The sequence below is a fragment of the Macrotis lagotis genome, chromosome 5 (assembly GCF_037893015.1).
Source record: "Macrotis lagotis isolate mMagLag1 chromosome 5, bilby.v1.9.chrom.fasta, whole genome shotgun sequence".
Taxonomy (NCBI): Eukaryota; Metazoa; Chordata; class Mammalia; order Peramelemorphia; family Peramelidae; genus Macrotis; species Macrotis lagotis.
In genome coordinates this window covers 39,002,135-39,074,223 of record NC_133662.1, presented here as the reverse complement: position 1 = coordinate 39,074,223, position 72,089 = coordinate 39,002,135, and positions in this window count along the sequence as shown.

Sequence of the window (72,089 nt, the reverse complement as noted above, 5' to 3'; positions counted from 1 at the left end):
CTTTGTGTTTGTCAAATAGATTGCTGTAGTGATTTACTGAGATTTCTTTAGAAGCTATCCTAATCCACTGACCAATTACTTTATTTCTTAACCAGTACCAGGCAGTTTTGATGACTGCCACTTTATAGTATAGTTTTAGATCTGGGAGAGCTATGCTACCTTCCTTTGAATTTTTTTTTTCATCAGTTCCATTGATATTCTTGACCTTTTGTTGCTGCAGGAAAATAATCATTTGGTAGTTTGATTGGTATAGCACTGAATATGTAATTAATTTGGGTATAATTGTCATTTTTATTATATTAGCTCAACCTAACCACGAGCATTTGACATTTTTACAATTGTTTAGAGCTGACTTTTTTTGGATGAGAAGTGCTTTATAATTATGTTCATATAGTTTCTGAGTTTGTCTTAGGAAGCAGATGCCCAAGTTTTATTCAATGTTGTCTACAGTTATTTTAAATGGAATTTCTCTTTCTAGCTTTTGCTCTTGGGATTTATTTTTCTTATATAAAAATGTTGATGAATTGTGTGGGTTTATTTTATATCCTGTTACTTTGCCAAATTTGTTAACTGTTTCAAGCAGTTTTTAGGTTGATTTTCTTGGGTTCTCTAGGCATACCATCATATCATCTGCAAAGAGGGAAAGTCTTGCTTTGTCATGGCCAATTATAATTCTTTCAATTTCTTTTTCTTCTTTTATTGCTACTGCTAGCATTTCTAATACTATATTAAATAATAATCGGTACATTCACTTTTTAAATAATTTTCTCTTGTGCATTTCTTTTCCATTTCATGGTTTTCTCTCTTTTCCCTTTATTCTAATTCCTTATACTGAAAATCTGTAAGCATATTTAATACAAATATTTATGTACAATATGTACTTGAATACTATACTACTGAAGGGAGGGGGCAGGAAAGGAGGGTGTTAGGAAATTATGTTACTTAAAAATATGCATATTCTTATGTTGACTGTTGAAAAGTTTCATAACCTCTATTTGGAAAAACAAAATGTCAATTAAAAAACAAAAAAATAACAAAAAAACCCTATACACTTAGGCACTCATATATTCTCCTAATATACTCATATATTAAAATTTAAGTTTGTCATTTTTTCACTTACTTCCAGATTGTTACCTGGGATTTATTTCTAAGATCTACAATCATCCCTTTGGTGGGTGGGGGAGGGTGTTGTTGTCATCTGCAAATACAGAAAGTATTAAGTCTCTTTGTTCTTAGCCTGCCAGCAAATCTAGAAATAACTTTATACCTAACTTCTTCTTGGAATTTATCTCAGAATTTTGATCCATGCTGGGTGATTAGTAACAATTCCTTTTGTGGTTATTTTTGTTTATGGGGACTTTATAATGAACTAAATAAAAATCAATAAAAACAAAACAAATAAATATACATATTAACAAAAAAGGACTTGCTTTAGCACCTTAGTCTTTAACCTTGAGTATACACTTAGAGTAGAATTAAACACATTTAACAAAAAAAGAAAGACTTTTTTTTGTGTCCTTCCTTTCTGAGTTTCCACTATTTTTTTTAAATTTTATTTAAGGCAATGGGATAAGTAAATTGGTCAAGGTCACACAACTAGATAATTATTAAGTGTCTGAGGCTCGATTTGAACTTTGGTCCTCCTGGCTCCAGGGCCAGTGTTCTATCCACTGTGTCACCTAGCTGCTCCACTACTCCTTTGATTATTAAGATATGAATATCCTATTTCTTCCAAAACCCCAAATTAGCTCTGAAAATAGTAATGCAAAAAAGACGTATACTTGGTACACCCCATATCCCATGCCAGGAAAATAGTACAAATTTAAAATGAAATTCAAAATTGCAAAAAATTGACTTAAAAATGAGCAAAACCCCCAACAACAATAGAAGTATGTACTATATAAGTATGTACTATATAGTGACCTGCAAGACCAAGATAAAAATTCAGAAAAAAGAGTTATACCAAAAGATGTATAAAGCAAGGTTATATAGTATAAAAAGCAAAATAAGAACAAGTCCAATAAGAATTCCTGGAACAGCAGAAAAGGATTTGTAAAATCAAATAGGAGAGGTAGAGAAAAATTTTGGATGAGAAATAAGACAAAGGGAAGGAAGCTATTAAAGTATAATTAACAGTTTTGTAAAAGTGTCAAAAAAAGAAAAAAAACACATTAAATACCAGAATTGACCAAACAGAAAAAGATGTACAGAACTTTACTGAAGAAAATAACCCTTTAAAACTTAGAATTGGTCAAATGGAAAAGAGAAGCACAAAAGTCAAAAATAATTCCTTAATATTAGAAATGATGAACTCAAAGCTAATGACTCTATGAGGAATGAAGAAACAATGAAACAAAGACAAAAGAATGGGAAAAAAATAGAAGAAAAAAATGGCATTTTTTTGGAAAACAACTGACTTGGAAAACAGATCAAGGAGATATAAATTAAGAATTTTTTAACTACCTTAAGCCATGATCAAAAATAGATATCATATTTCAAGAAATTATAAAGGAAAACTTTCCACTTATTCTAGAACCCAGTGGGGATAAGAGAAATTGAAAGAATGCATCAATCAGCACCTGAAAGAGATCCCAAAATGAAAGCTTCCAGGAATATTATAGTCAAATTTCAGAATTTTCAGATAAAATAGAAAATACTTAAAGAAGTCAGAAAGAAACCATTCAAATATTATTAAGTCATAGTCAGGCTCACATAAGATTTAGCAGCTATGACAATCAAGGAGAAGAATTAGAAGAATATGATTTTCTGGAAACCATGGGAGTTAAGATTACAACCAAGAATGATATATTTAGAAAAAAAATTGAATGTAATCCTTCAAAAAAGATACATAAATATTAAATTCCTAATGAAAAGATCAGAAATGAATAAAATCCTGAAATTCAGATACAAGATTCAAGAGAAGCATGAAAAAAATCATCAAAGTTCAATCATAAGATTCTCAATAAAATTAAGCTATTTACATTTCCATATCAGAAAATGATATAGGTAACTTGTCAGTAATTTTTTCGTAGTTAGAAAAATTCCACATAGACAAAGGGCATGATGCAAAAAGAAATCAAGACCCAAGAAAGAGAGATGTGCTGTCATAAGAGGGTAGGGAGAGGAAGGATGGGGAAAATAATTTAAAGACAGAAGTTTTACAGTGGGATGAAAAATGATAGGGGTGGGAGTGTGCAACACTTGATCTTCACTTTCATCTAAAGAGGTAAAATTATATGTATATGTGCTGAATTTGGCATAGAAATCTAACAACAAATAGAAGAGTAGGAAAAGGGAGGGGAGTGATATAAGGGAGAGTGAATATGGAAGCCAATAGAAGCAAAGCAGTCTTTGGAGAAGGGAAAAGAGAGAGAAAATTACACAAAAGAAAAGAGGATAAAGGGAAGTAGCCATAGTAGTAAAAAACTATGGTCACAATTTGAATAAACTCACCTATAAAACTGAAAAAGATAGTAGAATGGATTAGAAATCAGAGTACAACTAGGCATTGTTTAAAAGAAACACATTTGAAACAGAGAACTACATTGAGTTAAAATAAGTGTCTGAAGCAAGATTTATTATGTTTCAACTGAAGTAAAAGAAAAAAATAAAAAACATGGGTAGCAATTATGATCTCAGACAAGGCAAAAACAATATAGACAAACAGATAGAGAGGAAAACTAAGTATTGCTAGAAGTCACTATTAATGAAATAATATCAATAATAAACATATTCAGAGAAATTGACAACATATGAGAGTATAAAGACCTCATAAACAAGTAAAGAGACATAGAATTATTAAATGCACCCTTTTAAGATCACAATACAATAAAACTATATTTGATAAAAGGACATGGATGCATTGATCTAAAATTACTTAGAAACTTAAAAATCTAATGCTAATGAATAAACTGATAAAAGAACAAATCACAGAAGCAATTAATAACTTCATTAAAAAGAATGATGAGGGGTGGCTAGGCAATGCAGTGGATAGAGCACTGGCCCTGGAGTCAGGAGTACCTGAGTTTAAATGCAGCTTCAAACACTTAATAATTACCTAGCTCTGTGGTCTTGGGCAAGCCACTTAACCCCATTGCCTTGCAAAAACCAAAAAAACAAAAAAGAAAAGAAAATGATGATAAAATAATATACCATAATTAGTGGGATGCAGTCATAGAAATATTTAGAAAAAATATATATCTCTAAATCTGCATGTCAATAAAATAGAACAGATTAGTGTATTGGGCATATAATTTTTAAAGAACAAGTTAAAAATCCCCTATTAAAAACCAAAATAGAAATCCTAAAAATCAAAGGAGAGATTAATAAAACTGAAAGAGAAAAAAATTAAACTAATAAATAAAACTAGGAGCTTCTTTTAGGAAGAAAAATAAAATAAACTACTTTTTAATTTTTAAGAAAATAAAAAATATCCAGAGTACAAGTACCAAAAATAAAATGGGTATATATAACAATGAAGATGAAAAAATAATTTTAAAGTTATTTTACTCAATTATATGTCAGTAAATTCAATCTAAGTGAAAGGAATGAATAATGAATACTTACTAAAATACAAATTACTAAGATTAACAGAAAAGTAAATAAAATGCTTAACCATATCTTCGGGAGAAAAAGAAAAAGGGCAAATCATAAAAGATAGAATATTATTGTTCTATAAAAAATGATTAGCAGCCTGGTTTCAATGAGAAATAGCAAAACTTGGGAATATATATATATATGTGTGTGTGTGTGTGTGTGTGTATATATATATATATATACTCATGTGAAGTGAACTAAATTGAGCCAGGAAGATATTGCACACATTTAAAGTAATATTGCAAGGATGATCAGTTATGAAAGTCTTAGTTTCTCTAATCAAGGTAATAATCCAAGATCATTATAAAGTATCCATAATGGAAAAAAGTGCTTTCTCTCCACAGTCAGAACTGATGAACTCTTTGTCCAAACTATTTTAACCCAAATGTTCTTCTTATTGTGCTTGTGTTAACAACTTGGCTAATTAAAAAAATTAATGAATACAAATAAAGAAAATAAAATGTTAAACATTTTCTTTCTGAATCCAACACAAACATTTAAATAATTGTTTAGACTCAACCTATTGCTTCAATGGCTATCAATGGAGCAGGTCATTGAGGTACCAAAATACAAAAGACAATTTGAGGTAGGAAAAAGATGTCATATATGCCAAGCTGGTCAAACCAATTCCACCCAATCCAGTGTCCCTGGAGAGTAAGGCCAAGAGTCCTAGAAATAATAATGCCTCTTAACACCAATAGCCTTGCTTCTAACTTGGCTCTTTCAAAAATCTTTGAGATGTACAGTTCTTTTTAAGAAGTGGTCAACTATGCATCTTACCTGCCAATAGCAATCTCTGACTAACCTTTGGATGTGTAGGTAAGCCCAAAGCAGATCAGAATATCAGTACCTTACATGCAAAAACTAGCCTTGTTTGCAGTCTTTTAAATGATGAATACCTGAAACATATTATTTTATTATTGTGACATTAGGAAATATGCGCTATATTTTGTCTTTATTACTCTAAGAACCAGAAAGACTTTTCAAGAAGCTGAAAGCTTTAATATGTGTATTCCCAACATTAGAACTTCAGTTTCTTAAAAGAAGGGATTATCTTGCATTTCTTTGAATTAGGCAAGTTTATATAGAATTCTTTATACCAATGTAGATTTCTAGATCAATATCTGTTCTGTAGCTGATAGGCTGCTAGTTATATTCAGTATTGAGAGAAGAAAGGATTTATCCAGGATCATGTGCTCAATATTTTCTTGGAAAAATGAGTTGAACTCAATCCTTCCTTATTCCAAAGACAAGGGCTCTCTATTTGACAAGGCTCTATTTCTCTCTGCATGCAGGTATGTATGTATGCATATATGTATGTATATGCAAAGGTATAATTAGACAAAAGTATATATCCACACCTGTGTCTATATGTATGTGTATATATGATCTTCATATTTGTGGGCAATATTTACAATTCTGTTTAATTTATTCCCATTTTCCACCACTGAAGACAGATTTTTCCACATACTCATACCCTTTGTGCCTTTATAATTATAATAAACCAAGAAATTGAAATGTTAAACCTCTTTCCACCACTCACTTTCAAAGTCACCTTTCCGGCAGCTTTTCAGTCTGGAAGATTTCAGCCACCTGGCCTCTCACCTGTTACCAATTGCAGCATACTGGGTGCTTCTGCTTTCTGTCAAAATCTTCCTTTTGTCTGGCTATGAAGACCAACAACAACAACTCCTATTAAAAGAACAGTGATCTGCTGTGTTCATCCAGGAGGAAATAACTTTCCTTTTACCCAGTTTCAAAGTCAATGGAGTACCTGAAATGCCAGTGATGGTCACATTAAGGGATACTGTAACCTGCTTTTGGTGACTGGGTTTGGTCACAGGCAAAACTATTGCCCAAGAAAATCCTCTCACTTCCCCTTTATTTTTCTCCCCATTCAGTAAATCAAAGGCAAAGCAATGCTTTCTGAATTCTTTGCCTCAGAGCCTTGTGGTTAAGTGCCTGACACAACCTGTGTTTCCAATTTCAGGCTTATGACTTTTTCTACTCTGTCTTTTTTACTTCAGGTACAGAAATAGTGACATTACTCAAATTTAGCCTTTTTTTTCTGACTCCTTAGAAATGTTGATCTCTTTGTTGTTTCCATTTCCATCCAAGTTGGTGGCAAGCTCCTGCAATAATTTGAGCTTTACTGTATTCAAAAATTATCTCCTTTGCCCATTTTCTTTGCAGCCTGAGCCAGCTGAGGTCATCTTACAGCAGTTGGTTCAGGTGTATTGCTAACATCTCCCTCCTCCCACAAGTAGGACTGTGAGCTCAGAGTTCTAAAGAAGCTGACTTGGATGCCATCCAGCATATTGACAGCTCAGAGACCTCATTATCTGATATTTTGTCTGGTCATTTGATGTTAACCAGAGCATGCAAGTGTCACCGACAAAACTTGTTTGGGAGGTTAATGTGATGCCTTGCATCCATATGGTATATTGAACAGAGCCATGGGGTTTTTGAAACAAAAATTGGAAGGCTCAGAAAGCAATCCATTTCAGAGAAACTTGCTCAGATTACAAACTGATTTTGTCTCAAACAGGTAACCTGGCTTGGCCAATGGAAGACAGCTCATTGTGAAAGCGATAAGAGGAGGGTTTTAATGACAAACTTTTCTTACTGCTTGTCAGGCACTCACAGTATAGAACTTAAAATCTATTTTTGATGATATTCAAATAATTTGAAGATCCTGATTGGTGGGAAAGGATTAAACTCTTCCATGAACAGATGTGGAGGGAACTTAAAACTTCTAGCCAGGATGTTGAGTATTCTTGTCAGATGTAAATAATATTCACACTAACAAATCTTTTCAAAAACTTTTAGACTTAGCTAGCTGCAGTTGTTAGGAGAATAAAAGAAAATTTTATTGATAGGTGAAAAAATCATCAGATGACTTGAGATGCATACTGGCAACTTCTTCAGTGGGTTTTGGGGCAGTTTGAAATTTAAAGAGAGAGGGTAGTCACTTATTTTTGGTTTTGTATCTGAAAAAGGAAAATGAGTTCATTAACAGAAAGAGGTAATATGTCTTACTTTGCTGCGATAAGACAAAGAGGCATATGAAAACCTGCCTGCATGGGTTTTTTACCTTCACAAAGTATCTGGAAAACGATAGCCAGTAAGAAGTGAACAAAAAATCTACGTGACTGGATTTTATGCTGTTTTGTTCTGCACCTCTAAGAACTGAGCCATGAGTGAACCGAACACAAGAAGACTTTTGAAATAGAGACATGACTCAAATTTAATTTGCAACTCCAAATGTAAAACAAGCTAGTCCAATGTAAAATTTGGGATAATGCAGGGCACTTTATTTTTTTCAATTGATATTTTATTTTTTCAATTACTTGTTATGAAAGTTTTTCAACATTCATCCACATTCATATTTTTAAGTTACATAATTTATTTCCACCCTCCCTTCCTACTCTCCCCTCAGCACTGAACAGTCAGGTGAATGTTGTACATAATATTCTACACAAACATTTATGTTTTAATATGTTTACAGATTAGTCATTTTTGGTATGAAGAATTAGTATCAAGGAGAAAAGAAAGAAAACTCTGATATAGGAAAGAAATATATAAGAAATGGTTTTTTAAAGTGAATACAGCGTTTATTCAGATTCTGTAAGATTTTTGTTTTGTTTTGTTTTGTTTTTCTTCCTCTGGATGGGAATAGCATTGTTCATATTCAATTTCCTAGGGTTGTCCTAGCTCTCTGAATCACTGAGAGGAGTTGCATCCTTGAAGGCTGATCAACTCACAATGTTATTGTCAGTGGGTACAATTTTCTCCTGGTTCTTCTCCCTTTGCTCAGAAATGCAGGGGACTTTAGAACTCATCTAGTTTAGAAGAATAAAAGTATTACATATTTTTTATAGATGAAGAAATTGAAATTTAGAAAAATGAAGAAATTTGCTCAATCAAATCTAGTTAGAAAATTTAATGAGAGTTGAACTTACTGAGAAACTTTAAATTTGTTCACTTATTATCTTTCTCTAAGTGGTATTTTAATTTTACTCTCAGGTTAGTTTTTTTTTTTTCTCAGATAGCTAGGTGGTATAATGGAAAGAGTACTGAGCCCAGAGGCAGGAACATCTGAGTCCAATTCTACCCTCATAGATGACCTGATTGAGAGACCCTGAACAAGTCTTATAACAATTGTTTGTTACACTAGGCTAATATGTGAAATGGGTATAAAAATAATAATACTTACCTACCAGGGTTGTTGTAATGATCAAAATATATAAATGTATGGAACTTGACATAGTAACTGGCACATAGTAAGTGATAAATGTTAGTTATTATTATTAACTACTATGCCATTTGAGTCCAGCTGTCACCATTATGGGATAATGGTAGGAGGGGAAATCAAGTAAAAGCAGCATCTTAAAAATTCCATCCATTTCATTGATGGCAAATACTTATTCATCAATTAAAATTCCCCCTATTAAATTAAATGCCTGCTATATATGTTAAGTACTGTGCTAATACACAGGAGTATAAACAGAAGGTTTATGAGGATAATTCTTATCCTCATAAAATTCACATTGTAATAGGAGAAACAATATGCAAACAAATTTATACAGACAAGCTACATGCAGAAGAAAAATAAAATAAACAGAAGGAAGGCTCTAGCATTAAAGAGTTGAAAAAGTCTTCTTAAAATGTAGGAATTTTGACTAGAACTTATAGGAAACCAGGGAAAATGATAGGGTTGAAGGGCAAAGTCATTCCATGCATGGGGAACAGTCAGAGAAAATTACTTGAACTAAGATGAGTATATTGTTTATGGAACAGTAAGGGGGCCAATATTGCCAGATAAAAGAGAATTTGTCCTGGAGAAAAGTGCAAGAAGATTGGAACGTTAGAAGGAGGGGAGGCAGATTATGAAGGGTTTTGATGGCAAGTACAGGGTTTTCTATTTGATCCTGGCTGCAATAGGAGTATATGTGACACCATCAGAGACAATTTTTAGTAACATTACTTTGTTGGCTTAATGGAGATGGCTTAGAATGGGAAGATATTTGAGGCAGGCAGAATCCTAGTAGATTATCATAATAGTTTAGATATGAGCTGATAAGGGCCTGCTAGGGGAGAGATAGATGTGGCAGAGGTAAAATCTCAAATCCTGAAAGCAAATAAGGGGATGGGTAAGGTGAAGGGTGGGTTGAGAGATAGTGAGGAATCAGGGTGACTCCAAGATTGGGGTCTGATGTTGCTTTCTTCATTAGGGAAGGGAGAATGTAAGAAGGTTTGGAGAAAAGATAATGAGATCCATTTGGGTCTTGTTCAAAATATCTCCTGGACACTCAGTTTAAGCTATCTGAAAGGCACTTGGTTCTGAGAGAATGGAGGTCAACAGAAAGGCTGTGGCAGGATAGGTAGATGTGAGAATTGTCAGCACTGAGATGATATTGAGATCACCAAATAAAGCAGTATAGAGAGGGAGAGAGAGAAAACAGAAGAGGATGCAGGACATAACCCTTGAAACCATTTTCAATTAGAGAGCATGATCTGGAGCAGTACTCTGATATGTGGGAGGAGAACCAGAAGAAAATATCAAGGAAGACAAAATCTGCAGAGTAGAAGAGAAGGAGGAATGAGAAGAGGCCATTGGATTTGGCAACTAATAAATTAATGAATTTGGTTAGAGCAGCTCTGGCCATATTATAATGTTGGAATCCAGAAAACAATGAAAAGGGGTGGCTAGGTGGGGCAGTGGATAAAGCACTGGTCCTGTAGTCAGGAGTACCAGGATTCAAATCCAGTCTCAGACACTTAATAATTACCTAGCTGTGTGGCCTTTGGCAAGCCACTTAACCCCATTTGCCTTACAAAAACAAAAAAAAAAATAAAAAAGAAGACAATGAAAGAAGAGGAAAAAATGTTTTAGATGACCTTTTCAAGAATTTTGTGACAAATATAAAAAATATAGGATGATAGTTAGCAGGGATGAAAGGATCTAGTGAGGTTTGTTTATTCCCCAGCCTCAGAATGAGGGAGATAAGGGCATGTTTCTAGGCAGCAGACGGATGACTCAGTAGTCAGGGAGATATTGGAAATAAGTGATAGAGTAGAGATAATAGAAGGGGAAATCTGTTGGAGAAGATGGGGTGGAATGTGATTGCTTGATAAAGTGGAGGAGTTAGCCTTGGTAAAAAGAAAAGCCACCTCAACAAGTTTGAGAACGGTGAAGATAGGGACAGAAGGCATCTAAGTGAAAGGAGTTGAGAAAAAGGGAGCTATCATGAATGATAACTTTTTTTTCTGTAAAATATGAGGCAAGGTTCTTAACTGAGAGATTGGAGGAAGGAGGTGCCATGGAAATTTGGGGTAGTGAATAGGTTTGAAAGAGCCACTGTGGAAAGTAGGAGAGTGAGGGGAATAGAGAGATAGAGTAGGATTATCCAGCAATAGTGAAGTTCTGTTTAAGGGTATATAGCATAGATTGTAATGAACCCAGTTAGAACAGCCACACAATTTCCTTCACCTTTGTTTAGCAGCAAGTCTATAGGAGCAAAGGGGATAAGTAATATTCCAGTAAATATCATATCCCTACAGGCCTAAGGCTAGCAGTATTACTGAATACACAGCAAGTATACAGAAAAGAAATTTTAAATCATAATATATAGACTGGTAAGGAACTTTAAAAATCATCTATTCCCTTATTCTACAGATAAGGATTACTGCACAAATTATATAATCTAAGATGAAAGTTAAAGATTCAAAATTGTCTCTAAAATAGAATTTAAATGTTTATGGAAATTGGTAAAGACTTTTTAATCAACATTTATAACCCATCTAGTTATCCACTTTAGTCTCTTACCAATTGGCTGCCCATATTTGCTTCTCTTTATCTACCAGATCTCAGTCAACAATCTCTACTACTGTACTGTTATAGTTTTGTTAAAAGGAATTGTTTTTATTTGTGCTTTCATCCTATTTAATGAGGCAAAACAGGGCAAAGAGAAAGAAGAATTTGTCAAAATGTATCTAGCGAGCAATACATTGACAGATTGATCACTAAAGATCAGTATTTCAAAATGGAGTCAGCTTTTACTGATAATTTTTGTAATTAGATAAAAATAAATTGAAAAATTTACCTTAGTAAGGGGGGATGGGCCATTGTATCTCAGTTCCTGACCAATTGCTTAAATCTGATATTTAATAGATGGGTACAAATATCATAGGTAGGAAGGAGTCCATGCTAAATTGCAGGTAATAAAATAGCTGCTGACTGGATGATGTTTTCCCTAGCATTGAATAACAACCAGGTCTGGGAACAATGGGTCACTGAGTCAGCATAACTTTCAATAGTTCCCAGAAAATGTATGCAAATTGTCTTATGCATCAACTCATCATTACTGTGAGACTCCAAACACTACATTCTTTGTCTACCATTCTCTTATGTTTCTTATAACCTAGAGAACCAAAATTGTAATTGTATCTCATTTACTTAGCACAGTGCCCAGAACATACTAAATTCTTCATATATGCTCTTTTTGCTATTTTAATTCATTTTAAATTTTTTCTATTTATAATTATTTTATTAATTCATTTTTCATTCATTTTTATCCTATGATACTTAAGAATATTGGGATACCTTAATTTGCTAAATGAAAAATAGATAACAATTAAGATAGCCTGCAAGGGTGTTATATATGTAAATCTATACACACACACACACACACACACACACATATCCTCACATAGATGATGTAAAATCATTAGATGAAAAGTATCAGAGATTATCACTTAATGTACAGAAACTAAGTTAAGGAAATGCTTTATCTTGCTTCCAGAGTTTTCCATTCATTGAATTTTCCTACAATCAATAAATAATTATTAGCAAAATGTTTGTATTATTATTTTGTTCATAATAACAAGAAAAATAATAACTCAGACTCTCTTTTTACTTGTTTTTGGATTAGTACTGTGATTTCGTCAGTGTTAAAAACTCACAGAACAGAACTCCATCTTCCAATATAGATCAGCAAATTATTGTCTTAGAGATTTATATGTGGGTCTGGTCCTCAAAGAAGAAATAATTGCTATGGTCCTTGCTGCTAGTACATGTCAGATACAGAATTTGAACCAAAGTCTTCCTTTTTTATGCATGTAGAATTGTGCTAAACACTTTTCCGTATTAGTCATACTGTGAAAGCAGAATTAGAACAAAAGGGAAAATCCACAAGAAGGGGGAAAAACAAAATAATTAAAATGAAAATAGTATGCTTTGATCTGCATTCAGATTCCATGGTTCTTTGTCTGATTGTGGATAGCATGCTCCTTCCAAAGTCCTTTGGAATTGTTTTTGATCACTATATTGCTGAGAAGAAATAGGTCTATCACTATAGATCGCTGCATAATATTGCTGTCACATAAGATTGATCATCACATAATATTGCTGAACAATATTCTCCTGGGTGTTCACTTCATTCAACAATCACAACTGTTCATACATTTCCAGGATTATTTCTTTTTTTTCTGAAATCTGTCCATTTGTCATTTTTTTACTGAGCAATAGTGTTTCATTATATTCATTTACCACAACTTGTTGAATCATTCCCCAATTAATGCATCATACTCACAATTTCCAATTCTCTGCCATGACAAAAAGAGCTGCTACAAATATTTTGCACATATATATCCTTTCCCCTTTTCATGATCTCTATGGGATACAGTCAGTAGTTTTATTGCTGGATCAAAGGGAATCCAAAGTAGTCCTTTAGAACCCAAGTCTTCTTGACTGAGACCAAATCTATATGCATGGTACTACAACTTAGCTTTGTTATATAGAAAAACAGCACCTTACATAGTGTCTTTCTTTATCAGTGAGTTTGGCATCTCACCTAGTGTTCCTTTCTATTCTAACTCTTGTCCTTATACTTAGAGGTTTCAGCATACAGATGGATGGTGCTTCTAATATTCTTACCTCTCCATTCATCAATTTCCATTTCCATTTTGTAAATCTTCATTCTATTTCAACGAACCCATAAGGAGATCAGGACAATAGAAAAGTACTGGTTAAATGAGAGTCAGGAGACTTGAATTCCCTGACTTTTCTAAGTTGCCAAGATCCTCATAGTTAAAGTCTAAAACAATGACCCACATGTAAGGAGATGAAAAATAATTTTTCCCACGAAACTCATACCATGAATAAGGGAGTATTGCAGATGATATAGTATTGCTTGTACTGTGGTCTTATAGATTTATTTAAATATTTATGTGTCCTCAGCTAAACTATATTCAGAAATAGGGATCATGTTCTCAAATACAATATATTTTCTCTAGATTAAATATCCCCTATTCTATTATTTGACATTTATATGATTTATTGTTCTGTTGTGGGCAGGGACTGTGCATTGTCCATATTAATATTCTCTCTCATTTCTTATAACACTTTAGTACTATGCTATGCATAATTGAAGTTTAACAAATAAGGTTGATCAGATGAATAAAAGTAGTCTCTCTCATATTACTATCTCTTGAGTACCTTGAAGAACTTTTTTTCCATCTCAAGAGGCTGAACAGATAGTTCTTTAGCTCTTCTGAAGTATTCAGACTGCATTTAAGAAATCCAGTTTAGTGCAAATTGCAATTTTTCTTAAGTCACGAAAGGAAGTCCCCAAATTCAGAAAGTCTCTAAGGTTTTGAGGAAAACTGATGAGCTGCCATTAATACAGATCCCCCAGAGAAAGAGGTTGATTATGTTCAAAACAAAGTCAAGGTCATAGCTTCTTGCATCATCCAAACAGATGAGGTTTCACCAACATTTTTTTTTAAATCAAAACAGAGAAATATGATAAGATTGATTTTGTCACTGTTATTTCTAGGCACATTTCCAAGAAGAAAAATATCCTTAGAGTGGTTACTTGTCTTCCACTAATATGAGAATCACAAAATTGTGCTTTAGAAACTAACAATTGTGGCGAATTACTTATTTCACAGTATTAGAGAAAAGAGTTTGAAACTAAATTAAGAGCTTTCTAAAGGACATCTTTCCTAGAATATGGTTTCATCAGTGTTTAATTCATTCATTGTGTAATCTTGGGTAAGTTACTTGAATGCAACTTTAGCAATACCTATTATCCTTCAGCATAATATTTATATTTTACTTTGATAGAGTTTTCTTCAGAATTATAACATAGGATAAATGATGGTATTAGTATTTCAACTAATGTCATACATTGAGAACAGGGAGGACTGAAACTGATCATTAATATGATATGACAAGACATGAATGTGCCAACTTCCTGATTTCAAACTAAATCTAAATTTCCTCAAAAGTATCATAACATTATTGCCTTCCATGTCTCCTACTCTCCATTGTCTCTTAAAATCATATTTCATCTAATTTCTTTATTTGTAAAATGTGATTATTGGACTTTTGAATTTATAAGTCAATTTCTGTTGAGAGGCATATTTTCCATAACTAATATATTAGTCATAGATATAAAGCATTACTCCTTTTTGTTATGAACTGTGTTTAGATTTGTAATCCCACAAGAATTTCTGAATATCAATTGATGATGAATATCAATGACTGAATTGATGGATAGCTATAAAAACTATTGTAGACACAAGGAGAGAATATTTCTAGCTGAGTCTATAGATCACTATGGTCATAGTACTTTAGCAATCCTACAAATTATCAGTTGATAGAATAAGTCAGAAAATTAGATTTAATTCCCCCAATGTAAATGTACTTAGCCAGGAATGCATTGAATTCCTGTTCCTCCAGTTCCATGCTCTGAATAGAAATTATTATTCTTCCTTTCCAATATGAAGAAAAACTCTACCTTATAATTATTTCTTGAACTGATGCTTTTTTAGGTATATTTTTGCAATAAATGGGGTTAAGTGGCATGCCCAAGGCCATACAGCTAGGTAATTATTAAGTGTCTGAGGCTGGATTTGAACTCAGGTCCTCCTGATTCCAGGGCCGGTGCTCTATCCACTGCGCTACCTAGCTGCCCCTTGAATTGATTCTTAATTAATGAATCTAAGAAATTGATTCAATAATGTAAAATTTTATGTTTAGAATAATCAAGTGAACAAGTAAAAGTATACAATCAAAGAAAAATGAGTACAAAAATGCTTGACAGTTTAATGAACTGCAATTTAATCACCAATATGTAGTATAGATAGATGGGCAGAAAATTGCTCTTGGAGTTATGAAGGCCTGGTTTCAGGCCCTGCATCTGACATAAAGCAGCTATATGAACTGTGACAAAAAAAAATTAATTTTAGGGGTCGCTAGGTGGTGCAGTGGAGAGTACCGGCCCTAGAGTCAGGAGGACCTGAGTTCAAATCCAGACTCAGACACTTAATGATTACCTAGCTGTGTGGCCTTGGGCAAACCACTTAACCCCATTTGCCTTGCAAAAACCTAAAAAAAATTAACTTTAGTTAAGTTGCTCAGGTAAATCACTAAGACTATAAGCTGTGGAGGTGATACCTATATGCACATCTGCACTAGCAAAGAAAGTTCCACAGCCTGAGATTCCTGTGCCTACAAAATCTCAAGGCCAATATCAAGAAGAAAAACAACAGATTTCAAGACTCTCTATAAGATTCAAACAATCAAAAAATTCCTTGATTTTAGGATTTTTAGAAATATCTCTAGAGTGAGATAATCTGCTTCCATTCTGTTAGGACTATACTAATTGTGCAATTGAAGGTCACTATTCACTGTAGGATACCACATGTAATTTAATTTCAAGGGCATTCAAAAATTGGGGCAAATTCATAGGGGTGGTAGTCAAATGGTAATGGGCCTAGAAACAATCCTATTTTAGAATTTGGATGAAAGAACTGAATCCCCAGATTACTTATCTGAATTCAAGCAATGAGTGAAAGTTGTAGAGATGCATATTCAATTTGTAGAATTTCCCTTAGTAATTTATAGACCTAAAGTGGATGAATTGTACTAAATAATAATGTAGGACCACCATCTGTCACTTTTTATGTGTCTATAACCTTAGCTGAGTTTGTATTGTTGTTTAGAAACTTGTCATCTAATTATTTATTCTACATTTCATTGTTCACAGTGATTATTCCAAGTTTTTTAATCTTCTTTAATTCCATAACTACCTCTCCATCCTCCATGCCAAGATCAAATCAACTTCCACTTTATAGTGATTAAGGCAATATATCATGCGGAAGCCTTTTCTGCAACTCAGCATTTCTCAATGTTAATTCCAATCTCCTCCTCCTTTTTAAAAAATAATATACTAATTCCTACTGGACCTAGTTTTTTTTTCCTTCAAGGACCAAATCATTCCAAGTTTCCATGAATTCCCATCCCTCCTGGTTTCTAATAGAGAAATAATGTTCCATGGCACATATATACCACAGTTTGTTAAGCTATTCCCCAATTGAAGGCCATTTACTTGATTTCCAATTCTTTACCACCACAAACAGGACTGCTATGAATATTTCTGTACAAGTGAGTTTTTTACCTTTTTTCATCATCTCTTTAGGGTATAGACCCAGTAGTGGTATTGCTGGATCAAAGGGTATGCACATTTTTGTTGCCTTTCGGGAGTAATTCCAAATTGCTCTCCAGAAAGGTTGGATGAGTTCACTGCTCCACCAACAATGTATTAGTATCCCAGATTTCCCACATCCCTTCCAACACTTATCATTGTACTTTCTGGTCATATTGGTCAGTCTGAGAGGTGTGAGGTGGTACCTCAGAGATGCTTTAATTTGTATTTCAATAATAAGTAATAATTTAGAGCAATTTTTTCAAATGACTATGGATAGCTTTGGTTTTCTCAACTGTAAATTGCCTTTGTGTATCCTTTGTCAATTGGGGAATAGCTTGTTTTTTTTTTAAAAAAATTGACTCAGTTCTCTGTATATTTTAGAATTGAGTCCTCTGTCAAAAATACTAGTTGTAAAAATTGTTTCCCAGTTTGCTACATTTCTTTTGATCTTGGTTACAATGGTTTTGTCTGTGCAAAATATTTTTAATTTAAGGTAATTAAAATCATCTAGTTTGTTTTTAGTATTGTTCCCTATCTCTTCCTTGGTCATAAACTGCTCCCCTTTCCATAGATCTGACAGGTAAACTAGTCCTTGATCTTCTAGTTTGCTTATAATGTTGTTTTTTATGTCTAAATTCTGTATCTATTTTGATCTTATCTTGGTATAGGGTGTGAGGTGTTGGTCTAATCTAAGTCAGAAACTATATTTCAGGCAAATTTATGGAGCATTAATTCTCAGGACTTAATATTATATCAATATATTTCTGTGCTTTCAATAGTTCTCCCTCTAAGGCTATAATGCTTTCCCTTTGCTATTTTGACTCTTTGAAATCTTAGTTCCTTTCAGGGCTCTGCTTAGGTACTCTCTTGGAAAACTTTTTCAAATATTCTAATTTTTCCATATTTTATTTCTTTACTGAAATTTTACTTTCTTATAATTGTATATGTTGTATCCTCCATCCTCCCCCCACCACAATGTAAACATTTTTTCAGAACAGGGACAGTTTGGTTTTTGTGCTGTACAAAGCAAATGTAACCCAGAAGCTTACATATACCAGGCATAAAATATTTGATGAACTTATTTGACCACTGCAACCTTCTGATCACTGTTTCTTCTCTAGACTTCTGTGCATCACAATCTGATTGTCCTACTAACTCCCTAACTATTCTTTTTCTGTCTTTCTTAATTGCACACTTCATTGATTGTTCAATGTTGGCATCCCCCAATGTTTTGTTAGACCAGTGGGTTATATAGCATAACTTATATTCAGTAGTTGAAATGGGAAGGGTGGGACATCAGTCACTTCAAGGAGGTAAATATTGACTCTGGCATACCTATAGCATCATATCTCTATCCAATTTTTCTATTTTAAACTAAAAAGTAATAATCATTTCTTTGTTTTATTGAAAGTCACCTCTTCTCCTGCCTTATCCTGCAGTCATATAGAATTGCACAATGAAGAGAGATGGAAATGTAGAGAAGAAAAGAATGTTTCTGGTTGCAATGAACGCATATGTATGGTTGCTGTATAAAGGAGCCTTTAGTTGTTATCTCCTTTCTTCTTTGCCTTGCCCCTATACCAACATCCGTGGAAAGCAGGTAGTATGTTTTGGTTTATTAGCACACTCTTCCAGGACCCATATTCCCTTCCAACCTCCATATCACAGAAGTATCATGCCATCTACCTCTAAGCATGACAGAACTCAGAGTCAGATTGTTCAGTATACCAACACTCATTACCTCTCCCCAATATATTTAAATTTTTGAAGCAAATAAATTTCTTTTTAACGTTTGACCCATAATAATAATAATAATAACTTCATACTATCCTAGGGTCCTCATCCATCAGATTGATAATTAAGAATATATGGTTATAATTAGGTCTCACTATAACTTTAAAAACTACTGCATCATAAAATGAACTAGTTATCTTCTCCCCCTCACCAAAAAAATAAATGTTTTCCCTTCATATGTTCCTTTCTCTATAATTGGCATTTTGGCATTTTGATTAATCAATAAACTAAGTTGCAACCTTAGGATGATTTCTTTTTTTGACTTTTCATATCTGAGCACCAGTTCTATAGGTCCAATGATCATATTATATCAGGTATCAATAACCTCTTCTTCAATCATACTGATATTGATCTAGTTTTTGCATTTATTTCTTATTTCGTTTTATCTTTCTATACCTTCCAGACTGTTAACTGAATAAAGAAATATACCATGTCTTAATTATTCCTTTTTATCTCCCTCAATCCCCAACGGAGTATACTCAGCCCTCCTGTCTATTGCTTTTCTTTTTCTCCCTCTGTCCCATGTCTTTGATAGCACTGCTTAACTTTAACCCTGGGAAGAGAATGAGATCCAGGTTTAAGAAGATGCAAAGACTAATACAAAATCTTCCCAATGGTTCAGGTTTTTTGTTCAAGGTCTCAGGAAAAGACACTAAATTATTCAGAGCAGAACAAATAGTTGGCAAGAATATTTGCTGGACAATGGATAGGAAGAGATATTAGGGGAAAGAGAGATTGGAGAGAAGACTTTTTAATAAAGAATTAGAGGCCCTAAAGATGAAATACATTTTTTGTTCTTGATGTTCCAGAATTCCAGGGACTCTGCTGGTACCGAGAACATATATGGATGGTTTTATGTTATTATTTTTAAAAATTATTCTCCCATAAAACTGGAAAATGGAATGGCAATAACTAGGCATAGACCCACATCTCACACTGTAAACCAAAATAGTGTCAAATTGAGTACAGGATAAAGGGTGGCACTATAAATAAATTAATTGACCAAGTAATTCTCTATCAGATCTATGGAAAGGGGAGAAATTTATGACCAAGCAAGAAATAGAGTACATTATAAATAGCAAGAAGGCTGATTTTGACTATATTAAATTAAACAAATTTTTTCACTAATAAAATCAATGTTGCCAGAATTAGAAGGAAAGCAAAAATCTGGGAAACAATTTTCACTGCTAGGGGTTCTGATAAAGGTCTCATCTCTAAAATATAGAGAAAATTGCATCAAAATTTTAAGATTACAAGTCATTTACCAATTGATAAATGGTCAAAGGATATGAGAGGACAATTTTCAAATGAATAAATTAAAGCTATATATAATCATATAAAAATACTCCAAATGGTTAATGATTAGAGAAATGCAAATTAAAACAACTATGAGGTATTCATCTATCAGACTGACTAAGATGACAAAAAGGGAAAATAGTCAGTGTTGAAGAAGTTGTGGGAGGATTGGGACATTATTGCATTGCTAGTGGAGTTGTGAAGTAATCTAACCATTCTGGAGAGCAGTATGGAACTATGCCCAAAGAGCAATAAAACTAGTCATACCCTTTGACCTAGCAATTCTAATACTAGGCCTATATCCAGAAGAAATCATTAAAAAATGGGAAAAGTCCTACATGAACCAAAATATTCCCCATAATTCTTTTTGTAGTAGAAAAGATTTGGAAATTGAGGGGATGCCCATCAATTGGGGGATGGTTGAACAAAGTTATGGTATATGAAGGTTATGGAAAACTGTTGTTCTATAAGAAATCATAAATTATTGGACTCCAGAAAAGCATAGAATGAATTGTAGGATGTTATGCTAAGTGAATGGACCAGAACTAGGAGAATGTTCCTCATATTAATGACATTGTGAGTTGATCAACCCTGATGGAAGCAATTCCTCTCAGCTGTTCAGAGAGCTTAGGCAGCCTTATTAGACCTTCTATAAACAATGCAGAGGAAGAAAAACCAAAACCAAAATAAACAAAAAGCCCTTCAAAATTTGATGAACACTTCATTCACTTTTTTTTTATGTTTTTGCAAGACATTGGGGTTAAGTAGCCCAAGGCCACACAGATAGATAATTATTAAACATCTGAGGCCAGATTTGAACTCAGGTACTCCTGACTCCAGGGCTGGTGCTCTATCCACTGCGCAGCCTAGTCGCCTCACTACATTCATTTTTTTAAAAAATTTCTATATATTTATTTCCCTTAAGCCTAATTTCTTATAGTGAAAATGACTAATCTGAAAGCATGTTTAACATGTACAATGTGTATGTACAATATTCACCTGACTATGCCATTGGGGAGGGAGTATGAAGGGAGAGAGGAAGGAAATTATGTAACCTAAAATATGCATATGTATAAAGATGAATGTTGAAAAAACTTGTATCTTCAAAAATAAAATATCAATTAAAAAAACTCCTAATCTACACAATTGCGTGCCAAAAAATGACAACTTAAAGGAAATGGATAAGAATGTGAAATATCCAAATTAATAATGCATTAAATAGTTGGGGGGAATTATGCTCCCATGTTTGAACTGCACCAAGATCACTTAATAATATTCCTCTAGGGAGATAGCATGGTGAAGTATGAGCTCTGGTTTTATCAGGCCCAAGTCTGAATCCTATTCTATTATTTTAGGCAGTCACTTAATCTATTTAGGGAACTTAGATTTTTTTATTTAAACTATAAAATGAAGGGTTTGAAGAGGGATGTAGAATCTTTTAGATTCTTTCAATCTCTAAAGCCCAACATTCTCTTTCTTCATGTGATCTTGAAATCAAATATGAAGTCAGACCGTTTCTTTTCCTTCCTTCCTTATTTTCATATATCTGTTCCAGTGCAATTTACAAGGTGCACACATTAATTACCTAGTGTGGACTTAACCTCTCATTTTTCCTCCCTCCCTCAAATAAAATATTGCTTCTATGACTAATCAGTAGATAGTGAATGGATTGGAAAAGAGAAATAAGATATTTTATGTGACATCTACTTATACCAAAAAGCTGATGTAGTAAATAATTAACTTGATCATAAAACCAGACATGAATTAGTCTTAAGAAATCATCTAGTTCAAGTTATTCATTTTCCCTATGAGGAAGCTGAGGTCCAGAGAGGATGTGACTTACTAAAAATCAATGATCTGAAGTTTAAGTATGAAAGAATACTCTTTGGCTTGATTTTGACTCAGCAAACTTCAAATTAACATGATCCATGACGTATTGAATTTTAATTTATTTTTTAAAACATTTCCCAACTAAATTTACTCTTCAATTGTGAGTTTTGATTGCTCAAATTTGGCATCTCTGCTCAAGTTCGTAAGGACACAGATCTAGAATTCAAAGTATAGTCCTCTACCTCTAATTCTGGTGCCTTTCTTCTCTGCCATGCATATTTTTTCCTAAAATCAAGGAATCTTTTAATGCACCCAAAACGAAATGATTAAAAGTATTGCCATCCCATTAGAGTTTTTGCTTTCTGATTTTTTTTCAGTAATATTCCTCCTATTTTTACCTGTATTTCAGTGTGTCATACAATGAAGTTTATGGACTTATCTTAGAGAAAGGATAAGTTAAATATTTCTGCATAGTTGTCCAAAATTTTTCACTCATATATGAAAGGACTGTGAGCATCCTAAGCTATAATTTCTCTCATTTTAGAGACTTGAATAAATGAAATGCTTTCTTATTTTTTTTAATCCATTTTGACCTCAATTTATTCTTATTTTCTTTTGCTTCATCTTTAATCCCAGAATGATTTACCTTGTATAAAAAGACAGGAGCATAGTAACTGAAGAGTTCTCCATTTTTATTCTTTCAACCTTTCAAAAATTTTTCCTTGCAATTGGGTGTATCATTTATGGTTGTAATATCTTTATTCCAAAGAGGAAATTTGATATGGACTAAGCTATGATTTTACTGTCCTAAGGAAGTCCTGAATAAATTAATTATACATTCCTGGCTTCCATCTTTTTTTTGTTTTTATTTTAAAATATTTAAAATAATGGGACTATACAGGTAACTTGCTAATTAATTCATCAGAGAATAACCTGTATAGTTCCATCCTTTTAAATATCTAGACTTTTCATTCTTAGTCAAGATTATTTTCTATTAATTTATCAATTTTGCTTTTGAGCATGTTCTATATCTCTCAGTCAATGTCCCTTTTAGAGTATTATGAGATGATAATGCTATTACTTCAGAAGTTTTAAAATCATTGTTTATCTGACTAGTTCAACATCAGGGGACTTTCTGGATTAAGGTAAACAAGATATGAATTATTATCACGTCTTATAGATAAATGAATGAATAGCTAGAGTTGAAATTACTTATTTGGGATCACTCAACCAGAAAATATCAGAGCTGAAACTCTGATCAAGGTTCTGCTGATTCTAAGATCATTATGGTTTCCACTCCACTAAAATGACCAGAATTTGACAATCTACATTTACTTTGTACTTCTTGAAAAAAGATTTCATAAGCAAACTATCTTCTCTGAGTGGGAAAGATAGTGATAGCCATGACCTTTATACTCTGTGTTCATGTAATATAAATCTATGATAAATCTCCCTTGGGACTTGTGGCTGAACTATTATGTAAACCAAATATTTACTTAGGAACTCCTTTATCTTAAGATTTCTAATGGCTTGTGATTCTTAATTCTTAAGAAGAGAGGACAAGAATGAAGAGATATGTCTATTTTTTTTAAAAAGAAATTTAAAATTTAAAAAAATATTAGGGGCAGCTAGGTGGAGCAGTGGATAGAGCACCAGCCCTGGAGTCAGGAGTACCTGAGCTCAAATCTGGCCTCAGATACTTAATAATTAACTAGCTGTGTGGCCCTGGGTAAGCCACATAACCCCATTTGCCTTGCAAAAACCTAAAAAAAATTTAAAAATATTTTGGCTCTCTACAATAATATAATTTAAAAATCAATTAGCAAGAATTTGTTATTTTTATAAGCCCAATATTAAGCTAAACATGAAGATTCAAAAAAGGGAACAAACAAATTAAACCAAAAACAAATAAACAGTCCCTACTCTGAAGGAGCTTCTTTACTAAAGAGAGATACTTCTTTGCCAACTAACAAATTAAACACTCACATATGTAACATGTTCTGGAGTAATTTTTTCTAATTATGACTCACTTTGCTTCTACTCACTTCAACATCTAGGGACAGCCCTAAGGGATTGGAGTATTGTGGTTTATAAGCTCCCACCAATAAATTTATTTAATCATCAGTAAAATCAAGCAACAAGGCAGATTTATTAAACTTTCAGAAAGGACTTACAACAATTTATAAAAATCATCCTTTCAAAAATATATCTCACGCTAAAGAAGTTAGTGGAAATTGGAGAAGAAATGTGTTAAAGAGGTAGGTAACTCATAGTTCCTAGTAACTTGAAGTCTTTTTATTCCCCTTAGTTGAGTGCTAAGAAAGTTATTTGAAGCCATGATAAAGATTTTTTGAATTGATTCATTATGTTCAGCATGGACTTGTCTTGGAATATTTATATTGTGTCAGTCATTCTGGGATGCTACATGGAATATATCACAAATTATAAAATCTAAAACCTCTTTAAAAAACCCTTTGAAACTCATGAGGTATTTCTCCGTCACTGGGGCGGGGGGGGACAAGGGAGTCAAGGAGGGGAAAACTAAGGTATGCTCTTCCATCTTAAATGATTCTCTTTCAGGGGATGAATCCAATGTCATATAGTATGATGAAGAGCTTTATATGCACTTAGACTAAGAGCTATGGTTCCAGTTATTGATATTACCTAGTAAATAATTGTAGATCTAATCTCACTTGTTTAAAGTATGAATACATAGAGGTTTGTTTCATTCTTTAGGCTCAAAATCAAGCTCAAAAATCAAGAAATAGCCTATGAGCAGATAACAATGTGGAACGAGTTACAAAGCCCCAAGAAAAATGCTAATTGGACCCAAGCTCAACAAAAACTCCCAGAAGAATTAATGAGATAAAGTAATAAAGGAAAAAATGTGAAAAAGAATGAGTGATGCAAGAAAATAATGAAAAGACAGTTAACAGCTTGGTAAAACATGCAGAGAAAATATTGACAAAAAAGAACTCCTTAAAAAACGGAATATGCTAAATGAGAAAAGAAGAAGAAAACAACTCCTTAAAAAGCAGAATTGGGGGCAGCTAGGTGGCACAGTGGATAGAGCACTGGCCCTGGAGTCAGGAGGACCTGAGTTCAAATCTGAGCTCAGGTGACCTTGGGCAAGTCACTTTACCCCAGTGCCTTGCAAAAACCAAATAAATAAATAAATATATCAAAAAGCAGAATTGGTAAAATGATGAAAATAGGTACAAAATGTCTTTGAAGAAATTTCTAAAAAGCAGACTTGCACAAATGGAAGCTAATGACTCCATGAGACATCAAGAAACAATAAAAAAAATCATGAAAAATAAATTATCAATGAAAACACTCCCATTATCTTCGATCCTGAGGGTAAAAGAGAAATTGAAAAAATACATCAATCCCCTGCTTAAAGACATAAACCTATATGTATATTAAATGAATTAGAAGACTTCTAAGCATTTTTGATGAAAATACCAGAGATGAAGAGAAAGCAATATATTCAAATAGAAGATTCAAGAAAAGCAACATAATATAAACATGAAAGAAAAAGCATAAGGAACTTAATATTCTTTTTTTGTTTTTTTATTTATATTTATTTTATTTTTGTATAAATGATGTTTTTTATACATTATTATAAAATTCTTGTTTAAGAGTAAACATAATACCCCTTCTTCCAAAAAATATAGACCCTCATGTGCAATAAAGAGGAAAAAATTAAAATTAAAATAAAAAAATAATAATAGGGGCAACTAAGTTGCACATTGGATGGAGCACCAGCCCTACAACCAGGAGCACTGGAGCCTATACCTGGCCCCAGACATCCAACAATCACCCAGCTGTGAGACCCTGGGCAAGCCAGCTCAACCCCACTGCCCTGCAAAAAAACAAACAAAAAAACCAAAATAAAATAAAATGATGATGATAGTAGTAGTAGTAGTAGTAGTAGTAGTAGTAGTAGTAGTAGTAGTAGTAGTAGTAGTAGGGGTAGCCACATGGCACAGTGAACAGAGCACCAGCCCTGGAGTCAGGAGCACTAAGGTCCAAATCTGGCCTCCACACCCAAGGATTGCCTAGCTGTGAAATCCCAGACAAGCCATCCAATCACATTCACCCCACAACCTCCCCGCCAAATAACAATAACAACAACAACAACAACAACAGCAACAACAACAACAACAATAAATGTGTTTCAGTCTGTGTTCCAACACCACCAGCTCTGTTGCAGGTGGATCACATTCTTTGGGATAAGTCCATCACAAAAGCTACTTCCATAATTTTCCACTGTTGCCATTGCTGAGCATAACTCCCTCCATTCGTACTTCCCCACTACCATACACTATGTTTTCTCTCTCCTTTCACTCTGTCCCTCTTCTTAAATGTGCTGTAGGGTAGCTGAGTGGCACAGCAGACTAATTACTAGCCCTGGAGCCAAGAGGCCCTGAGCCCACCTAGCACCCCTAAGGCCCTGTGGTCCCAGACAGGCCATCCAATCCCAGCCCCTTTCAAGAAGTAAAAAAGAAAATGCGTTATATCTAACCACTATCACCCATGGTCCACCCTCTCTTCCATCACTCACATTCCCCCATCCCCCTGTCCCTATTCTCTCCTTCTTATTCTAGATGTCTATACCCCATTGAGGATATATGCTGTTTCCTCGCTGAGCCACCTCTGATGAAAACCAAGCTTTCCTCATTCCCCCTCACCTCCCCCCCTCCATATCATTGCAATAGCTCATTGTAATAATAAAAAAAACTTATTATATGAAATATCGTAGCCTATTCTACCCCTCCTTTTTCTTACTCCCATTACATTTCCCTTTTAGCCATTGACTCTATTTTTACAATATATTATATCTTCAAACTCAGCTCTCTCTTGTGCTTCATCCATAAAAGCTCCTTCTATCTGTTTTATTAAATGAGAAGTTTCCTTTAAGTATTAACAGTATCATTTTTCTATGGTGGACTACATAGAGTTCATCATCATTAAGTCCCTCACATTTGCCCTTCTCCTGACTCTCTATGCTTCACCTGAGTCTTGTACTTGAAGATCAAACTTTCTGTTCAGCTCTAGTCATTCCAACAGGAACATTTGAAATTCCCCTGATTCAGTGAAAGTCCATTTTTTCCCTGGAAGATGTTCAATTTTGCTGGGTAGTTGATTCTAGGTTGCATTCTGAGCTCTTTTGTCTTCCGGAATATTATATTCCAAGTCCTATGAGCCTTTAATGTAGTTACTGTTAAGTCCTATGTGATCCTGACTGCAGCTCCGTGAAATTTGAATTGTGTCCTTCTGGCTGCTTGTAATATTTTCTCTTTGGCTTGAGACTTCTGGAACTTGGCTATAATATTACTGGGGGTTGGTTTTTTTGGATCTCTTTCTAGGGGAAATCGGTGGATTCTCTCCATTTCTATTTTGCCCTCTGCTTCTAGGCTATCTGGCAATTTTCCTGTAGATATTCTTTTAAAATGATGTCAAGGCTCTTTTCCTGATAATGACTTTCAGGTATTCCAATAATTTTTTAAATTATCTTTCCTGAATTTTTTTTCCAGATCAGTTGTTTTTTCAATGAGATGTTTCACATTTTCTTCTAATTTTTCATTCTTTTGGTTTTCAGTTATCGTGTCCTGACTTCTCATAAAGTCAGCAGCTTCCTTCAGCTCCATTCTAGATCTGAAGGATTTATTTTTCTCAGAGAGCTTTCTTGTTTTTGTTTTTGTTTTTTTTTAGGTTTTTGCAAGGCAAATGGGGTTAAGTGGCTTGCCCAAGAACACACAGCTAGGTAATTATTAAGTATCTGAGACCAGATTCGAACCTAGGTTACTCCTGACTCCAGGGCCAGTGCTTTATCCACTGCGCCACCTAGCCACCCCTCAGAGAGCTTTCTTATCTTTTTTTTCCCATCTGGCCAATTCTGCTCTTTAAAGCATTCTTTTCCTCAATAAGTTTTTGAACTGTTTTATCCATTTGGCCTAAACTGGTTTTTAACATGCTGTTTTCTTCAACAATTTTTTGGATCTCCTTGACTAAGCTGCTGACTTTTTCATGTTTTTCCTTCATCTCTCTCATTTATTTTCCCAATTTTTCTTCTATCTCCCTCCCTTGATTTTCAATTTTTTTTTGATCTCTGTCATAGCCTGAGCCCAATTTCCATTTTTCTTGTAATCTTTAGAGGCATGAGCTTGAACTTCATCTTCTGACTGAGTATTTTGATCCTTCTTGGGATCATAGACAAAGTATTTCTCAGTGGTGTTACTCTTTTTTTTCTGTTTACTCATTTCCCCAGCCTGTGCATGGTTTTGGGGTGCTTCCTGAACTTTTGAGTATTATTGAGAGACCTTCTCTCCCACAAGAATCTCAGGTGACAGGAGAAAAGTCTCTCTTAGGTTCTCTCTCTGAAAACTTATAAAACAAGGACTCTAACTAAACTTTTGAGGGACAGAACCCACAGAGGGATTTAATGAGGCAGTTCTCCAGCCCAAGGTAACCTAGAAAAGAGCAGAAAGGCTCATCTCCACAGGGTTAGAGGGGCAACTGCCAGAGTGAAGGAATTTCAGCCTCCAGGAGGCAGCTGCAGGACACTGGGAGACAGGCTCATGGAAGCAGGGGCAGTTTCCTGACCTACACCCTGGAGAGTACTGGGCACAACTTGGAAGATCAGTGGGGGGCCTCTGCTTGAGCAAGCATGTGAAGCCCAGCCCTCAGGGCACTCAGTGAGCAGCCTGATGTGGCAGCCCAGATCCAGGAAAAGGAAGCAGGAGGAGAAGGTAAAGCAGGAGCCCCCAGGCTTGAGTGCTCAGCCTAGGTAGGTGAGTGGAGAGAGACTTCCGAGATCTGTCCTCTATCCCTGGAACAGGACTCTGGGGCTCTTACCACATTCAGATCCTGATACCAGTCTAGGCCCCCCATAAAACAGCAGCCCCCCCCATCTCAGCCCCATGGCAGAGGGGTAAACTTGTGGTCATTTACAGACCAGGAGGGAGTAACTTAATATTCTTAAACTATTCATATTCCTATAGGGAAAAATAATAAATGTAACTCCTAAGAAAGTTTTCATTATTAGAACAGCTGAGGTTTATAGAGACAAAGGGTAAAGGAATAAATCATCTGCCAAAAAATTAAGGGGTGAGAAAGAGGAATGAACTAGGAGAAGGGGAAAGGTAAGGAAAGAGGAGATAGGGAAGTTTCTTCACAAAAAAGAGACACAGAGAGAAAAGTTTTTATAGTAAAGGAGAAAATAGTCTGTAGGGTATGGGTAATGATTGTACATAACTCTCATCAGAATTGGTTCAAAGAGTGAAGAATTTATATAATATAATTAGTTGTATATACACAGTTAACTTACCCAGACATGGAAAAGGATACAATAAAAAGGGAAAGGGGAAGTATGATCAAAGGAAGAATTATTAAAAGATACAGGGATTAGATGCAATATCCACTTTTTAGCAGAGTCAGGGAGAGAGAAAGAGAGGAAGAAGGAGGAGAAGGAGGAGGAGAAGAAGAAGAAGATGAAGATGAAGAGAGAAGAAAAAATGGAATGGAAGAAAATACATAATCAGTAATCATAACAGACAACTTAATAGATGAGCTTTTCCATAAAACTGATGTGGTTAGCAGAATGAATTACAATCTAGAATGTTGTATACAAGAAACACATTTGAAATAAAAAGACACAGAAATATTTAAAATAAGTGACTGGAGCAGAATCTCAACTTCAGCAGGAGTTAACAAAAAAGTAGTGGTACTGTGGCAGCTGATTTCTTTCTTGGGTTCAGTTTTTCCCCATGAGGAATTGTAACTCACACTTGGGAATGCAGGTTTTTGGAAAGAAAATAGAAAATTAATAAAGGAAGTTACAGCATATTAAGAAAGGGATGGAAAATTTAGAAAGAGTTTTAAGAGAAGACCATGTGTATTGCTGATTAAATTTTGGCCAGAGCAACTGGCCATAGTTCCACAGGATACTGGAAGGTCAAAGAGGCCACCTACCCCCTTCTCTCCCAGAGTTCATAGGAAGGGGTGGTGACCTGGGCATGACCCAAGTCCCTCATTGGAGATTTTGCTTCTTGGAGAGGGGTCTCTTTTGGATGGGCTTCTAGGACCTGTGCTCCCTGGCTGCCCCACCAAAAGAGAATACAACCCAAATCAGGTTGAAGGTAGCCTAAATTAGATGATAAAGGAAGATTCCCTTTGCAATGTGAACAAAAGATGTACAAAGTTTGTCTCCAACTGATCTCATCACTTCCAAGTCCAGTTTTCTCTGCATCAGTACCATTCATAATCTTAGATAATGCAAAAGCAAAAATGTTTCTAATTGAAAGATTAATCAGGGAAATTACATTTTTCTGAAGGAAATCATAGACAATGAAACATGATGAAAAATTTACAGGAAGTTTCCCTGATAAAGACCTCATTTTTCATATATATATATATATATATATATATATATATATATATATATAATAGAACTCAGTCAAATTTATAAAAACAATGAGTCATTCTCCAACTGATAAGTAATCAAAAGATATAAACAAGTAGTTTCCAGAAGAAATCAAAGTTATATATTTATATATATATACCCATACATATAACCAAATGAAAAAATATCTTTAATCATTGTTGATTAGATAAATGAAAATTTAAAGAACTCTGAGGTGCCACCTCATATCTATAGTAATGATGAATGCTGGAGGGAAATGATGATGTGGAAATAAGTATACTAATGAATTGCTGATGAAGTAATGAACTGATCCAACCATTTGGAGAACAATTTGGAATGATATATAAAGGGTTCTAAAATTATAAAAAGAAAAATGACCTATATGTACAAAAATAATTATAGCTGCTCTTTCTGTGGTGGCAAATAATTGGAAATAAAGGTGATGATCATCAGTTGGGACCTGGCTGCTAGTTGTGGCACATGATTGCATTGAAGAAATGATGGGTTGTTGGTTTCAGGAAAAAAAAAGTACGATGAAATTCATATGAACCAATGTAATATGAATGAGAACTAGGATATCATTGTGCACAGTAATAGCAAAGTTACAATGATAATCAACTGTGAAAGACTTGACTTCCAAAACAATTCCAGAAGGACCGTTTTTAAAAAAAATGTTCTCCACTTCTGGAGAGAGAACTAATGACCTTTTAAAGCAAATTGAAACAGATTTTCTCACTTCCTCGATTTTCTTTGCTTTTTTCATAATTTGTTTGATATGTAAATATTCAACATGATTTCATATGAATAATTAATAGTATTTTTCCTGCCTTCTCAATGAAGGGGGGTTTGAAGATGGGGAAAAAATTTGAAACTAAAAATTTAAAAATAAAAGGATGTAAAAAATAAATATACTATATATATGTGTGTATATGTACATATATATATGTGTGTGTGTATGTGTGTGTGTGTGTGTGTGTGTGTGTGTGTGTGTGTTACTAAGAACTCCCCGTATCTGTCTTTCCATCAGGGAGTTGGATTGAGGGAAGCAAGAAAAGAAAGAAAAAGCAACTTGGGGTACATGAACAACCATAGGAGTGAGATCACAGAGACAAAACAGACTCATAGGAATCATTATAATTTATCAACAAGTTTTAATACTTTCTTTAATATAAATATTTTTGAATACTTTTGATTAACTTTGGGAAAACAATTTATTCTTGAGCCCTCTATACATGTATATGTTTACAAATACATCACAAACCCATTAATCTTTTAATCTGTCCAACATAAAAAAAATTTTTGCTTCCAAATTAAGGACACTAACTTTTCTATAAGAACTTGTTATCTCCTTTTAAGAGACTGAATAAATGTTAGATTCTAAGCTTGTTGAGTATATAGATGGTATATTGTATTTATTTGTATCTTCTTTTATTTGTATATTGCTTGCCTCACTCTTCAGTTCTCTGAAAAACAAAAACCTCAACAAATATTCTAACAAGTCTTTGTCATTTTTAGCTTTTCTTTTTTTTGGTGGGGGAGGAAAAAATCCTAACCTACAACTGATTATTCATAAAATGTAGAAAGCAGATAATTTGGGGAAGGTAAAATGAATAGCATGAGCCAAAGTAGGGAAATTGAAAAATATGATACATGGGAATAGTAAAATCAACATGATTAATGTGAAATGTTTATGGCAGTATAATGCAATGAAAAGTTTATTGAATATGTAGTCTGATGTTTTGCTACAAATTCTGGCTTTTCTACATGCTGTATATATGGTTTTTTTGTTAATCACAACTTCTCAAACCATAGATTCGTCATCTGTAAAATGAGACAGTTTGGAATGGATGGTCTCTATATACTCCAGGCTTGGAGATAGTAATCCTTTACTTTGCCAACACCAGTCCTCCATTATGCCAAACTCTTTTGCTTCCTACAGGACCTTTATCCTTTGGAAATCCCTATAATCCTTCATTTTTGAATATTTTCTCTCAAACTAAATACAAACATGTCTAAGTTTCTCTTATCCTTCCCCCAAAAATGTTCGACTCTACCATCATGCACCCAGATTAAATTCTCACATTTCTCTCCCCTTTAATAGTCAAAGTCCAGTAAAAGTCATCTACTCTCTAGGGGTGGCTAGGTGGCACAGTGGATATAGAGCATTGGTCCTGGAGTCAGGAGTACATGAGTTCAAATCTAGCCTCAGACACTTAATAATTAACTAGCTGTGTGGCCTTGGGTAAGCCGCCTAACCCCATTTGCCTTGCAAATACCTGAAAAAAAAGTCATCTACTCTCATTGTCTCTTTAACCTCATTTTAAATTCAATTCTAAACCCCTAGCCATCTGACTTCTTGTCAGAAACTATTTCTTAATAATTAAATCCAGTGATCTTTTGTCAGTATATATTCTAGTTTATTTCTCTATTACATCTGACATTGCTCACCAGTCTCTATCCTTCTATCCCTGAAGTTTTGTAACTATGCTTTTCTGTTTCCGTCTTATCTCTGTGATTAAAACTTCATAGCTTCCTTTGTAAAACCATCATTCATGTTCTACCAACAATGTGTGGGACCAAGTTCTGTCTTGGTCCATTTTTTTCTTTGATTTCTAAACTTTTTTTTTGGAAATTTCACTACTTTATGGGTTCACTTATTAGTTCTATGAAGATAGATGCCACTCTCTTGCTCAAGAAGCCTTAGTGACTCTATTATTTCCTAGAATAATAGATAAGCTGCTCTGGTTGGATTTAAAGTCTTTTACAATCTATTTCCATCCTATCTTTCCAAATTAGTTTTATATAGTATATGTGGAAACTAGCATCATAAATATACCTAACTCTCATCTCTTTTCCTGAACTATCATCTAGTAGTATCAAATGTCTTCTGCGCATCTCAATCATTATGTCAAATGGACCACTCAGGGCCAACATATCCAAAATGGAATTTATTATCTTTACATCCAAACTCAGCCCCCTTCTTAACTCTCCCTCTTCAGTATCTAAATGCAACATTCTTTCACAAACTTCATAAATGGGGTTTTTTTAAGCTCTTCATTCTATCTCATGCCCCATATCCAATTAATTCCCAAGTCTTTATTATTCTACCTCCACAATATTTTATGTAGTATTTTAATTCTAACTCCCCAGGAGTTAACTCTAGTTCAAGTCTTTATCATGTCTAGACTATACTCTATCACATCATGTTTCCAACCATTTATTAGATACTACAACATGCTGGGTTCCATGTTAAATGCTGGTGACATAAAAATGACAATGTACCCAAATTAAACTACAAATTTAGTCCCATGCCAAACAAATTATGAAAGGGATTAAACCAAATAATACTAAAATACAAATGGAGAAACAAAAAATTAAGAATGGCAAAGAAATAATGCAAAAAAAGACATGAATGACAAGAGTCAAGAATTTCCATCTCAATAAATATGTATTTAAATTATTTGGTATTCATTGAAAAATGAAAAAATAAATCATTGAAATAGGTAAGATAAGCAGCATCTAGAAGTAATTTGCTAAACTAAATAGCACAAATTCTTAAGGGAGAAATTATTTGATTGGATTTATTGTGGAAATGAAAAGTATTTCACTAACTAATTAATAATAAAAATTCATGATGAGGATGATGAAAATCTTAAGCCAGAAAGCATACATGCAATGCCCCATAAAAAGAATAAACCAGGTGATTTATAGGCCAGAAGCCATTCTAAAAGTGAGAAAAGATTGCAAAACTATTTCTCTCCTGGAAATTTATGGGTAAGAATAGAATATCAGAAAGAAGATAAGAGATAATATAAAGATAAAATTGTTATTTCCTATTACAAAAGAATAAAAAGAAGGAATCTAGGAAGATCTGAGCTCAAATGTGGCATCATATAATTATTTGATGTGTGATAGTGGGTAAGTCATTTAACCTGTTTATTTCCATGTCCTTTTTGGTAAAAATAGACTTAAAAGCACTTAGTTTGCAATGCTGCCTCGAGGGTCCAATATTTTTAAAGTGCTTAGCAAAATATCATACATTGGTAGGTGTCAAATAAACATGACAAATTCCCATTTCTCCCTTGCCACACTTTATAGAAACAGAATGATTAATACAGAATAAGAATAAAAATTATGGTTTAAGATAAATTTCTGGTAAAACTAAACATACAATATCTATGAGGAATTGATATAAACCCATATTTATATTAGAGACAATAATCCTATGAAGCCTAGATTGACTGAACCGAATAGTGAGAGTGGAAACAAGGAGTATTGGGGTGGGAAGTATGATGTGGAAGATTAATGTGTAAAAACTTTGAAGAGATAGGATGGAGTCATGTTGTAAAGTACTTTAAATTCAAATTAAATACCAAAAACACAATAACAGAAAAACATAAAACTGAAACATTGGCAATTCACTATTGAATTTATTGAAGTCAAACATAGATGTATAAATATATTTTCACAAATTTGTGTATGCACATATGCATAGATGAACACACATGCATACAAGATAATGATAGTTTTAAGTGTATATACATGCCTACACATATACACATGCATATATATGTAATGGAATGCTGAGATGTTTAGATCTGTGCTTTGAGAAATTAACCAACAGAGCTACAATAGTGATACAATGAGAAGGGGTTAGACTTGAAGAATAGAAACCAACTTGAAGGTTATTTCAATAGTACGCTATGATGAGTATGTGGAGGCTAATGGTTACAAGAGCAAAAGAAAAAGAAGCAAGTGAGAAAGATTAGATGACAAACTAGTTTGGGCAATTGATATGAAAAGTGAGGTGAATAAAATTGAGAAATTGGAGATAATATGAAACATGCCGAGGTGAATGAATGGAAAATGGTGGCATCTGACTATATGTAATGTATACACATAGGGATATACAAGAAAACAGACATAGATATACACACACACTATTGATAATACACAAACATCTGTATATATGATTTTGGTTTGGGAAGAATATAAGTTCTGCTTTTGATACATTGAGCATGAGCTGTCTATGGAATATCAAGTTTTAAAGGTCCATAAGGCAGGTGTTGATATATGATATTGAAGCTCAAAATAAAGACTATGCCTGGATAAATGGAGGTATTCATAATTGATCTAAGTACTTTTCCAATCATTTAGTTACAAAATCATATTCTTTATTCTCACGTCTGATACATCCTTCCCTTTGCTCCTAGACTTAAGCTCTCAGCACTCAAGGGAAATGGTTAAGATGATAAGTTGAAGAGAAAGTGTTGACCCACATAAGCAGAGGACATTTTATTACTAGACAATTCTATGTACTGTTGAAATCATAAGTCCGCTCCCTTAACCTTTTCATAATATATATATAGTACTTCTTGCATAGTTCATCTTTGGAAATATTCTACAGCCTTCCTAAACTCAGAAAATTTGAGATCTGATAAGGCCTAACTGGTAATATTGTCCAATCCACATGTGTAGGGACTCCCTAGAAGGGGAGTCTTTAACCAACCCCCCAAAAAATTAATCAAGTCTCTGTTTGAATGCCTTCAACATAAGAAAACTATCTTTATAGACTTTTGCAACTAATTTTCTATAGCTCAAGTAGTCAGGAATTTTTTGCTGATCTTAAGGCTAAGCTGACATCTTTTTAGTTTCCACACATTGCTACTATTTTTAATCTGTAGTGCAAAACTGAATAATTCTAAGCCCCCTCCCCACATACAATAGTCCATCAAATGCCTGAAGATAGTTAACCTGGCCCTCCTGAATGTTCCCTCAACTAGAGTAATCAGGCAAAACTTCCACAACAATTCCTCATATAATAAGAATCTAATTTAGGGGTGGCTAGGTGGTGTAGTAGATAAAGCACCGGCCTTGGAGTCAGGAGTACCTGGGTTCAAATCTGATCTCAGACACTTAATAATTACCTAGCTGTGTGGTCTTGGGCAAGCCACTAAATCCCATTTGCCTTGCAAAAAACAATAAGAATCTAATTCAGTTTATCATATTTATTTGCTTTCTTATAGACAGTTCTGATTTACCAATGTCCTTTTTAAGGCTTGCTGTCACTTAATGAATACAAAATTGCACATAAATTAGAAAAAGGCAGAACTCAGAGGAGCTACTAATTCTGTATTCCTACATGCTATGCCTCTCTTCATGTCAGCTCAAATCACATTAACTTTGTTTTAATTGAACTTTTATCTTATTTTTCCAATTACATGCCATGGCAGTTTTTCAACATTCTTCCATTTGCAAATACAAGAGTTATATATTTTTTCTGTTACCCTCTCTTCCCTTTCCCCTCCTTATGAGAGTAAACAGTCTGGTAAAAATTGAACATGTGCATTTATATTTAACATATTTACATATTAGTCATTTTGTGTAAGAGGAATTAGAACTAAGGGAAAGGAAAGAGAATCATGAAATAGGAAGGAAAATCTAAGAAGTTTTTAAAAAGTGAACATAGTATACATTCAGATTCCATGGATTTTTCCTTTGGATATGGATGGAATTGTGTCTCAGGGTTGTCCTTGATCTCTGAGCTGCTGAGAGAAGCTGCATCCATCATGGTTGATCATCTCACAGAGTTTCTATTAATATGTACTTTGTTCTCTTTGTTCTAACAACTTTACTCAGCATCATCTCATGTGATTCTTTCCATACTTCTCTAAAGTTTGATCACTCATGATTTCTCATAGTACTCCATAATATTCAAATGCCATAATTTCTTTAACCATTCTTCAATTGATGGACATCCCCTCAATTTACAATTCTTTGCCACTACAAAAAGAGCTACTATAAATATTTTTTAGTATGAGAGATTTTCCCCCATTTTTTAGGATTTCCTTTTGACATAGGCCTAGCATTGGTATTGGCAGGTCAAAGGGTATGATCAGTTTTGTTGTTCTTTGGGACAAGTTCTAGATTTTTCTCTAGGACTGTAAAATAAATTAACAGCTCTGCTCCATTAATAATGCATTAATGTTCGAGTTTTCTCACATCCTCTCCAAAACTGATCATTTTTCTTTTGTGTCAGCTTAGCCAATCAGAAAGGTGAGAGATAGTACCACATAATTTTTTTAAAATTTGTATTTCTCTAATCCCTAATGATTTGGAGCATTTTTTCAAATGACTATATAGAACTTTTATTTCTTCATTTGAAAACTACTTGTTCAGATCCTTTATCAAATGTATAATGATTTATATTCATTAAATTTGATTCAATTCTCTATATATTTTAGAAATGAATCCTTTATCATCCTTGTTTCCCAGCTTTCTGTTTTCTTTATAATCTTGTCTGCACTGGTATTATTAGTGCAAACATTTTTGATATAATATGGTCAAAATAATATATTTTGTAATTTATAATGTTTGCTTTTTCTTATTTAATCATAAATTTCTCCCTTTTCCATAGATTAAACAGAGTATTTCTTGATGTCTTTACTGGTCTTTGGTATCATCTATTATATATAAATCCTGTACCTATTTTGACCTTAGTTTGGACTAAGGTGTAAGATATGATTCTATGTATAGATTTTACCATACTATTTTCCAGTTTTACCAACAATTTTTGTCAAATAGTGAGTTCTTATCCAAGAATCTAATGTTTTTTTGGTTTGTCAAACAGTAGATTACTATAGTAATTTAATTTAATTTACTACTACTTCTTTTAAACCTACTCTAATCCACTGGTTCATTACTCTATTTCTGAACCAGTACCAGGCAGTTTTTATAACTGCCACTTTATAAATATAGTTTTAGATCTGATGAAGCTAGGCTACCTTCCTTTACATTTTTTTCCTATCAGTTCCCTTGATATTCTTCTTTTTTTTGCTATAGATGAATTTTGTGACTATTTTTTCATAGCCCTGTATAAGTAGTTTGTTATGGCAATGAATAAGATATTCTATTTGGGTAAATTTGTCATTTTTATTATATTAGCTTGTTCTAACCATGAACAAATAACATATTTCCAGTTGTTTAGATCTGACTTGTTTATGTGAAAAGTATTTTGTAATTATGTTCACATAATTTGGGGATTTGTCTTGGAAGGTAGATTCCCATATATTTTATATTGACTATAGTCACTTTAAATAAAATTTTTCTATCTATTGCCCTTGAACTTTGTTGTTCATATGTAGAAATGCTGATGATTTTTGTGAGTTTATTTTATATCCTCCAACTTTGCTGAATTTGTCATTTTGTCAAAGTAGATGATTTTCTTGGCTACTCTCAGTATATCATATCATATGCAAAGAGTAAAAATTTTGCTTCTTGAATGCCCAATTCATTTTTCTTCCCTTTGTCTATATTATTCATATAAGCATTTAGAAATGTAAAATTTCCCCTAAAACTGATTTTGGTTGCATTTCATAAATTTTGATGTGATGTCTTATTATTGTCATTGTTTTGGATGAAATTGTTGATTATTTCTGTAATTTGTTATGTGATCTACTCATTCTTTAAAATTAGGTTATATAGTTCCAATTCACTTTTGGTTTATCTCCATAACCCTTTATTAAATGTAATTTTTATTGTATCATGATCTGAAAAGCATGCATTTAAGATTTCTGCCTTTCTGCATTTGATTTTAGGTTTTTTATTTCCTAGTACATGGTCAGTTTTGGCATAGATGACATGTACTTCACAGCAAAAGGTTTATTCCTTTCTATTCTCATTCAGCTTTCTCCAGAGAACCATGATATCTAAGTTTTCTAAGATTCTATTCACTCTTTTAATTTCCTACTTATTTATTTTGTAGATAGATTTCTCTAATTATTTTCTTTAGGCTTTTGCAAGGCAAATGGGGTTAAGTGTCTTGCCCAAGGCTACACAGTTACGTAATTATTAAGTGTCTGAGACCGGATTTGAACCCGGGTACTCCTGACTCCAGGGCTGGTGCTTTATCCACTGTGCCACCTAGCTGCCCCGATTTCTCTAATTCTGAGAGAGGTTATGGTTTTACTCCTTATAATTTGTTTAGACTCTCTGATAAGAATTTGCATGTCACTTGATGTATATATGTTTGATAATGAAATTGTTCCATTACCTATGGTACCTGTTAAGAAGATGTAGTATCCTTCCTTATACCTTTAAATAAGATCTTTTTGTTTTTGTTTTTGTTTGAGATCAGGATGGCTACTCCTGATGTTTTTACTTATATTGAAGCATAATATATTTTGCTTTTGCCTTTTACCTTTACCCTGTGTGTATTTCTCTACTTCAAATGTCTTTCTTTTAAAAACATATTGTAGGATTCTGGTTTTTAATCCATTCAGTTTTCCTTTTTTGGTTTATGGGAGAGTTCATCTGATTTACATTTACAAGTAAGATTGTTAACTCTGTATTTCTCTCCATGCAATCTTTTCCCTTTTACACTTTTTTCTTTCCCCTTATCCCTCCTACCAATGTTTTGCTTTCTTTCCTCTTTATATTTTCTTTTTAATTTTAACTTTATTTTTGTTTTTACTTTCCCTTCTTTCCCTTTCTACCTACACCCTTTCCATTTCCTTATAGACTGGGATAGATTTTTAAATCCAATTGGGAATATATGTTATCCCCTCTATGGGCCAAATCATTGAAAGGAAGATTTACTCAATGTTCACACCACCTTTTTCCCCCTCTACTATAATAGGTCTTTGTGTCTAACCTTCCCCTTGTATAATTCTTCTTTTCACATCTTATACTACTTTTATCTGTCTCTGTAGAAGTATGTTTATTTATGGTTGATTGATTGACTGACTGATAAACAACATTGCTTCATATTCATCAAATACACTCCCCTCTTTTGTCCCATTAGAAATATGCCTCTCAAGAATCATAAATAGCATCAAATTATAGTCAATTTATGGTTCACCTTCTTTTCAAGAACCTTGCATGGACACACAATCCTCATGAAACAAAACATAATGCAAAACCAAATCATTTATGGAACCATATATACCCCCCACCCCAAACACATTCCCTGTAATTGCAGCCAAAGTATCAAGCAAAGCAAAATTGCTTCATGATCTATTCAAGTCAAGTCCCTCTAAGTACACTCTCCTTTTGTTTCTCTAGCAGTCTAGTCATAGTACTATAACTCTCCTTAACTAAAATATCAGGCATCGTCTCTCCCTCTCTCCCTGTAAGAGAGCTAGAGCACTACAACCCCTGTTAACTAAAGTTTGGAATAAGTCAAGATTACTTCCTAATCTATTTATTTAGAGCCCTTCTAATTATACTCTTTTCCTGTATTCCTATTGTAATACAATACTCCTTAACTAAAGTATCTAGTAGAGTAAGATCATAACATGATTTAATTATACATAGAATCTCTAAGTACTCTCTCCCAATAGAAAATGTATCCCACATAATCAATATTGCTTCATGATGCATTTATACCCAGATCCTTTAAATACAATCCCTGCAACTATATTTAACCCCATTAGCTAAGGTATTCATTAAAAGTTCAATATTTTTGTGGTCTTATACTTATAACTTCTTTATCACTATGTTTCTTTTGAATATCCTAAGAGAAATGCAGTTCTCAAGAGTTACAAGTATTATGTTCCCTTTTAGGACTATATATAGTATGATGTTCTTGACTAGCATTTTTTTCTTTCTACTTACACTTTTACGTTGAATCATATTTGGAGATCAAATTTTCTGTTCGGTTCTGTTTTTTTTTTTAATCAGAAAATTTTGGAGGTCTTCTGCTTCATCAAAAAATTCATGTTTTTTCCTTAAAAGTATACTGAATTTCATAGGGTAGTAAATTCTTGATTGTAATCCAAGATCCTTTGCCCACCTGAATATCATAGTCCTGTCTCTCTGGACATTTACTGCTGATGCTTATAGGTCTGATTGTGCTTCCTAGATATTTAAATTGCTTTTTTTTTACTACTTGCAGTATATTTTCCTTAAGCTGAAGTTTATGAAATTTGGCTTTAATATCCCTTGGAGTTTTTATTCTGGAGTCTCTTTCTGGAAGTGTTTTGTGGATTCTTTCAAAAATGATTTTGTCTTCTAGGATATTAAGGCATTTTTCCATGATAATTTTCAGAAAGATATTTTTCAGTTTCCTTTTTTGATTGAGGCTTTTTAGTAGAAAAATAATTTATAAATTATCTCTCCTGGATCTATTTTCCAGGTTGTTTGTTTTTCTTAAAACCATTTTTTTTAGCCTTTTGGTTTTGTTTGATGGAATCTTGGTGTCTCATCAAGTCATTTCTTTCCATTTTTCCAATTCTAAATTTTATGGCTTTATTTTCTTCAGTTAGCTTTTAAATTTCCTTTGTCAGTTGGTTAATTTTATTTTTAATCAGTTGTATTCTTCTTGCAGTTCATCATTTTTACTTTTAAAGAATTTGATTTCTTCAGTAAATTTTTCATAATTCTCCTGCATGGATCTCATTTCTTTTTTTTCCCCCATTTTTCTTCTCCCCCTCTTCTTTGTTTTTTAAAATTTTTTTTAAGCTCTTCCATGGGGCTTTGGATAGAGATCAATTCAAACTCTCATTGAGACTTCACATGTAGGCAATTTAACACTGCTTTCTTCTTCTGAGATGGCATTTTTGTCATACCTATCTGAATAATAGATTTCTATGGTTAGTGTTCTTTTCCTTTTTGTTCATTTTGAGGGTTGAGCTTTGTTCTTAGGGTTCCCTGGCTTATTGCTTGCTAAGGTGTTGCTTATGCAGAAGTTCGTTTCTTCATTTATATCCAGTCTTTGCCTTTGCAGTGGTTTCTTTCCAACCCAGTCCTCTGTGTTGCCCCAGTGTTCCCAGGATTTTGACTTTGTCTGGTTTTGGGTTCCTTCTTGGTGGCCTACTATCAAGCCGGCTTACTGAGTAAAGACTTGAGCTATGCTGGGACTAAGAACCTCCTGCTTATTTTGATGCTCTCCTGCCTAGATGGACTATATTTCCCCTTTCTCTCTGAAGAGACAGAATTTTTCTGAAGATCCTCCATATCTGGATTTAAGAATTAGTTTAGTTCTTTTTTTGGTGAAATCTTTGGCTTTAAGGTCTCTGTAGAGTTTCCATTTATAGTTGTGTCAAGAGAGCTCTATGAGCATGTTAGATATGGCCACCATCTTGACTCTGTTACAGAAGTCCCTCATGGCTTTTTCACATTACTTTTTTTGACTGTCACTTCACTGTCACAATGTGTGGAAACATATATTGATTTGTATTAAGTTTGTTGCCCACTGATCCTCTTCCTCAAGAGCTTTTTTTCAGAGAAAATTCTATAGAATTATTGTTCCTTCATCTTATGCTTCTGAAAATTGTTTTTGTTCATGTCCAAGATTTTACATATATGCTGATATAATTTCATCTTTTTAGATTTATTCCAGTGCTTTATTAGGTCAAGATCATTTTGGATATTGATTCTGTTATCTAGGGTAGCTATCACTCTCAATTTTGTGTCTACATATTGGGTTGCTTACAACTATGATTATTAAAAAAATTGTAGTATACTAAAATTTGAAATTATTTTCTATCAACCGAAGACTGTGATAAAAAAAAGACTGCTCATTTCCTTTGATTCGTTTCTAAGTCTACCTAATAATCTATATGTAATTTTTTGTGTATAGATGAAGTAACTCAAAATCATATAAATATCAATCCCATTCTGGAAAATATGCATTTTTCATTTTTGATTAATCCTGTATGAGAGTACTTTGCCTATGTATTTTGAGTTTTCCTTTTTAATTGATTTTTTTGCATACTGGATCTTTAAAGTCAAACCATTGACTGAAATTTGAATAGGATACAAGATCCAACTTCATTTGTTGGTTGTTGGCTCAAAAAAAAACCCTTTGGCTAGGCAAGGTAATATATGATTTCTCAAAGAGTCATTTTTGTATATTTTAAGATCATAAAATATTGCTTGATAAATACAACCACAAAGTTAAACTTGCCAATACCCAAAAGGAGAAGGTATTGACTTATGGGAGCTAAGATGGTGGAATAAATAAATTGCTATAATTATCCCATATTCATCTCCATATAACCATAAAATAGCACCCCCAAATAAATCCTGTAACAACAGAATCAGAAAAAGATGGGGTCAAACAATCTCTAAACCCAAGAAACTTGGAAATTCAGTAAGAAAGTTCTTTCTCACTCAGGTAAGAATGACATGCTATAACACAGTCCAGATCAGCAAGCATTCCTAAGTCAGCAGAAAGCCCCACCTCTGCTAACCAAAGATATATTCTGAACCCTAATGCAGTGAAGCAGGCAAATGCCAACACTAGCTCCATCCTCCACTCCTGCTCCCTACACACATATGCCTCAGCATAGTCAGGGAAAAAGGCAGACTCTATTCATCTCTGAGTATCCTTCATGGTTCATCATAGCCCCAGGCAAATAACGTGCCTCCTCCAGCCAGACTGCCATGAGTAGCTCCAGAGAAATATAGAAACACTCTACTCACATCAGCACAGGTAAGAAACCAGAACTAGCATCCCAGCTCAGCACAAGATAAGCAGTCAGATCACGATGATCTCAGACTGGGCCAGTCACCCACTACTCAACTCCTTCAGAGCAACTTCTGACACATTCCCTCATGGGAATCAGGGTACTGTCAATAGAGCACCAGGTAAAGAGTCAGGGACTTAAAGTCCCATCATAATATGCCTGAAATAATGTCACTCCAAGAGCCGAGATCAAATGTAAAAGAAAGAAAAAAAGATCAAAAAAGATAAATAGAAAACAAATAGAATAAGGTTATCTGACCACATGAAGTTATTATGGTGATTTCCCTATTATAAAGGGAAACTGAATATATAAGCTCAGAAAAGTACAACAATCTCAGAACACTTACAAGCAATCCCCAAAATAAAAATTAAAGTGGTTTCAAGCCCAGAAAGAACTTTTTGAAAATCTCAAAAAAAGAACTTAAAATCATATGAGACAGGTGGAAGAAAAAATGAGAATTGGAATAGAATAATGAAGAGTCAAAAGCTTGGAAAAAATGACTACTCAAAAAATAATGTACCTAAATAAAAAAGGAGATACAAAAATCCACTGAAGAAAACAACTCCTTAAAGCATACAGCTGACAAATAGAAAAGGAAGTATAAAAACTGAGGAAAAAATTCCTTAAAACATAGATTTGAGCAAATGGAAACCAATAGCTATTCATCTAGCATATTCAAAACAATGAAAAAATAGGAGAGAATATAAAATACTTCAATGACTGATTGGAAAATAGATCCTGGAGAGACAATGCCAAAATCAAAAAGAAGACCTTTCAAAAAGTTATCAAGGAAAACTGCCCTGATTTCCTGGATCCAGAGGAAAAAACTGTAAAAGATCCAGCAATCACTTTGGGAAAGAACATCCAAAATAAAAAGTACAAGGAATATTATTACAGAACTCTCAGGTCAAGGAAAAAATACTGCAAGTGGCCAGCAAAAAACAATTTAAATATTGGGGATGCACAATCAGGATTACATAAGGTGCAATAATTAGAGGTCTTGAAACATGAGATATAACAATCAAGGATCACCTATTCAATGAAATAAAGCATAAAACTTCAAGGGGAAAAATGTTCATTCTAAGAAATAGAAGGATTTCAGACTATAAGGAGACCAGAATTGAACAACCAACAACAACAAATTGATCACTAATATCAAGACAAAAGAGAAGCCTAAAACTGTCACAAAAAAAAGGAATTCAATGGAGCTAAACTGTTCATATCCATACCTGGGAACATGATACTTATTATTATTAAAAATTGAACAAGTAACATAACTGCTAAAAGAATTATACATAGACAGAGGGTTCAGGTATAAGGAGAATTGAAAGGAATGACATTAAAAAATTAAGGGATGAACAAAAAGAGACACTAAGTCCAGAAGGAAGAGAGAGGTACACTGGGGTAAATTACAGCACAGTAAGAGGCACGAAAAATTTAAGATAATGGAGGGAAAAATGGAAGGAGGGAAGATGTATTCATATGAACCTTACTCTCATTAGTATTAGCTCAAAGGGGGAATACTATAGTCAGGTGAATATAGAAATCTCTCTTCTACAACCAGAAAGTAGAAGGGAGAAGATTAAGTAAAGGTGATGTGGGTGTGGAAGGGAGCCTGATAAAAGAGAGGGCATAAAGCCCAAGAGCAAGAGATAGAAAAAGAAATTCTATTTAAAGTAACAATAGACAATATTAAATACTTGGAAATCTACCTCCCAAGACCAATCCAGAAGCTGTATGAACACAATTTTAAAGCACTTATTATTCAAATAAGTAAGATCTAAATAATTGGAAAAATGTCAATTACTCATCATTAGGTCAAGCTAATATAATAAATATGACAATTCTACCAAAACTAAACTACCTGTTTACTGCCTTGCCAAAATACCAAATAAGTACTTTATTGAGCTAGAAAAAAATAGTAATAAAATTCATCTGTGCAACAAAAGGGCAAGAATAGCAAGGGAACGGATGAAAAACAATTAATGGAAGGTGGCCTAGCGCTATCAAATCTAAAAATCAAACTATAAAGTGACAGTCATCAAAACTGCCTGGTACTGGTTAAGAAATTGAGACTGGATCAGTGGATTAGGATAGGTTCAAAAGAAAGCACAGTAAATGACTTCAGCAAGCTACTGTTTGACAAATCCAAAAACATCAACTTCTAGCATAAGAACCCACTATTTGACAAAAATTGTTGGGAAAACTGGAAATAGTATGACAAAAATTAATCATAGATCCACATCTCACACCCTATACCATAATAAGATCAAAATAGGTACAGGATTTAGGCATAAATGGCAACACCATGTATAAATTAATAGACCAAGAGATACTCTTCTATCAGATCTATGGGAAGGGGATACATTTATGACCAAACAAACAAGTATTAGAGTACATTATAAACTACAAAATGAATGATTTTTACTATCCTAAATTAAAAAGATTTTGCACTAATAAAATCAATACTGCCAAAATTAGAAGGAAAGCAGAAAGCTGGAAAACAATCTTCACAACTAGGGGTTTTGATAAAGGTCTCCTTTCTAAAATATATAGAGAATTTCATCAGATTTATAAGGTTACAAGTCATATCCCGATTGATACATGGCCAAAGGATATGACCAGACAGCTTTCAAATGAAGAAATTAAAGCTATATATAATCATATGAAAAAGTGCTCCAAATCATTATTGATTAGAGAAATGCAAATTAAAATAACTATGAGGTATCACTTCACACCTGTCAGATTGGCCAAGATGAGAAAAAAGGAAAAAATGATCAATATTGGAGAAGTTGGAGAAGGATTGGGACATTGAAACCTTGCTGGTGGAGTTGTAAAGAGATCCAAGCATTCTGAAGAGCAATATGCTTCAAAAGCAATAAGAATGTTCATTTCCTTGACCCAGCAATTCCAATTCTAGGCCTATATCCAGAAGAAATCATAAAAATGGGAAAATTCCATATGTTTCAAAATATTCATAGCAGCTCTTTTTTGTAGCAGCAAAAACTTGGAAATTGAGAGGATGCCCATAAATTGGGAAATGTCTAAACAAGTTATGGTACATGAATACTATGGAATATTATTGGTCTATAAGAAACAATAAATATTGGATTCTAGAGTTACAAGATCTGATGCTGAGTGAAGGGTGCAGAACCAAGAGAACAATATACACATTAAGAACAACATTGTGAGATGATCAACCTTGATGGATGTAGCTTCTCTGATAAGTTCAGAGAGCTAGTACAACTGTTTTAGCCTGGCTATGGACAATGTTATCTCAATACAGAGGAAGAAAACAAAACAAAGTAAAAATAATTAACCTTTCACAATCTAATTAACACTTTATAAAAATTATCTCCTATGTATCAATTTTCCTAAATCCTAATTCTTCACACCAAAAATGACCATAGGCATGTTTATCTGAAAGCATGTTTATCAAAAATATATATGTACAATGCTAACCTGACCATTTGCCGCTGAGTGGAGGGGACTGGGAAGGGTGGGTGGAAGGAAATTTTGTAACTTAAAAATGCACATGTGCATATGACTGAAAAAAAATAAAAGATAAATAAAAAAATTTATTTTAAGGTTAAAAAAAGAGAGAGGGCAGACTGGGGAAGACAGTGGACAAAAGCAAAAAAAACTGTTGAGGAGGGAAAGGGTGAAAGGTGAGAGGGAATAAACAGAAGGAAAACTGGAATGGAGGGAGACAGAGTTAGAAATCATAACTGAATGTGAATAAGTTGAAATCTCCCATAAAACAGAAGTGGATAGCAATGTGGATCAAAAACAAGAATCTTACATTACTTTGTTTACCAGAAACATACTTGAAGTAGAGAAACAAAGATTAAAGGAAAGGGGCTGGAGAAGAATCTATTATGTTTCAGCCGAAGTTAAAAACAAATTAAAAAGCAGAGGGAGCAATCCCAATTTGAGACAAAGCAAAAGCAAAAGTTTAATCTAATTAGAAGAGAAAAGGAAGGAAACATCTTGCTTAAAAGGTACCATAGACGATGAAATAATATTATTACTAAACACGTATATACAAAGTGGATTACATTTAAATTATTAAAAGAGAAGTTTAATGAGTTAAAGGTTTATAACCAAGCAAGAAATAGCTCTATAAAATGAAAAATAGATAATTTTGATTGTAATAAATTAAAAGGCTTGTACAAACAAAAACAATGACAAAGTTAGAAGAAAACCAAAAAGTTGTGAAATAATCTTTACAGCGAGTGCTTCTGATAAATGTCTCATTTCTTGAATGTATTAAAAACAGTCAAATATATAAGAATATAAGCCATTACCCAATTGGTAAATGGTCAAAGGATAAGAACAGGCAGTTTTCAGATGAAGAAATCAAAGTTATATCGACATATAAAGAGGTGTTCTAAATCACTTTTGATTAGAGAAATGAAAATCAAAATAACTTTGAATCAACACCTTACAGCTATCAGATTGGCTAATATGACAGAAAAGAAAAATGAAAATATAGAGAGGTTTTGGGAAATTCAACCACTCTGGAAAGAGTTTTGGAACTACGGTTAAAAAGAAATGAAATTGTGCAAAACATTTGATTCAACAATACTACTACTAGGTCTGTATTCCCAAGAGAACATAAAAATGGTGAAAAGATTTAATTATGTAAAAATATTTATAGCAGCCCTTTTCATGGTGACAAAATTTTGGAAACTGAGGGGATGCTCTCCAGTCAGGGAATGACTGAATAAGCTATACTATATGAATATAATGGAATACTATCATGCAATAAAAAATGATGAAGTAACAGATTTCAGCAAAGCCTGGAAAGACTTTTTACAAACTGATGCATGGTGAAATGAGCAGAATCACTAAAGCATTGAACATAGTAGTAGCAGCATTGTGTGATGATGAACAATGAATGAATGGCTCAACTCTTCTCAGCAATCCAATGAACCAAGACAAGTAGAAAGGTCTCATAAAAGAAAATGTTATTCACATTTAAATAAAGAACTGTTAACTCTGAAAACAGACTGAAGCCTTCTTTTTTTCACTTTAACATTTTTTTGCATTTTTTTCTTTTCTTCTGTTTCTTTTTTCACAACTGTGACTAACATTGAAATATGTTTTACTTGATAGAACATCTATATCAAAGAAAAGAGCTGGTATAAATATCCTTATACAAATAGGTTCTTTTATTCCCATATTTTGTCTACATTCCAGAAGAGATGAAGAGCAGTGTGAACACTAGGCCAAAGGGTAGGCCTGGTTTTGTAACCCTTTGGGATATGAATTTGACTACAAAATACTCTACAGCATTGCTGAATCATTTCACAATTCCCCCAACAGAGCATCAGTATTTCAATTTCCTTATATCCCTCTCAATGTTTGTCATTTTCTCCTTCTGTCCTATTAGCCAATCCAATGGGTTTAAGGTGGTATCCTAGAATTTTTTCAACCTGCATTTCTCCTATATGTAGTGAATAATGACAGTTTTTAAAAAAAAATAATTCAAATAGATTGCATCGATAACCTCATTGAAAACTGTTCATATTTCTTGATCATTTATCAATTGGTTATTGGCCCTTATTTTTTTATAAATTTTTCCCCACAGTTACTATTACTAACTATATTTCCTTCCATCCAATTGCCCCACCCCACTTATTCTATTCTCTTTCATTTTTCTCCATGTCTTTCTTTAAATGTGTTTTGTATCTGAATATTTCCTCCCACAATCTTTCCTCCTTTCTATCACCTACCCCCCACATCTGCCCCATTTCTCCCATTCCTTTCCTCTCCTACTTTCCTCTAGGCTAAGATAGATTTCTATACCACTTGAGTGTGTGGTGTGTGTATCTTATTCCTTCTCTGAAAAAATTCCAATTCACTCACTGCCCCTGCAATTTCCCCCTCTTCCACTCTACTACAAAAAACTTTTTCTTGTCCCATTTATGAAAAATAACACCTCATTCTAACTCTTTTCTCTTTCTCCCAGGATATTCTTCTCTCACACACATTAACTCAATTTTAATGTATTATACCATCAACTTCAATTTTGACCTGTGCCTTGTCTATCTATTACCTTTCTAACTACCCTAATAAATGAGAAAATTCATATGATTTATCAGTTTCATCTTCCCATGCAGGAATATAAGCAGTTTAACATAATTAAGTTTGTTATGATTTCCCTCATAGAATTACTTTTTATATGCTTCACTTGAGTCTTGTATTTGAAGATCAAATTTTCTGTTAAATTCTCATCATTTCATCAGGAAAGTTTGGAAATTCCCTCTGTCACTGAATATCTATTTTTCCCTTTAAAGAAAATGTTTATGTTAAACACAAATATGTATGTACAATATTAAACTGGCTGTTTGTCACTGAGAAGATGCAGGTGGGAAAGGACGTAGCAGGAAATTACATTACTTAAAAATATGCATATATATGTTAAATGTTGAATATTGAAAATTTTTCATAATATATAATTGGAAAAATAAAATAAAATATCAAATAAAATAGGAAAGCTATGTTCAATTTTACTGGATAATTGATTCTTGGTTGTAATCTAAGTTCTTTTTAGCCTTTCAAAATATCATATGATCCCTTAAGGCAGAGAAAGAGATGCCCAAATGAAAGCTGTCAGGAATATTATAGCCAAATTTTGGAACTCCCATATCAAAGACAAAATATTGCAATAATATTCCCGACAGTTTTCATTTGGAGATCTCTTTCAGGAGGTGATTGGTGGATTATTTGAATTTCCATTTTACCCTCTGCTTCTAGAATATCAGGGCAGTTTTCCTGGATAGTTCCTTGAAAAAAAGAAGTCTAGGCTCTTTTTTTGGTCATGACTTTCATGTAGTCCAATAATTTTTAAATGATCTTTTCTGGACCTGTTTTCCAAGTCAGTTGTTTTTTCAGTGAAATGGCTCATATTTTCTTGTAGTTTTTCATTCTTTTGGTTTTGTTTTGTTGTTTCTTGATTTCTCACAGTCATCAGCTTCCTTTTGACCTATTCTATATTTTGAGAAATTACTTTCTTCAGAAAATTTTCCTCTCCTTTTACATTTAGTCAATTCTTCTTTTTTAAGGTATTCTTCTCCTTATTGGACTTTTGGGCCAGTTTTTCTATTTGGCCCAGTCTAGTTTCAAAGATGTTATTTTCTTCAGTACTTTTTTAAAATTTTTGCAAGGCAATGGGATTAAGTGGCTTGCCCAAGGTCACACAAATCAGCAAATATACAAAGTGTCTGAAGCTGGATTTAAACCCAGGTCTTCCTGGCTTCAGGGCTGGTATGCTATTCACTCAGTCACCTAGCTGCCTCTTCGTTTTTTTTTTGTTTTTTTTTTTTTTTTTGTATATCCTTCACCAAGCTGCTGAATTGGTTTTCATGATTTTCCTGTATTGCTATCATTTCTCTTCCAAATTTTTCCTGTAACCTACTTGATTTTCAAAATCTTTAGAGTGTGTATTTTGTTATTCCAAATGACTTAAAGTAATTGTCAGTTGTTGGATTTTTTTTCTTCTGTTGTTTGCTTATTTACCCAGTCTATGGTTTGATTTTGACTCTTTATTAACATAAGACTCTGCTTCCAGGATGTAGATACACTGTCCTAAACTTTTGAAAGTTTTCGCAGCTGTTTTCAGAGATACCTACAGGGACCTGAAAGTTTTCAGTTCTTCCATGGTATTATTCTCTTGGCCTGTGCTCTGGTATCCAGGTGATCACAAGCATTTCTTTTTGTCCTGGAACTGTGAGGAGAGTCCCTGCTCTGCTAAGGCAGTGAATTCTGTTGTCCTTTTCCTGAGACATGGGACACAGAGTGTGACCCAGATATGAGTATGGGCGAAGAAACAGATTATTGCCTCAGTGATAGCAAAGTAACTCCCTGCAATCTCCCCAATCCTTCTACAGGTTCCTGCTGAGAGCTTTGGAACTGGTTTCCAAGGCTTGCTCCCAGTCAACTGAGGTCGGGTCTAGATTGTTGAGGTCTGTGCTGGACTATGCTCCACTCTCACTTTAGTGAAGCAGAGTTTTCCTGCTGATCTTCAAAGTTGTCCTTGGTAATCTTTCTACTGAGAGGTCTGGAAACCACTACTGCTGTGACTGACTCAGGTGTCCTGAAGTCTGTGCCTGGATAAATGGAGCCAGTTCACTCTGGCATGGCCCAGGCTGCACTGAGGGTCTTTTCTAATCCTGGTGTAAGACCATTCTGGCATATCTACTAAGCTACCTTGGACTGGAAAATTTATCCACTCATTTTTTTTTTGTGGGTTCTACCTCTAGAATTTGATTAAACATTATTTAATGGTATTTGGAGTTGTTTGAGGGAGAGTTTAGGTGAGTCCCTGTGTTTACTCTGTCACCTTGGTTCCACTCCACCTGACAGGATTTTTTGAAGGCTTCCATAGTCAATCAAGAAGTTTCCTCTTCAATATATCTTTAAAGAAATGATACCTTTGCAAACTGTCCGTGTCTACATGTTCAATATATCTTTTCAAAGAACTTCTCATATATCATTACAATTCTTTGGGTAGCAATATCTTAATGTCTTTCTCATGGAAAGACCAGCATCAAAGAGATCTGGGGTGACCACTAATACATGGATAATTTTATCTATATTTATATAATTATATTATAATTCTATGAATACATGAATAGTAATAATAATGAATTACATGACAGACTTAAAACTGAAATGTTTATTGAAAGTACCTAGGTAAAACAGTGTACAGACTTCTGAAGCTGGAATCAGGAAGACTAGTTCAAATCTCTCCTCAGGCACACAGGATGAACAACAACAAAGGATTTGAATGATATCTTCTCTAAGGATCTTCCAACTCTAAATGCCATGATCTAAAATTCTATGAGATCTTAGGTTCCTTAAGTATAGAAGATTAGTTTTTATTGTTTTTGTTTTTATTTCTGCCCAGATTCATTTTCTAGCTATCTGAACATAACCATCCACAGAAAGAACTATATAGAGAAAAATCTTATTGAATAAGGAAATTTTCTTCTCATTTCTTCTATGGGAAAATAAAATCAGAAAGACAATAAAGCTTAAAGTTTGCAGTAAACTTGGTCTAAATTAGTCATGACTTACAACCTAAGAAATTAGAGAACTTTTCCTTTTTGAAATAATCAATTAAGATAAAGTGACTTCTTCAGTGTTGATTACTAGAAAATTAACAATAGCAGAAACACTGAAGTGGGGATAATGTGTTTAGTCTAAAGAGGAATTATACTCTCTAAGGCTTTCAAAGAAATGTCATTTCAGCAGTATTGTCCACTCTCCTCATCAATCCTTGTTCTAATTTCTCAGTTTGATATTAAAGGAAATGCTACTTTTTCTATCTTCAAGGGATTTTGGAGATAGACACACCATTTTTAAGAATAAAGATAAAATTATTCCCATTTTGACATTTAGTAAACATTTATTAAGCTACTACCATATGCACTGCTTTGTGTAAGGGATAGGCAAAGAGGCACAATTGAAATACTTAATAAATATTATGTTGCAATCTTATTAAATTGTTTATCCAATATAATTAGCTTTCATTACTATTTTAATTCAGTTTAATAGTTAAAAATATGCTTCTCTCTCATACATACATATGCATACACACAATAGAAAATATGAAAACACTTTATGCCACAAATGGTGAAATTGGTCAGACTTCCAAATGACTCTGATACCCTAAAATATAAGAAATATCCTTGAGAAAAGCAAGTAAATTTGTCAAACAAAAAAACTTAGGAATACATTGAACATTCTAACATTGAAAACTCACTAAAATACCATTATAGTTTGTATAAATATATACATATATACAGACTATAATAGTATTTTATATATCATTAAAATGTATATTCATAGCAGAATATATTACAAATAATGAAAAGAATTTTCTGTATAACACAGTTTAATTAAGAACATTAAAATTTATTTAAGCTATAAAAATATTTTATTGCCAATTGTAACCACAAAACAGTGGTATTTCTTTATACATTATGTTTCAGAAGTATACACTTAGAGATTGCATTTGTAAGTCTGATTTATTTTTTTAAAAATATCCCAAGAAAACTCATTTAATACCATTTAGTGGATTCCAAATTCATCAAAATAGTAAATAGCTTTCTCAAGTAACTTTTCTTCCTTGTGAGGTGAACACTGTAGCCTGTGTCTGAGTCGGATGTAAAGACTGGACTTTGTCTTTAGGACATTAATCAGTTAAGACTCATCAGAGGTCATGTGGAATAGTGACTGGTGAGCTGAATTTGAAGAGAAGAAAATTTAGATTTGAATCCCCTTGCAGATAGCTATGGTCTATGAGCACAAAATTTAGTAGCTGTATGAGCCTAAAGAAGTAACTTGACCTCTCTCACTTAACACATATATAAAATGGGAAGAATAATATCACCAGCCTCACCAGAGCTTTTGAGAGACCTAAATAATATAATGTAGGTAAAGTATTTTCCAAACCCAATGTTTATGTGCTTTTGTTTAATTTTAATAGTTTAGGAAACTTCCACTGATTTAATTCTCTGTTCCAACACAAATCAACACTTGCTCTGCAATGTATAGTCCTAGAGAGATGTCTGGGATACTGAGATTCTAAATTTCTTGACTATAATCCTGAAGCTAGAAAGTATCACAGGCAGGACTCAATCTAGGTTTTTCTGACTGGAGACATCTCTATAGTGACTTGACAAGGATACCTCTTATTATGTAAATTTTAAAATGTATTATAAAATGAAAACTATAATTATCCCATGGGATACATGCTGAGCCTTTCTTTCGTTTTGGGTTGTTACCATTTTTTTTTCAAAGCTTTTCTACATTTCTGGCTATAATCATTTTTTCCCACAGGGATAACCCAGTAATTTAGCAAATTCTTTTATTGCTACCTTCAAGAGTGTATGTTTAGTCAATTGATACAAGCTATAATAGTATTTGTTATACCTATATACCTAACATCCCATGGTGATTCTGTACCTGCCTTATGTTGTATTAATCAAATGGATTTATAAATTATTATAAAGGAATCACAAGATGCAAGTCCAGTCCTACCTCCTCATTTAATAGATGAAAACAGACTCAGAGAGGGAAGGTTGTCTACAGTTACTTGAGATTTGATAAGGAATCCAAGTATCTCGAACTCAAATCTAGTTTTCATCACTTCAAATTATTCTTAGTTATTCCTTTGGAGAATTATATCATCCTGTCTTATTTGTAGTTGCTTCATTTCACCTCAGTATTCAGAAGTCGCATGTTTTTTGACTCCTACTACTGCCATCTCTGACAAACTATCTGCCCAGGAGACCTTTGCCACCAAACACTGTTTTAGTGCTGGCAAAGGGCTGCCTTCCAAGATTTGGTTGTTAGCAATTTTGTCATGCCATTTAATTTTGTGTATGCCTCATAAGTGATGCTAATGAACCTCTTCAAGATACCAGATGCGACAGATTCAAGCTTTACAGTCCCAGGGAGAGTTGGACCCAAATATGGCTCTGTAGTGTTGCTTGGAGAGGCTGCTTCTTTGTGGTCTTAAGTTTACTGAGTCATTCACTCAGTTAATATTCATTAAGCACCTACTTTGTGTAGCATACTGCTCTTGGTTCTAGTGAAGCTACAAAGTGTAGATAAAACAGGACATCCTTCTTTATAAAACAGAGGAACCACAGACCATACCTGTTCCTGTGCTGCTTACTCTGTAATGCTATATAACTTGACCTGTGAAGGTATTCTAAAAACTTGTGGACCTTGCCATCTGCTCCATGGTTTATACCCTTAGAATTTTTGCATTTTTCCATCCATGTTTCAGGGAAACTCTTTAATTCATGTTTTTCTCCCAAATTAGAGTGTAAGTTCCTTGACAGCAGGGTTCAACTCCCTTTTCTACTTATATCCCCATGCTTCATATAAAACTTGGCAAATAATCATTTTAAATATTTTTTTATTTTTATTTTTTTACATTTTTGCAGGGCAAACAGGGTTAAGTGGCTTGCCCAAGACCACACAGCTAGGTAATTATTAAGTGTCTGAGACCTCATTTGAACCCAGGTACTCCTGACTCCAGGGCCCGTGCTTTATCCACTATGCCACCTAGCTGCCCCTTAAATATTTTTTAAAAATAAATCATCCATTCTCTGAAGAATTGCTCTGTCCATATGAATTAATTTTTCTTCCTGTCCTTAAAATCATCCATGAAAAGAATTATGCACACAATGGCTAAACAGGCTGCAGTTCTGAATAGTTACAAACAATCTGTATCTGGAACTGGAGGAACAGGACATGACTTTTTGGCAGAACTAGTGCTCAATGAAATATTGAACAAGGTGATGTCAGTGCCACCTACCCCACACTTCTGGTTACCTCTTCAAGTCCCTAATTCCATTATCCTTATCCTTGGCTGTTTCTTCCTCTCTCATGACATTTCATTCATCTGGTCAGCTCTTTATGTTCCTGACTTTTTACCCCACTACTAACACTTAACAATCCAAATAAACCCATTTAAGCATCATCCTAAAGTGGAAATTGTCCTGGATATAAAGTCTTAAGACATAGTTTGAAATTTTGATTTGGCTCCTTCCCATGACTTTATACAAATCAACCTTTTCTGGGTTCCAATATCATAATTTGTAAATCTGAATGAACTAGACTCCCTAATTTTCTTCCATTTCTGATTTTTATGAGTGGGATGAAATGATGCTGAGTTTTTCCCAACTCTCGAATTCGACAATACCATGGTGGGTAATATTAGATGGGTCAGATAATTTAATCATTTCCTTAAACTAGTTTGTAGAATTCCAGAAAATATTCCTGCTTCTCTGAGGCTAGTCTTTCTTTTGATTGTCTGCCTCTGTATAGGTATAACCACTCTACCTTGTTAGGGCATCTGGTGTTTCTTCCCAGTTCTTCCTGAGTTCAAATCTGAACTCAGATACTTTCTAGCTATGTCCCTGGGCAAGTCACTTAACCCTGTTTACCTCAATATCCTTATCTATACAATAAACTAGAAAAGGAAATGGCAAACCTCTCCAGGATTTTTCCTGGAAAAACTCAAGAGAAATCTCTAAAGAATTAATATGACTAAAAAGCAACTAAACCACAATTAATCTTCCCTATAAGCATCTGTATTTGAAAATTTCCATGTAGAAACTTCCGTGTCGCATTCAAACTTGCAAATTAGTAATGATTTCCCTGTGATGTCAAAAGAAAGAAGCTAAGCAGACACGTATGTGTGCATTATTCATTTCATGAATGATTTTAAGGACACAAAAAGAGCATGCATAGAGACTCTGACATTTCATGTAAAAGCCCTGATGCTTCATTCATTTCTAGACTGCCCCTATACCATCAGAAGCTATGTGCTGTCCTCATCTCACAATCATAGCATAGGGAATAGTCTTGCATATTTTGTGTGTTGGACAGAATTGCAAGGCTCCAAATTAAATGTACACTGGGATAATTTGTGACTTCATATGAAAGTAGACAAAGGCTTGCTTTTTTTTTGGTTCGGTTATTTTTCAGTTGTTTTTTAGTGGTGTCCAACATTTTGAGTTTATCTTGACAAAGATATCGGAGTGGTTTGCTATTTCCTCTTCCAGTTTATTTTATAGTTGAGGAAACTGAACAAAATAGGATTAGGTGACTTGCCCAAGGTAATACAACAATTAACTAACTGAGGCTGGATTTGAACTCAGATCTGAAATAGAAATTGAATGAAATTATTATGAAGTCCTAGCTTTGGAATGATCAGCTCCCATGTGTCAATTTCCCAGTGTCTCATGGAATGGGCACAAAGCATATTAAAGTTTAGAAAACACTTTACTCCTGCAGAATTCTTAGAGCCTCACAATATCTCTGTGTGCTGTGAACTTTAGGTCCTACAATTATTATCCATATTTTAAAGATGAAGTAAATGGTCCTCAGAGAGGTGAATTTGCTTCCAAATTATCCCTATGGAAGTCTGTAGTCTACCTATGTATATGCCTATTTATATTAGAAGGGAGTGAACCCTATGATACAGACAGAGTTTTGAGTCTCATGAAAACTGAAAGAAAATTGCCCACTTAAACACAGCCTTGATTCAAGGGTACTTAAAGATTTTGCCATACAAATCCCATATTAAGTACTAATAACCTGTATTTAAATCATTTGTATTTAAATCATTTAAATCAGCCTCACTTTTTCTCCCATGTCAAATGTCAGTGAAAACAGAATTGAAAAAATTCAAATGATTTAGCATATTAAAAATAATTTGCAAATCTATATAAAGTTCTATATAAATACTAGCTATTACTGACTATTTTTATTAGAAATAGTGGATAGATAACTGAACCTGGAGTTGGGAAGATATGAGTTCAAATCTGGTGTCAGATACTGTGTGACATCTGGGCAAGTTTCATAAATTCTATTTTCCTCAGTCTTCTAATCTATAAAACAGAGCATAATAATGCCTACTTCTCATGACTGTTGCTAAAATCAAATGAGATGATAATTGTAAAGTGCTTACTTAGCACAATGCCTGGGACATAATAATTATTCTGTAAGTGTTGCCTATCATTATTATTAAAATTAATACACTGTAAGATAGAATGCATTATATGGACACCAGCTATTATTATTGATATAGCAGTTGGTAATCCTTTGGACTTATAAACATACTCTGTACTGGAGATTTTTTTTACTTCCTCATGACTAATGGGTTTCTCAAACTCAAAAAAGTCACATAAGTCACCCCTTGGCAACCTGATTACCTAAAGGGGTCTCCTTGAGATAAACAAGGAACAATGTCACCAAGACTAATACTGTATATTCTTATTCTGTGTTTGGAAACTGTGTATTTGTGTGTTTGTATGTATATGTGTGTATATTTCTTTACACATACTATATATATATATATATATATATATATATATATATATATATATATAAATAACATACTTTATGTATAATACTGTGGGAATATATATATATATATATATGCATTCAGTATGTTTACAGACTATATCTATTGTTATTTGACATAATAATACCAGAAATTTTAGTTTATCAATGGCAAGAGATAAAAATAAAAGATTAAGAGAAAAATTTCTGCCTATTTACTAAAAATTGACTTAGAAAACAAGAAAATCATGAAGAATTATTTCTTTGATAAGTAAATTTTAAAGTGAGAAAGACCAAACAAATATAATTTGTCCATTTATTCAGATTATGAAGACTTTTAGATTTCTCTTTCTTTTTGTTTTCTTGGTTTTTACAAGGCATTAGGTGACTTTCCCAAGTTCACACAGTTAAGTAAGTATTGAGTTCTGAGGCTGTATTTGAACTCAGGCTCTCCTGAATTCAGGGCTGGTGCTCTGTGTTAGATTTCTTAAGAACTTATTGTCTCTAAACTTTATACACTTTGCTGTTTTATGCAGATGTTCTTGAGGTTTTTATGATCCAAAGTAATGGTATCTAAAAACACAAATAATTTCTATGAAAAATCTTCCTTTTTTTAATGATATCTTCCCAGGATTGCTACATGATTAACTTTGATTCATAAATGAAGATGATAAATTAAATCATGGCATTAACTATGGATCCTCACTTAGTTGTCAATATGATAAACTATGCCCAGGGCAAATAATTCCCTAGACTCTATCAAGAAGGAATTCATTACAAAGGAATGTCAATGGAGATGTTTGTAGGGTCAAAAGAAGACCACAATAATGGCCTTATCTTTTAATCTAGTTAGGCTAAGCAAATTACTTACCTACATGCACCCTTTCTCTACTTCCATTCTTTTGAGAGATTAACCATAGAATTCAATGAAGAATTTATAGAATTACCTAAATGGATTCAAAATGGAGACCCTGATTAAACAGGTCTGCAAATAGAGCATGGAATAGAGCAGAGAATTTAGAGTATGAAAATAGGACAGAGAACTATTCATCTTTTCTTTTAAAAAAAACAAACTGTATAAATTCTTTAAGAATTCCAATGATAAATTATCCAGGATTTTAATGACTAGATAAGATTTCATATATATATATATATGAAAAAAGATTAGCTCTGATCTTATCTCATGATTCTCTTTCAAGTAAAATTACATTTATGTCAAAAGGACTTTTATATCACATATAGGATATTAAATTTCAGGTGGTTCAAATGATATCTTTGTTTATCTACTGAAGTAGCTTTAGACAAACATATCAAGTGAATGCTTTGACCAAGTTGAAGTATTAAGCAATTTTCAATTTGAAAATTAGAAGAGTAAAATTATTTACTGTTTTTTTCACAACAGTTCTGTCAAATAATTTACTATTCTATTGTTTAAAAATCAAAAGAACCACAAATATGATTTTCTAGATCCATTTATTATGCAAATGATTACCTATAAAATTACCTTCCACTTCGCTATTGTGATCAATTGTCCAAGACAATGCCAAAGAACTCAGGATGAAAAAATGTGAACCACCTCCAGAGAAAAATAATTGATGAACTCCAGGTATAATTTGTATAATTTTCTTACTTTATTTTTATTGGTTTTTTGTGATATGGCTAATTTGAAAATATTTTGCATAATTTAAAATATATAAGTGATATTACTTTCCTTGGCTTTTCTACGAGGAGGAAAAGAATTTGAAACTCGATTTAAAAGGAAAAGTATATTGAAATAAATATTTTTTAAATAAGATTACACATGTTTCAAAATATTCATAGTAGCTCTTTCTGTAGTGGCAAAGAATTGGGAATTGAAGGGATGCCCATAAATTTGAAAATGACTAAATAAATTATGGTACCTGAATATTATCGAATATTATTGTTCTATAAGAAGTCATAAATGGTCAGGTTTTAGAGAAGCATGGAATGAGTTACAGGATCTGATGCTGAACAAAGGGAGCAGAACCAACAGAACAATAGAACACCTTGATGAAAGCAGTTCAATCAGCATTTCAGAGAACTAAGATAACTATGTTAAAATAACTATGGACAACTTTATCATCATCCAGAGGAAGAAAAAACAAAATAAAACAAAAACAAAAACAAAAAACAATCCTTTAGAATCTGATGAACACTTTATAAAAATTATCTCTTATGTATCTCTTTCCCTTAATTCTAATTCCTTGTACCAAAAGTGACTAATCTGTAAACATGTGTAGATAGATAGATAGATAGATAGATATTTACAAGGCTAACCTGATTGTTTGCCTCTGAGTGGAAGGGGGTAGAAATAGAGGGTGGAAGGAAATTTTGTAACTTAAAATATACATGTGCATATGGATGAAAAATAATAAATTAAAAAATAAAATAAATTATCTTTCTCCATTAAAAAAGTTATCTTACTTTTTTTCATACTTTTTTCAAGCTTCCATCATCTGTTTAGTACTTTCCTTGCCCCATCCCCCATTTCATGGTAATTTAATGATGATAGTAGTTTAGAATACTATATTATAGGAGCATTATCACAATGTATTTTATCCTATAAAATTGTTTTACTTACATCCTTATGTGCTATGCATTTTTGAAAGCTTGAATTTTTCTTTCTTTTTTCTTTATTATTTTATTGTTTTCCAATCACATGCAAAGATAGTTTTCAACATTAATCCATTTGCAAGTTTATGAGTTCCACATTTTTTCTTTTTTACCATGCTTCCTTTACTCCCCCTTCCCCAGGGCAGCAAATAATCTGCTAAAAATTGTACATGCACATTCATCATTAACATATTTCAATAATAGTCATTTTATGGGAAAAAAGATTAAAGAGAGGAAAACATGAAGAAGAAAGAAAGAAAAAAACATAGAAGTTTTAAAAAGTGAACATAGTATGCTTTGCTCTTCATTCAGACTCCCTAGGTTTTTTCATGATGTGGATGGCTCCTCTCTCAAGGTTGTCCTTTATCACTGAATTGCTGAGTGTAGCTACATCCGTCATAGTTGATCATTTCACAATGTTGTAGTTAATGTATATAATGTTCTTTAGGTTCTGCTTACTTCATTCCACATCACCTCCTACAAGTCCTACATGTGTTTCTAGGCTTTTCTGAAGTCCAGCAGCACATGATTTCTTAGAGCTAGATAGAGAATGCCATGACATTCATATACTATATCTTGTCCAGCCATTCCCCAATTGATGGGCATTCCCTTAATATTCAATTCTTTGCCACTATAAAAAGAGCTGCCATAAATACTTTTGAACATATGGGACTTTAACCATCTTTAATGATCTCTTTTGCATCTACCTTGGTCTATAGATCTAGTAGAGGTAATGCTGAATCAAAGGGTATGCACAGTTTTATTACTCTTTGGACAGAGTCCCAAATTGCTCTCCAGAATGTTTGGATCACTTCACCACTCCACCAAGCAGTTCATTAGGGTCCCAATTTTCCCACATCCTTTTAACACTGATAGTTTCCCATTTTATACCTCAGAGTTTTAATTTTCATTTCTCTGATTGATAATGATTTGGAGCATTTTTTGTATTTGAATTTATTTATTTGTTTGTTTGTTTTGCATTTTACAAATTTTCCCCTAATCTTGCTTCCCTCTTCCCACCCCCTATAGAAGGTAATTTGTTAGTCTTTACATTATTTCTATGGTATACATTGATCAAAGCTGAATGTGATGAGAGAGAATCATATCCTTATGGAATAAAAATAAAGTATAAGAGATAGCAAAATTACATAATAAGATAACACTTTCTTTTTATTTTTAATTAAAGGTAATAGTCTTTGGACTTTGTTCAAATGGCACAATTCTTTCTCTGGATACAGATGATATTCTCCATTGCAGATACTTCAAAATTGTGCCTGATTGTTAGACAGATGGAATGAGCAAGTCCATTAAGGTTAATCATCACCCCCATGTTGCTGTTAGAGTTTGCAGTGTTCTTCTGGTTCTTCTCATCTTGCTCATCATCAGTTCATGCAAATCCTACCAGGTTTCCCTGAATTCCCATCCTTCCTGGTTTCTAATAGAATAATAGTGTTGCATCACATACATATACCACAGTTTACTAAGCCATTCCCCAATTGATGGACATTCACTGGATTTCCAATTGTTTGCCATCACAAACAGGGCAGCTATGAATATATTTGTACAAGTGATATTTTTACCCTTTTTCATCTTCAGGGTATAGACCCAGTAGTGGTATTGCTGGATCAAAGGGTATGCACATTTTTGTTGTTATTTTGGGCATAATTTCAAATTACTCTCCAGAAAGGTTGGATGAGTTCACAGCTCTACCAACAATGTATTAGTGTCCAAGATTTCCCACATCCCTTCCAACAATGATCATTATCCTTTCTGGTCATTTTGGCCACTCTGTAAGGTATAAGGTGGTACTTCAGAGATGTTTTAATTTTCATTTCTTTAATAAGTAGTGATTTCCTCATCTGTAAATTGCTTTTGCATATCCTTTGACCATGCGTCAAATGGAGAATGGCTTTTGTTTTTTTTTTTTTTAGAAATTTGACTCAGGAAAAAAGACAGGGACTTTGAAGCAAGGTGGCATAGAGAAGGCAGGTACAGTGCTACAGTCTCCTGATCTTCCCTTATATATATTATGAAACAAACCTCTTAACAGAAATCCAATCTTCAAAATCCAGAAAGTGAAGCTAGGAGAAGAACATCTATTTCAAGTCATGGGTGAGCCCAAGTGCAGAGGGTAGACTGTCAGAAGTTAAGAACAGGGCGAGAGAGAGACTGAGAGCCTGAGAGTGGTACTAGCCAGATCAGCAGCAGGGGTGGGGCTCAACTAGGGAGCAGAAGCATTGGTTGTGTCACTGATTATCTATTACAGCTGGACATTGAGCTCCAGAAGAGTTGCAGACATCAACCTGGGGCTCCTCATGTCTGTAGGAACTCAGAGTCCATACCTTCATTTCAGCTGGAGCCTCTTCCCAGAACAAATACAATTACAGCCCACCTACCCTCCCAGGCTTAGGTGTGAGCAGCAGAGTTCCCTCAGCTGGGAATAGGGAGAGCAATTACCTTGCCCTAGGGCAAAGCCCACTGTAGTTCAAAGATAAAAGTATTTACCAGCTTTAAACACCACCTCTATGCCAAGGGAGAGGGCAACCAACACAGCTTACTGGCCTGATCATTTGGTATAAACAAAACCAGTGAACTAGGGATCTCAACACAAAACCTCTGCTAACCAGCCCCTCCCCAATTCAAGGTCTTACGAAAATGAAGAAACGTCAGCAGAAAGGAGAATACATAGAAAAATTTCTAGATGGAAAAGATCTTAACTCAGAGAAACCTAGAACCTGTGAAGAGACTGTGATCTAGTCTCCAGCATGGAAAGACTTCCTTGAAGAAATAAGGAAGGAGTTTAAAAATCAATTGGAAAATTTGGGAAAAGAAACTAAAGAGAAGATTAACACCTTGCAACAAGAAAACAAACCATTGGAAAATAGATTTGGACAAATACAAAATGAGAATAATTCTCTCAGATCCTCAATTGAGCAAATGCAAAAAGAAAATAATTCTCTCAAAATCCTCAATTGGACAAATGGAAAGCTCTTTCAAAAATAGAATTGACCAATTGGAAAAGGAGTTGCAAAAGGTAAATGAAGAAAATTCTTCTCTCAAAAAAATGACATCTGCAGAAACTAATGACTTCATGAGACAGCAAGAGCCTGTTAAACAAAACCAAAAAATAGAAAAAATAGAAGAAACAGGAGGTTCAAGAGACACATGAAAAGGTAAATAAAAAGGGGGGTAAAATAAAAAAAATACTGCTATCCAATAAGATGAAACTGGCTATCCCAGCATGGGAAAAAGATTCTCATAACTTTTGAGAATTGTAACTCTAACAGAGAGCATATACCTAACCAGAAGTGATGGACACTCATAATTTATCCATGAGATTGCTATCCAACAAGATGAATGTAGCTATAACCCTACTTGGGAGAAAGACTTTAATAACTCTCAAGAATTGTAACTCTGTTGGAGAGAGTAAATTTAGCCAGAAGAGATGGATACTCAGAATTTTCTATGACTCAGATAGAATGATTTAAAAACACCTACTCCTTAGAAAGGGGGACAGGATGGAGACAGAAGGAGGGAGGGGATAGAATGGGAATAAATATCATTAAATTAAGAAATACAAAAGACCTATGGCAATAGAGGGGAAGAAGGGAGGAGATGAGAAACATGTGAATCTTCCTTTCATCAGACTTGGATTAAAGTTAACTTACACACACACACACACACACACACACACACACACACACACACTGAGTTATGTTAAGAAACTTATGTTACCTTTAAAATATTAAAAGGGGAAAAGTGGAGGGAGGATGGGGAGGGGAAGAAAAAAGGGGAACTAACAGAAGGAAGGGAAGGAAGAAAGGGAAAAGGGAAAGGGGAAAGAAAGGGGAGGGGGTTGATATAGGAGGGCAAACACACTGAAGTTGGCAGTATTCAGAAACAAAATATTGGGGAATATGGATAAAGTGAAAAAAGGGGGAAATACAATCAGAGGGAAGATAGCATAGAGGACAATAAAGAGTCAGTAATTATAACTTTGAATGTGAATGGGATGAACTCTCCCTAAAAACATAAGCAAATAGCTGAGTGGATTAAAAACCAGAATCCTACAACATGCTGCTTACAAGAATCACATTTGAAGTAGAAAGATACATGTAGAGTAAAGGTAAAAGTTTGGAGCAAAATTTATTTTGCTTTAGCTGAAGTGAAAGACAAAGTAGCTGCAAAAATACATGTCATTAAAAGAGATAATGAAGGGAAACCATATCCTCCTAAAAGGTACCATAGACAATAAAGTAATTTCAATACTAAATATGTATGTACCCAATTGTATATATACTTAGAGGAGAAGTTGAAAGAGCTACAGGAAGACATAGACATCAAAACTCTACTAGTGGGAGACATCAACCTCCCACTCTCAGATTTAGATAATCTAAACATAAAATAAACAAGAAGGAAGTTAAGGAGTTAAGATTATTTGAAAAATTAGATATGGTAGACTTATGGAGGAAATTGAATGGGGATAGAAAAGAATATACTATTTTTCTGCAGTACATGGCACTGAAATAAAAATTGACCATGAACTAGGGCATAAAAGGTAGAAACAGTGAATACATCTTTCTCAGATCATAATGCACAAGGGGGCAGAGCCAAGATGGCAACAAGAAGGGATCAAGTCTTAGGAGCTCTCTCATAAAACTCATAAGGTAAGGACTCTAACTAAACTTTTGAGAGACAGAACCCACAAAGGGACCCAGTAAGGCAGTTCTCCTACTCAAGCTAACCTGGAAAAGAGCAGAAAGGCTCTGCTCCCCGGGGTCGGAGAGGTGGCCAGCCAGAAGGGTGGCCTGCCAGAGCAAAAGAACTTCAGCCTCCCGGAGGCAGCCCCAGGGCATTGGGAGCCTCAGCTCACAGCAGCGGGGGAGTCTCCTGAGCTGCACCCCGGGGAGCACCGGGCACAAAGTGGAGGAACAGCAGGGAACCTCTGCCAGAGTGAGCACGTGGAGCCCAGCCCTCAGGGCACACAGTAAGCAGCTTGGTCTTTCCTCAGCCCAGACCCAGAAACAGAAGCTGGCAGAGCCAGTAAGCAGGAGCCCCCAGGGCATAAGCCCATTGAGCTGAGGGAGGGAGTGAAGAGAGACTGCAGAGCTCTGTCCTCTGCCCCTGGAACAGGACTCTGGGGCTCTGACCACAATCAGATCCTGATTGCAGTCTAGGCCCCCCCATAGAACAACAGGGCCCCCCACCTCAGCCCGTGGCAGAGGGGGGCGCCTATGTTCATTCACAGACCAGGAGGGAGGACAGAGCCTCATACACTGAGACCCTTGTGGGAGTGTCCCAAAAGCTCAGGAAACACCCCAAAACCAGGCCCAGGCTGGGAAAATGAGCAAGCAGAGAAATAAGAGGAAGACTATTGAGAAATATTTTGCAAATGAGCCCAAGAAGGATCAAAATACTCAGTCTGAAGATAAGGAAGCACAAGCTCCTGCATCTAAAGACTCCAAGAAAAACAGAAATTGGGCTCAGGCTATGACAGAGCTCAAAAAAAACTTTGAAAATCAAATGAGGGAGGTGGAAGGAAAAACTGCAAAAAGAAAGGAGAGAGATGCAGGAAAAACATGAAAATGAAGTCAACAGCTTAGTCAAGGAAATCCAAAAAAAAAAATGCTGAAGAAAATAGCATGCTAAAAACCAGCTTAGTTCAAATGGATAAAACAGTTCAAAAAGTTATTGAGGAGAATGCTTTAAAAAGCAAAATTGGGCTTTTTCGCCTGTCCAGCCATCGTGGTGGAAGCTCGGCTGTCATCTCATCATCATGTCCTCTCATAAAACATTCAGAATCAAGTGGTTCCTGGCCAAGAAACAGAAGCAGAATCGTGCCCTTCCCCAGTGGATTCGGATGAAAACTGGCAATAAGATCAGGTACAACTCAAAGAGGAGACACTGGAGAAGGACCAAGCTCGGGTTATAAAAAATGGCCAGGGAAATGAAAGACATTCTACACCAAGACCACCTCCCCCTCCCTACCATTGCATCCATCCATCCACCCATTTATTCATTCATCCATCCATCCATCCATCACTTACATCGCCTCATTGCCCCCAATAAGAAGTAACTACTACTGCTGCCCCTCCCATTTTGGAAACCTGTCTGCCAAAGTGCAGACGTCAAAGGAAACCCCCAGCAAAGTATTCGACTTGTCTTGCCCTTGAATGTCTTCATCTCTTGCATCCATTCGTTCAGTAAACTGTGTATTGTGATATAGTTTAAATTACTGTTCTCTCCATCTCTGTGTGGCATTTGTCTGTTTGAGGTTATGCTTAAGAGGCAGAGATCATCCCGCAACAAGTTATTCTTGTCAAGAAAAACCAAGCTCAAGCCCTGCCTCAAAGAAGCCTTCAAAATAACCTCTCTGTGTTTTGTTTTGTGTTCTAAGGAGTTAGAAGAGAGCACCTACCTCACAGGGTTGTTGTGGGGATCTAAGATTTGCAAGCCTTCAGTGGAAGCCTCCAGTGCTGCTAATCCGGAGCTGTCTCAGCCAGATTACTCACAGCTGACTGTGTTCATTTCTCTAACTCACAGTCAGAGAAGTAGCCTGTTTGACCCCCTACTTATTTCACACAAGAAACCATCTTCGTTCCTTGTTGGGAGGTGGTAAATTAAGTGTTGGCAACTTTCTTAAAAGTTGTCGGTTATTTGTGTGTTTGGGAAAGCCCAACCTTTTTGTTAGGAACTAGACCTGGTCAAGGTGAATGGCTTCATAATTTTCTGAAGATGCAATTCTGCTAATAAAGGGCTTCTACAAAAAAAAAAAAGCAAAATTGGCCAGATGGAAAAAGAGATAAGAAAACTCTCTGAGGAGAACAAATCCCTCAGACAATGAATAGAATTCAGGGAGATTGATGAATTTACCAGAAATCAGGAATCAATATTTCAAAACCAAAAAAAATGAAAAATTAGAAGAAAATGTGAAATATCTCATTGAAAAAACAACTGATATGGAAAACAGACTTAGGAAAGATAATTTAAAAATTATTGGAATACCTGAAAGTAATGATCAGAAAAGAGCCTTGACATTTTCAAAGAATTAGTATAGGAAAATTTCCCTGATATTCTAGAAGCAGAGGGCAAAATAGAAATGGAAAGAATACACCGATCCCCCCGAGAAAGAGATCCCAAAAAAACCAACCCCTAGGAATATTATAGCCAAGTTCCAGAACTCCCAAGTCAAAGAGAAAATATTACAAGCAGCCAGAAGGACACAGTTCAAATATCACGGAGCTGCAGTCAGGATCACACAGGACTTAGCAGCAACTATATTGGAAGCTCGTAGGGCTTGGAATATAACATAGGGGAAGGCAAAAGAGCTTAGAATGCAACCAAGAATGAACTACCCAGCAAGGCTGAATGTCCTCTTCCAGGGAAAAAGATGGACTTTCAATGAACCAGTGGAATTTCAAAGGTTCCTTTTGGAATGGCCAGAGCTAAACAGAAGGTTTGATCTTCAGATACAGGACTCAGGTGAAGCATGGAGATTGGAGGAGAGGGGGGATATATGAGGGACTTAATGAGGCTGAACTGCATGTATAGAAAAATGATACTGATAATATTCATATGAACCTTCTCAGTTAATAGAGCAGGTAGAGGGAGCTTTTATAGTTGAAGCACAGGAGAAAGCTGAATTTGAAGATAAAATATGGTGTAAAAATGGAGTCAATAGAAAAAAAGGGAAATGGAATGGGATAAAGAAAAAGGAGAGGGGGAATAGTCCAAGATATTTCACATAATAAGATATTTTTTATTACAATTAGCTATTGCAATGATATGGAAGGGGGGAGGCAAGGGGGAATGAGGGAACCTTTGCTCTCATCAGAGATGGTTAGGAGAGGAAACAGCAAATATACTCAATGGGGTATAGACATCTGGAGTAAGAAGGAGGGGGGGAGCAGGGGGAAGGGGTGGGGATGTGAATAAAGGAGGAGATGATGGTCCATGGGGGAGAGTGGTCAGATATAACACATTTTCTTTTTTATTTCTTGCAAGGGGCTGGGATTGGAAGGTCTGCCCAGGACCATAGGGCCCGGTGGATTCTGGGCCTAAGGGGTGGTATGGGGACTCAGGGCTTCTTGGCCCCAGGACCAGGGATCTGTCTGCTGCTCTACTCAACAACCCTACAGCAGAGTCAGAGTGAAAGGAGAGAGAAAATATAGTACATGGTAGTGGAGAAATAAGAAAGGAGGGAGTTGCTATCAGCAATGGCAATGTTGGAAAAATATGGAAGTAACTTTTGTGATGGACTTATCATAAAGAATGTGATCCACCCATGACAGAGTTGTTGGTGTTGGAACAAAGACTGAAGCTCATTTTTTGTTATTATTATTTGGGGGAGGGTGCAGTGCAAGTGGGGCTGGGTGGCCTGCCTGGGGCCCCATAGCAGGGTGATCTTTGGGTGTCTGGGGCCAGATTTGGACCCAGGTGCTCCTGGCTCAAGGGCCAATGCCCTGTCTGCCACCCAGACACCCCTACTATTATTTCTATTTTATTTTATTTTGGGTCTTTTTTTTCTTCTTGGTTTTTGCAGGGCAGCGGGGATCGGATGGCTTGCATGTCACATGGCTGGGTGATTGTTGGGCTTACGAGGCTGGATATGGACTCCGGTGCTCATGGCTCCAGGGCTGGTGCTTCATCCATTGTGCCACCTGGCCACACCTACAATTATTACTATTATTTTTTTAATTTTAATTTTTTTCTCTCCCCTTTACTTTTTTCACCCAAGCAAGTCTATTGATATCCATGGGGGGAGGGTTATTTTGTTTACTTGTAAACAAGAATATTTTATTAATGTAAAAAAAATTTGTACAAAATGAGAATAAAAAATAAATTTAAAAAAGATCATAATGTAATAAAAATGATGTGCAATATTGGGCCAGGGATATATAAACCGAAATCTAATTGGTAAATAAATAACTTCATTTTAAAGAAAGTGGATCCAACAATAAATTATAGAAAGGATTATTTCATCCTTGATAATGACAAAAACGAAACAACATACCAAAGCCTATGGGATTCACTCAAGGTGGCTGTCAGGGGATATATTATATCACTAAATGCTTACATAAATAAATTCGAGAAAGAGGAAATCAATGAACTAAATTTGAACCTAAAAAAAAGAAAGAATACATTAAAAATTCCCAATTAAATAACAAATTAGAAATTCTTAAAATGAAAGGAGAAATTAATAAAATCAAGAATAAGAAAACTATTGAACTAATAAATAAAACCAAGATTTGGTTTTATGAAAAAAATCAATAAAATTGATAAACCTCTCATCAATTTGATTTAAAAAAAGAAAGCTGAATTGCTAGTATCTTAAAGAAAAAAAGTGGACTCACCACCAATGAGAAGGAAATTAAAGTAATAATTCTGAATTATTTTGCCCAACTCTATACCAATAAATTTGACAATCTAAGTGAAATGGATGAATATTTACAAAAATATAAGTTGCCCAGGCTAAATGAAGAGGAAATTGAATATCTAAACAACCCTATCTCAGAAACAGAAATTCAACAAGCTATTATTGAACTTGTGAATTCATCAGGCCCTGAAGATTTTTTCTTAGGGAGTTCAATAATAGGGCCATTTGTATGCATAAGTGAATTCTATCAAACATTAAAGTAACAGTTGGTTCCAATTCTATATAAATTCTTATACATTATTTTTCTTCCATAAGGACATGATTTCTTTCTCATCACATTCAACTGAGATCAATGTATGCCATGGAAACATTGTAAAGACTAACAGAATGTCTTCTGTGAGGGTGTGGGGGGGTGGTCAACAAGAATTTGGGAAAAATTGTAAAACTCAAAATAAATAAAATCTTTCTTAAAAAATAGGTGAAGATAGAACTCTGCCTCTTTCCATATTACCAATATGGTGCTGATACCTAAATCAAGAAGGGATAAAATGGAGAAAGAAAATTATATACCAATCTCCCTGATGAATATAGAAGTAAAAATATTAAATAAAATCTTAGTCATATGATTATAACAAATTATCATTAGGATAATACACTATGACCAAGCAGAATTTATCCTAGGAATGCAGTGTTGGTTCAATAATAGGAAAACTGTTAGTATAATTAATTATATCAACAATAAACCTGTCAGTAATGATATGATTATATCAATAGCTTTTGACAAAATATAGCATCCATTCTGAATAGTAACACTAGAGAGTATAGGAATAAATAAGTAGTATTTATCTGAAATCATCAACAAGCATTATATGCAATGGGGATAGATTAGAGGCATTCCCAAAAAGATCAAGGGTGAAGCAGGGATGCCCATTATCACCACTACTATCCAATATCATATAAGAAATGGTAAATTCAGCAATAAGAGATGAAAAAGAAATTGAAAGAATTAGAATTAGGAAGAAAGAGACAAAACTTTCACTGTTTTCAGATAACATGCAAAAAATCATCTAAAAATTAATAGAAATAATTAGCAACTTTAGCAAAGTCTCACAATGTAAAATAAACCCTCATAAATCCTCAACATTTCTATATATGACTAGCAAGTTAGAGCAGAAAGAGCTAGAAAGAGAAATCTCATTCAAAGTAACCTCAGACAATATAAATAAAATATATGGTAGTCTATCTGCCAAGGCAGACTCAAAAACTTTTTGAAAACAATTACAAAAACAAAACAC